This window comes from Oncorhynchus nerka, linkage group LG22, assembly GCF_034236695.1.
Source record: "Oncorhynchus nerka isolate Pitt River linkage group LG22, Oner_Uvic_2.0, whole genome shotgun sequence".
Taxonomy (NCBI): Eukaryota; Metazoa; Chordata; class Actinopteri; order Salmoniformes; family Salmonidae; genus Oncorhynchus; species Oncorhynchus nerka.
This window is the reverse complement of record NC_088417.1, coordinates 42,525,040-42,592,598: the sequence shown is the minus strand read 5'-3', so window position 1 is coordinate 42,592,598 and position 67,559 is coordinate 42,525,040. Positions and strand designations below refer to the sequence as shown.

The window sequence follows — 67,559 nt, the reverse complement described above, 5'->3', positions numbered from 1 at the left end:
TGAGATGTTACCCCACTCTTCCACCAAGGCACCTGCAAGTTCCCGGTGATTTCTGCGGTGAATGGCATTAGCCCTCCTCCCCCTGATTCAACAGGTACCAGTTGTGCCCATGGGATTGAGATCCGGGCTCTTCGCTGAGCATGGCAGAACACTGACATTCCTGTTTTGCAGGAAATCACACACAGAACGAGCAGTATGGCTGGTGGCATTGTCATGCTGGAGAGTAATGTCAGGATGAGCCTGCAGGAAGGGTACCACATGAGGGAGGAGGATGTCTTCCCTGTAACGCCCAGTGTTGAGATTGCCTGCAATGACAAAAAGCTCAGTCCGATGATGCTGTGACACACCGCCCCAGACCATGACGGACCCTCCATGTTAAAATCAATCCCGCTCCAGAGTACAGGCTCATTCCTTCAACGATAAAGACAAAACCGCGACTCGTCAGTGAAGAGCACTTTTTGCCAGTCCTGTCTGGTCCAGCAACGGTGGGTTTGTGCCCATAGGCGACGTTGTTGCCAGTGATGTCTGGTGAGGACCTGCCTTACAACAGGCCTACAAGCCCTCAGTCCAGCCTCTCTCAGACTATTGTGGACAGTCTGAGCACTGATGGAGGGATTGTGCATTCCTGGTGTAACTCGGGCAGTTGTTGTTGCCATCCTGTACCTGTCTCGCAGGTGTGATGTTCGGATGTACCAGTCCTGTGCAGTTGTTGTTACACGTGGTCTGCCACTGCGAGGATGATCAGTTGTCCATCCTGTCTCCCTGAGGCACTGTCTTAGGCGTCTCACAGTACATACATTGTCATTTATTGCCCTGGCCACATCTGCAGTCCTCATGCCTCCTTGCAGCATGCCTAATGCACGTATATATATATACACACACACAGTGGGGAGAACAAGTATTTGATACACTGCCGATTTTGCAGGTGGGATGCACTGTTAAACGCTACATCCCAAGGGGTGCATCCCGTTGTTACAGGTGTCAAGCATGTGGCAGCAGTGTGTAGGAGGGAGGTTCCTAGGTGTGAGAAGTATGCAGAAGGACATGAGACAAAGGAATGTGTAGCATTGGGGAAGGTAGTGGCATGTGTTAATTGTAGGGCTGCCCATAGGGTTGGGATCAGACATTTCCTGTGCGAGAGAGGCAGGTTGATGTTTCCAGGGTTAGAGTAGTGCGGAAGTTGTCATATGCTGAGGAAGTTAAGAAAGTAGAGGAAGATGGGTCAAGGGGGAGGGATCTTAAGAGAAGTGGTGTGAGTATTAGATCTGTACAAGTACAGAGGGTTAAACCAGCAGGTGATATATGTTTCATTAAGATTGATTGGATTTTTTTTTGCATTTATAGCAATGGTTATCAACTGTAGGTAAGGGATGGAATGTAAGTCGCAGACAATTGAGGTTGTGGTGGCAGCTGCAGAGAAGTATTTTGGGTGTGCAAGACTTTACGTCAGAATAGTTACAGGGTGTGTTAAGTGGTGCTGTCCCCTCCTTTCAATCAGTTGGCCTGAGGTATGACTAAATAGATTTAAATAATAGAGAAGGGTGGGTGTTTTGTTATTATTATAAAAATATATGTGTGTGTGTAGTGTTCGATGGTAGGGTATTCGTTTATTCATTTTTTCAAGCAAAGTATGGGGAGTTGTACTCCAGTCTAGTAGGTGGGGTAATGCAACATTTATTGGATGCCAACCACCCTTAAATCTCATCGAAGAAGAAGTAGTATTAGTCGTACTAGTAGCAGCAGCCCTTCAATTTGAAAACTGGAGGGCCCGGTAATCTAACGTTATATTGTTGACGAATTATGTTCGGTGCATATCGGTTATAAAATGTAATTATATAACCAATAAAATTCTAAATATAATATTTGAATTTATATAAATATGTGATAATACGGCTATCCACTAAACTGTCCGTGGATTTTTAAAATAGTTTTGTTTTATTGAATCTGCCGGAGTTGATTTCAACTCCAAGGAGAAAGAAAGCTAGCATAGTTTGATGCGTGCTAGCCACTTCCTTGTTCGTCCAAACTGGATTGTTATGGCAAGCGTAAAGAAATGTCATTACTAAAAAGTTAAATGTTTTTATTTCTTATTTTCAGCACTTTGGGAATATATTTTTAAAGCCGACGTGAGCTGCGATTTTCTACCAAGAAACATTTCCTTTCGAGCAGGAGATATCGGGCCTGCTATACTCAACATGGAATGCAGTTACGAGACACTGCCTAGCTAGCTACAGTTGCTAGCTAGCTCTGGCTAGCTAGATGGCACATCTTTGGAATCTTACAGCCCCGGATTATAATCATTGATTTATTTGTCATATGAAATTAATTTAATCGAGGGAAACAGATTATGGATTTTTTGGGAGATGATGAATGCGATGGATTGTCGTTTGTAATAGCTCACTGCTGGTTACCGTCTGACTAGCTAGTTATATTAACTTGCTAGTTTGCTAGCTAGCCAATTTGTTGCAAATGTTTTGTGTACCAAGGAACATAACACTGAAGACAACCAATGTTACCAAAAGTATATATCACACATTTTTGATAAATGCCTAACTCGGTGGTAATTCGCGAGGGTCGGGGAAGAAGCCCATCCGCACAGAGAAGTGACAGACCGGAGCGACGCAGTAGCGTTAGAACTATAAGCGGTGCTACTCAGCAGCGAGAGAAACACCGGGAGAAGAGGCTGTCGTCTAGTAGAAAGAAACACAGTCACGCTAGGGAGAAAGAACCATGGCATACGCCAGATGAACCAGGCAGTGAGCGGAGAAGCACTCTCGTAAGAGAAGGTGAACCTCGGACTTTGGTGGAATATGACGACGTGAGTTCCCAATCGGAACGCTTTTCTGGGAGCCCTTCACCTAAACCAGAACCGCATGCTCGGGTTTCGGCCGATCGATTTAGCAAAATTGAGTTTACAGACATCAACGGACCGACATCCCGAGAGAGATGGTCTCGAAGAGACCGGGATATAGTGCATCTCAGGAAGGATGAACAAACCAGTGGTTCATCCGAGAGGAATAGACAAGAGAAGGAACCGAAAAGAAAGGAACGCCAGAGCGGTGAGAGGGACTCTTCGAAATCTCGTGGCGGAAGTAGCCTTAGTACCACCAAAAACAACCGAGATAGTGCGAGAAACAGTGACAGCAACGGCAAGAAGACGTCTACAACATTGCCGCCCATGTCTTTGGATAAAAGGGAGTCTAAACGGCACAAAAGTAAGTCACGGTCTGAAAAAGAGGCCCTGACTGCATACAGGGATGCACCACAATCATACCGAGATGACTGTGAAGAACTCGAAGCCTCCAGAAGAAGTCCTGGTTTCAAGGCAGAAAGTCCACATGGGACATCTTATTCCTATGGATACCAGTCTCCCAGTGGTAGTTATAATAAACAGTTTATATGTAGAAGAAGTCCCAGTTATGGGAACAAAAGGCTGTCCCCTAGTTTGACATACTACAGCCGAGATGCTGAGGTCTATGGCGCCTACAACATTTCAAAGTCGCCCAGTTCATACTCAAGCAACAAAAGAAAGCGGTCTCCAATGAGCCCATTCAACAGGCGCAGTTCTCCAAGCTATGGCCGACATAGTCCATTTGAACAGGGAGAACTTGTCTCAAGTCCCTACGGTACCCGTCGGCGATCACGAAGTCCATACCGAAAGTCACTCAGCCCAAGTCCAGTCATAAGGTAAGCAGTCAATCAGATGGTACTGTACCTGTATTAAAGTCAAAGATAACACGCCTGGTATAATTTCAGGTGTCAATCGTCTAACTACCTACCTGACTGTGATTTGGACCAGTGTTTTAGCTTCTCTTGTGTGATCATGTTCAATATTGTGTTTTATGCCCTTGGATTGCTGAGTTAAAAACGTGATGTAAGCTCACTGCACAGCTAGCTTGCAATGTTGCAGATGGAGCCATCCAATCAGTACCCTTTGGGTGGCTCAACCCATTGGAACGTTGTCAAGGAGGCCGGTTACATGTGTTGTGACGCAGAGCATCACTGGTTCGAGTCTAGTATGTACAGTGGAGGAAGCTAAGCTGTTAGCAGCACACTCACCCCCGTTACACATACTTCCTCATTATGTAAATATGATTACACAGAAGGCCTTAGTTTGGAAGAGAGGCCATCTCCTTTTCAAAATGTAAGATGGCATAAGACAACAGAATGCTTTGGCCTACGAAGTGTTGAATTAACTTGGCACATGGAAACGGTGACAGTAATAGCATGCACATTTGGCTTATCAATAGTAAGTAAGCGCTTGACTGGTACTCTCAGTCATGGGGCCGCTAGGTGCTTTAAATGCTGCCTGCCATTGTATCAGTACCCAAATGTACAAGTGCAATGTATCTAGATACGCATTGTAACATGATAAAAAATGTTAGCTAGCTAGTCACTTTGATGTATTCCATACATTCTGACGGATACATTATTTCTGCTGCTTGTCACGTTGTGTGCTGACTTCATCCACAGGAGCCACTGGGAGACACCAGAGTTTCAAAATCTTTTGCTTTGGTTGACTAAAGTTAAGCAACATTGGCTTGAGAGGATTAAATGGGAATGGTTACAAAGTTAATATTTTGAATCATCCATCTTCTTTGTTTTTATTTACTAAAGTTTCAATGTTTGAAATAAGGCTACACAGTGGGACTACACATGCCACCTCAAGGCTCCAGACTGCAAACATTTTAGTCGCACCCTTTGACTTGGCTGTGCGAGTAAAAAATGTCATTGGTTGCATCAGTGAAAGCTGTACATTCTACATGGTCACCTCACTCAAAACTTCCCATTTTTTAGGAGGCTAAAATCCTCATGATTCCAGTAATGAAAGTGTCTGCCTGTCACGGTACCTGTTTCTCTAGGGTCTGCTGCTGTGTCGAGCGAGCCTCTCGCTCCTTTCCCGGGGGGGAAAATGCTCTGATTGTATAATATTTTAAAATCCAATTGCTGGCAGAGCAATGCTTTCCTGTTGACAGCTTTCTGTAGGTATTCTTTTTATTTCTCAGCTCTTAATTTTTAGTTCAGTAGCAGTTATTTACAACTGCAATATTTTATGTTCATGTTTCCATATTAAAGGACCCATAAGCACCAACGTGAAGTAAATAGAAGTATGTCAAATTGGGTGTCAAATGAAAGCTGAGTCTATTTAAAAAAATGTATTAAGGCATATATATACTAGGGGTGTGACAATTTTAAAGTTTGCATTTCCTTCCCATTTAACTTCTGAATATATTGCCATACAGGACTCTGCTGCTGTCGTTTGCATTTCTCTTTCATTTTTCAGGGATTCGATCTTGCAGCCTTTCGTTTACTAGTCCAACGCTCTAACCACAAGGCTACGCTGCCGCCCCGATTGCACGGGCAGGGACGACTCCAACACCATCATTAAGTTTGTCGATGACGCAACAGTGGTACATCACTGGGGCCAAGCTTCCTGCCATCCAGGACCTCTATACCAGGCGGTGTCAGAGGAAGGCCCTAAAAATTGTCAGACTCCAGCCACCCTAGTCATAGACTTCTCTCTGCTACCGCATGGCAAGTGGTACTGGAGTGTCAAGTCTAGGTCCAAGAGGCTTCTACCCCGAAACCATAAGACTCCTGAACATCTAGTCAAATGACTACCCGGGCTATTTGCATTGCCCTTCTCCCCCCTCTCCACACCACTGCTACTCTCTGTTGTCATCTATGCATAGTCACTTTAATCAACTCTACCTACATGTACATACTACCTCAACTAACCGGTGCCCCCCGGACATTGACTCTGTACCGGCACCCCCCTGTATATATATATTTTTTTAACAATTCAACCGCAATAGTACTGTTTGACCATCTTGAGACTCAGGAGCAAGTATACACTTCCCCAAAATAGTCTGAAAATTCTAGAAATCTGGCATTAAATTTGATGTTTTTTTTAAGTGCTTCTTGTTGAATTACAAACACTTTATTAACCCTTAGCCTACAATTTCCACAGTCCCGTGGAAATCGATTTAATAACATCCCCATCAAATCCGTCTGTTTTTAAGATTGGGAGATGTTTTTTGCTTGGGCCACCTCTCAATCCATTGTCTGAAGGTCCCCAGTACAAGCAACAACAACAAAAAATGAATGGAAATATATATATATATATATATATATATGAGATTAATTATGGTTTAATTAGTGAATCTGTTCAATGCGTTTCAATTGGATAATAGCAGTAATGCCAAATTCAGTATTTCATCAAGGGGTGCAGAGTCAATAGCCTTGGTTTCTCAAATGACTGCTTTGCCAGGTTCACCAACTACTTCTGAGTTCAGTGTGTCAAATCGGAGGGCCTGTTGTCCGGACCTCTAGCAGTCTCTATGGGGGTACCACAGGGTTCAATTCTCAGGTCGACTCTCTCTGTATATGTCAATGATGTCTCTCTTGCTGCTGGTGATTCTCTGATCCACCTCTACGCAGACGACACCATTCTGTATACATCTGGCCTTTCCTTGGACACGGTGTTAAACCTCCAAATGAGCATCAATGGTATACAACACTCTGTCCATGGCCTCCAACTACTCTTAAAAGCTTGTAAAACTAAATGCATGCTCTTCAACCGATTGCTGTGCCCGCCCGCCTAGCATCACTACTCTGGACGGTTCTGACTTAGAATATGTGGACAACTACAAATACCTAGGTGTCTGGTTAGACTGTAAACTCCCCTTCCAGAATCACATTAAGCATCTCCAATACAAAATTAAATCTAGAATTGGCTTCCTATTTTGCAACAAAGCCTCCTTCACTCATGCTGCCAAACATACCTTCGTAAAACTGACTATCCTACCGATCCTTGACTTCGGCGATGTCATTTACAAAATAGCTTCCAACACTCTACTCAGAAAATTGAATTTAGTCTATCACAGTGCCATCCGTTTTGTCACCAAAGCCCCATATACTACCATTTACATTTAAGTCATTTAGCAGACGCTCTTATCCAGAGCGACTTACAAATTGGTGCATTCACCTTATGACATCCAGTGGAACAGTAGTGCATCTAAATCTTTTAAGGGGGGGTGAGAGGGATTACTTTATCCTATCCTAGGTATTCCTTAAAGAGGTGGGGTTTCAGGTGTCTCCGGAAGGTGGTGATTGACTCCGCTGTCCTGGCGTCGTGAGGGAGTTTGTTCCACCATTGGGGGGCCAGAGCAGCGAACAGTTTTGACTGGGCTGAGCGGGAACTGTACTTCCTCAGTGGTAGGGAGGCGAGCAGGCCAGAGGTGGATGAACGCAGTGCCCTTGTTTGGGTGTAGGGCCTGATCAGAGCCTACCCACCACTGCGACCTGTATGCTCTTGTTCGCTGGCCCTCACTACATATTAGTTGCCAAACCCACTGGCTCCAGGTCATCTATAAGTCTTTGCTAGGTTAAGCCCCGCCTTATCTCAACTCACTGGTCACCATAGCAGCACCCACCCGTAGCACGCTCTCCAGCAGGTATATTTCACTGGTCATGCCCAAAGCCAACGCCTCCTTTGGCCACCTTTCCTTACAGTTCTCTGCTGCCAATGACTGGAACGAACTGCAAAAACCACTGAAGCTGGAGACCTATATCTCCCTCACTAACGTTAAGCATCAGCTGTCAGAGCAGCTTACCGATCACTGTAAATAACACACCCATCTACCTCATCTCCATATTGTTATTTATTTTTTGCTATTTTGCACCCCAGTATCTCTACTTGCACATCATCATCTGCACATCTGTCACTCTAGTGTTAATACAAAATTGTAATTATTTTGCCACTATTGGCTATTTATTGCCTTACCTCCCTAATCTTACTACATTTGCACACACTGTACATAGACTTCTCTATTGTGTTATTGACTGTACATTTGCTTATCTCATGTGTAACTCTGTGTTGTTTTTGTTGCACTGCTTTGCTTTATCTTGGCCAGGTCACAGTTGTAAATGAGAACTTCTCAACTGGCCTAAATAACTAGTTAAATAAAGGTGAAATAAAATAAAAATGGGTCTTAAAATTCTAAATCAAATAGCTAAATTCTCCTTGGTATGACCATCATTAAACAATTCTATATCTTAGCTTAGAATCTACGTCACCACGCCCAGCATTTTATCCACAACAAGTTAATTTGATGGCAACGCATCTCTTGTGGGGAAAAAGTGCATATTGTTTTCATGCTGATTAAAAAATATATATATATTTGCATAAATCTGTGGCCAATTGGATGGAAACCTGGCTACTCCAAGACATTGGTGTAAATATGAGGTCAAGGGTGGAATCTGGATTGCCTGAGAGAGCTCTGCTTTGTGAAACATATTAGTAGAACTGTTTTACTAGATTGTGATTAAGGTTGTAATGATGCTTTTAATGGCTCTGAATATAAATGTCTATTTCAGTAGTCTGCTAGAATTGCACTAGGTAGAAATTATGCACCTTTTTAATGATAACTTTTCTCCTGTGATAAAGGTTCATCATACAACCTGTGTGTCTCCTTTCTCCAGGCGATCTGGCAAGTCTCGAAGCAGGAGCCCGTATTCCTCCTTGAGGCACTCCCGCTCACGCAGCCGTCACCGCCACTCTTGCTCCCACAGTCGACCTTCCAGCCTCTCCCCCAGCACTCTGACCTTCAAGAGCAGCCTAGCGGCCGAGCTCGGCAAGCAAAAGAAGGCAAAAGCTGCCGAGGCAGCTGCCCGGGCCAAAAGCTCCAGCAACGCCTCCAATTCCACCAAGGGCCCTCTACAGGCTCCCACCAGCCCAGCCCCAAGGCCAACCCCACCATCAAGATGGGCCGGCCCCCTTCCCCGCCACCTCCCGAGAAGGGTCCCAGGACCCCTGTGTTGAGCCAGCCCCAGTCCCCTGCAGACAGGACCTCCAAGAGGAGCACAGAGCCCCATCAGCCCAGCAGGGACAGAGAGCGGCACCCCTCGGAGCAACGGGACAAGAGGAAAGCACCAGCATCTGGACAGGGCAAAGAGAAGGGGCGAGTAGCTGCCCCGACTGCCTCTACACTGACATCTCTACTCCTGCCCCTGCATGTCCTCGAGCACTTAGATGGAGCAGACAGGTAAATGGAACGTAATAGAAATAGCTTTTATTATCGTTTTCATCACTCCACCTCTCTGTGCTGTTCCATAGCCTAACTTCTCATTCTCTTCTTCCCCTGTGCAGCTTGAAGGAGGTCTTACCTTCGATCTCAGGGAAGAAGCCAGCAGAGCATCAGAAGCCCCGCCACCTCCTTGCCGACCTGCCCCTTCCTCCTGAGCTCCCTGGAGGCGGCGCCTCCTCCCCCCACAGCCCATTAAACGAGAAGAAGACCACCACGCTTCACCGCCGGCCCAAGTATGTCTGGGCCCCTTGGCCTTCCGTGTCTGCTCTGTGAAACCATTATACTCACCCTACCTCTTCCATGGCCTATGCTTCTTAATCCTTGAGTTTCTACTGCCTGTTGTTGACCACCACTGCTTGACCTAATCTCTAGTTGGTTTGTTTGTCTCCCAGGATCTGCGGCCCACGTTTTGGGGAGATCAAGGAGACTGAGATAGACTGGGGGAAACGGTGCGTGGACAAGTTTGAGATTATCGGCATCACGGGAGAGGGCACCTACGGCCAGGTGTACAAGGCAAAAGACAAAGACACAGGTGAGGACTACTTAATGCTTTCTTTTGTCAACATTTCATGTAGATCATAGGCTACGCCCTATCTTCCTGGTAGCTCATATTATAATAATTATTTCACTATCAACATTTTAAAGCAAAAACTCGCTCTACTCAAAATTGAAGTCTTTCTATGCCCTGTATATCTATTATGTGTGAACATGTTGTAGCAGGATCAAGGGTGTGGGGTTTCCACATCACCAAGTTCAATAACAAAACAGGCACCACCACTAGCCCAAATGTAATGCAAAGGGGAAGTTTATTAGTGATTTTGGTACACTGGGAAAGAAGGCGGAATTCACCCATCACCTCACAGTACACAAGCCGTTCCGTTTTCCAGGGGTAATCCTCACACTCGGGTTCTCAGCCAATCTGGTCTGGTACATGGAGGGGTAGTCCGACAACCCAGGTCACAATGGGCAATCACACAGATTTTGCTCTCGTTTCTCTCACTCTTCATACCTCTCTTGACTCAGCTCCTCTGCCCCTTTGTGTAGGCTGCTCCCTTCTTAATCCGCAAGCACTCCCTGGCTTAACAATTCAGTCTTGCCTCGTTGGGGCAGGAAGTCCATATAAGGCTTGTGGGTATTTCACTGGCCTGCAAGCTATCGTTCCTCAATTACCACCCCCCTCACCTCTCCCTGCCGTCTGCCACAATGTATTTTATAATATACTCTGCCCTTTATCTCTATCCCCATGGTGTAGCTGAGATGGTGGCCTTGAAGAAGGTGCGTCTGGACAACGAGAAGGAGGGCTTCCCTATCACCGCCATCAGGGAGATCAAGATCCTTCGGCAGCTCAACCACAAGAGCATCATCAACATGAAGGAGATAGTCACCGACAAGGAGGATGCCCTGGACTTCAAGAACGACAAAGGTCCATATGACAAACCCTCTGTATTAGCATGTCCGCACTCCGTTCCCTAAATAGTGCACCACTTTTGACCAGAGCCCTATGGGACCTGGTCAAATGTAGTGCACTATAGGGAAAAGCGTTTGGGACGCAGCCCCATGTGTCTGCATTGTGTTTATCTATGCATCTGTTTCCCTTCTATATGATCCATCCTCCTCCTACAGGTGCATTCTACCTGGTGTTTGAGTATATGGACCATGACCTGATGGGCCTCTTGGAGTCAGGCCTGGTCCACTTCAACGAGAGCCACATCAAGTCCTTCATGAGGCAGCTGCTGGAGGGCCTTGACTACTGCCACAAAAAGAACTTTCTGCACAGGGACATCAAGTGCTCCAACATCCTGCTCAATAACAAGTGAGTGCTCCTCAGGATAGCTAGCCTGCTGATCCCATATCTGTCGGTGCTGTCTTGTCAACTCCTATGGTCATTGTCACGCCAAAGCACAAGCAGATCTGGGACCATGCTAAAGGGTAGCCAACGTCAAAGAACCTGTTTCTATCCACTGCGGTGGCAGTGTCTGACAGAAAGGGTTTGGAGGTCAAGTTAAAGCCGTGTTCTGTTCTCTCCGCCAGGGGTCAAATAAAGCTGGCAGATTTTGGACTGGCTCGACTTTATAACTCTGATGAGAGGTAAGTGTCCCGATATGGCTTACAGTTGATTACTGCCCATAGTTATTGGATTTTCAGATGTATTACTGTATATATGTTTCATCAAACATATAGGTCTCAACTGTGTTTTGTTGTGGATTATATTATTGACACTGATGCATTTGTAATAGCCGCCCGTACACCAACAAGGTGATCACCCTGTGGTACAGACCCCCTGAGCTTTTGCTGGGGGAGGAGAGGTACACGCCTGCCATTGACGTGTGGAGCTGCGGGTAAGAGACATACATTGCGTTGACATTCGGTGTGGTGTTTCACTGGCTTATGAGATTCTTGAACCAAGGACAGATGATTGGTCATGGTTCTATAAAGATGATCATGTATTCATTCTGTTTTTGTCTGAAATCCAGGTGCATTCTGGGGGAGCTGTTCACAAAGAAGCCCATTTTCCAAGCCAACCAGGAGCTTGCCCAGTTAGAGCTGATCAGGTACGTTGTGGTCAGAGGAAACGGGTACTATAAATCTGTCATTGTCTTATTCTCAGTATTCGTTTAAAGATTCACTATTAAGAAATTGCTCTGTTGTCATTTCCTGGTTGCTAAAATTCTAAAAGTTCGCCGAATTTCAGTATGTGACAAAACAAGAAAATAAAGAGTAGAGTAGAGCAGGGCTCTCCAATCGTGTTCCTGGAGAGCAACAGTCCAGTAGGTTTTTTACGCCAACCCTAATCTAGCGCACCTGACTCTAATAACTAGCTGATTGATAAGCTGACTCAGGTTAGTTACAACTGGGGTTGGAGCGAAAACCTATAGGAACAGGGTTGGAGAGCCCTGGTGTAGAGAATCATTCTACCATCTAAACTGCTGTGAAATATATTTTCCATAACCAAAAATATTGTATTTTCAGCTGTTTGAAGCTGGTGTACAAAACTGAAAGTAAAAGACGCAAAAACAAAACTTAAAAACAAGAAGCATAGAAATGGCACACACAGAACAGATCTACCACTTCTTAGATTTGCTTTCAATGATTGACAGATCTATAACTCACATTTCTATGTGAATTTTGTTAGGTCGCCCAAAAATGTACATATTGCAGCTTTAACTGTCTATCTCGTTTGACAGTGTTCCCAAATGGGGCACATTACTGAACTCTAGCCCAAACTGATGGCTTCTCTCCCTTCCAGTCGTATCTGTGGCAGCCCCTGCCCCGCCGTGTGGCCAGACGTCATCAAGCTGCCCTACTTCAACACCATGAAACCAAAGAAACAGTACCGGCGGCGGCTCAGAGAGGAGTATGCTTTGTGAGTCAATCATCTTGTTTGAATTCAGTAAATGGGTTCGTCATTGACGTATGAAAATAATACATAGCATTATTCTTTGGCCGTGTTTGACTAATCACTTGGTCTTTCTCTCTGGTCAGTATTCCACCCTCAGCCCTGGACCTGTTTGACCACATGATGTCGCTGGACCCCAGCAAGCGCTGCGCGGCCGAGGCGGCGCTAAGCAGTGAATTCCTCAAAGATGTGGACCCAACCAAGATGCCCCCACCAGAGTATGTTTGGGAAAAGCCGTTACACCTCAGTGTCTGTGATCCGTCACTGTAGAATTGTACACTACCGTTCAAAAGTTTGGGGGCACTTAGAAATGTTCTTGTTTTTTAAAGAAAAGCACAAAAAAAATCCATTAAAATAACATCAAATTGATCAGAAATCCAGTGTAGACATTGTTAATGTTGTAAATGAATATTGTAGCTGGAAACGGCAGATTTATTTTAATGGAATATCTATATAGGCGTACAGAGGCCCATTTACAGCAACTATCACCCCTATGTTCCAATGGCACGTTGTGTTAGCTAATCCATGTTTATCATTTTAAAAAGCTAATTGATCATTAGAAAACCCTTTTGTAATTGTTAGCACAGCTGAAAACTGTTCTGATTTAAAGAAGCAATAAAACTGGCCTTTAGACTAGTTGAGTATCTGGAGCATCAGCATTTGTGTGTTCAATTACAGGCTCAAAATAGCCAGAAACAAAGCACTTTCTTCTGAAACATTGTCCTTCTGAGAAATGAAGGCTATTCCATGCGAGAAATTGCAAAGAATCTGAAGATCTTGTCCCCATTGCTCCTTTCCAGTCTCCCCCTGTGGCAGGACTGCCATGAGTTGTGGAGTAAGAAGCGGCGGAAACAGAAGCAAATGCCAGAGGAGCTGTCAGCTCCCAAGGCCCCCCGTAAGGAGCTGGGGCTGGGAGATGACAGTCGTAGCAACACCCCCCAGGGCTTCCCTCCACCCGGGGGGCTCAAAGCCCAGACTGTGGCTGCCTCGGCCCTACTGGGTGAGTGACTGTGTCTCTAGTCTAGTACTGCAAAGTCAACCCACCATACTTGCCTCATGCCTTGTCAGTTACACACTAACAACAACTTGGAGTGAATTAATAGTTACTTTTTAGTAAATCATGTTTTCCTTTGTCTCCCGTAGACCCAAAAGGTCCCAACTGCCAGCTGACCCAGGAACAGCTGGCGGTCCTCCTCAAGCTGCTTGGCCAGTCTAAGAGCACTGTCAACGCAGCCCAGATCGCTAAGGTCAATTCTGAGACACTGCAGCAGCTCTCCAAGGTCCTGCCACCGGCGCCCTCTGACTCCAACCAGCCCCCAGAGCCACCCACTCCGCCCAAGCCCCCTCTGCTGGGTGGAGCGCCCCCCATGCCCAAGCTCCCATCACCACCTCCCTCGTCGGTTTCGCAGGGAAAGCCTGAAGGTGAAGCATCGTCAGCCACCCAGACGGCGGTCACCATGCTGCTGGCCCAGCTCCTCCAGGCCCAACAGAGGCAAGAGGCCAGGGACGAGGCAGTCGGCAGAAACCCACTAGCAGGACGGCCTCCGCCACCCCCTGAGCCCAAGCAGCCCCTAGAGCCCATCCCTGTCTCACCAGGTAACTACACTCATATATATATATATATATATATATATATATATGACATTTTGCTAGTTGTGACTGTTGTGACCATCCAGTAGGCTTATCTGGCTCTAATTTCTGTACACAATGAATTTAATGTTGGATAGAACTCCAACTAGAACTATCCCTTTGCATTGAATTAACATCATGTCTTGTGCGTTTCCCCCTTAGTGTCTGAGGGGAGTGGAGTTTCCTCCAGACCCATCCTACCCCCTGACCAGAGACCTCCTGAACCTCCAGAGCCCCCTCCCTGCTGCGAGGACCTGGACTACCGGCAGAAGATGGAGCCCAAGACTGGCCACCTGCCGCCCATGCTGATCTCAGGTGAGGGAGGAAGGTTCCCGAAGCAAGTTTACTCACCACACCCCGGCGCAGAAGGACCGGGCTATGGGGGTGACTACAGCCGCCCACCCCCTCCACCCTTCCCTCCTGCAGGTTTTGGCAACAGCTACATGGGCCACATGCTGGGGGGCGGCCTGCCCCCCCACGCCCTGAGGGAGGTGTTCACCAGCAGCGCTCCAACCCCCGGCTCGTCCTCAGCTGCCGGGTCCCTGGCCCCCTCACTCCAGGAGCCCTACCCTTCAGGCACAGGGGGAGGTAGAGGTGGCAGTAGCATGGTGTTCAGCGGGGACAAAGACCACCGTTTTGAGTACAATCAAAGCCACTCCTTGCTTGTGGAAGGGCAGGTCAACCCCACCAACATCCAGCTCTACAACCATGCCACACCTCCCCCGCCCATCCCACCTCTGGGCCAGTCCTGGGGCTCCCCTTCCCAGGCCGGGGCCCCATCTATGCCCCTTGGCTTCAACACAAATGTGAACTCAACAGCCATCCGAGGGCGAGGCCTCCCCTTCTGATTGGCTGTGGCATAGTGAACGGGGCGGGGTGTGATGATGGAAACACCCCAGACTTGAGGACTCAAAAGAAACTGAGCCCCAAACTCTCAGGCTGACCAGAGGGATCTGGAAATGTGCACCTGATTTGTAATAATTTTTAAAAGAAATCTGTGTCAAGCATTGTAGTCCTAATTTATCTGGAATGTGGGGTATGTTGCAGAAGGAGGGGGCTTTTCCTGCTCGTAACATTTTGTATTTTTTTTGGTAATCTATTCTACTTCTGTCTTTTAAATTAAACACACCTTTTTCAAGTGTACCAGGCTAGGTATGCGTTTTAAATATGTACTTTAGCCGTTCTTTAATTACTCCCGAGCAGACTAATTAATTTTTTTTTGCACTACTGACTAAAGAAGGCGAGAACAATTTAGGTATGAAATGAATGAAGTGCTATATCTGCACAAATATAAAAATACCAGTTATGTAGTTTTTGGGGGTTAAGAATATGTAGCAACCAGGAGGTCTCAGTTGATAAGGCTTCTCTGGGCTTGTTTTTGATGAAAGGTTCAAGTGTTATTGTCACATCCACAAGTACAGTGACTTGCAAGCTCTACCCAACAGTGAAGAGATCATTGGTTCCAGAAAGACTGGTAGCACTTGGGTGAATGCAGTAAAACTGATAGCTACTGAATGACTTGATGGAAGGCTGTGTTCACTTTAAATTACACAAGCCCTCTGCCAATTGCCATTGTAAAATCATATGTAAAACAAAAAGAGATGTAACCCAAGTTAAAAAAGGAGACAAGCAACTGTCCTTTTGTACTAAAATGTGATTTTTTTTTTTTTCCCATTTGGCAAATGTTTATTAAAAAAATGTCAACAATGCTTTCTTTGAGTGTACTTTTTTGATGAACGATAGTCATGAGGTATCATCGGTTTCTCTAAACACAGAGTTGCAACATCGCAGGATTTACGTGAACGCTTGCTAAACAGACCAGGCCGGGGTTTGAGAAGACAGTGGGGAAAGTGAAAAATTCATCCCTTTCTCAGTCTAAAGGCACAACCTAGATTCCAGTCAATGTATTAAGTCATTGAACATGTTATTACTACAACCTTGTGAAAGTGACTATCATTTTCATGAGCTTTTATATCAAACGAGTGTCTATGATTTGAAAGCCTGCACGTGTGCAGTTTGGCGCGAGATGCCCATTAGACCCGATGACGTGTTTCTATGCATGAGCTTAGCTAGCCGACATCGCCTACAAGTGTGATCTGGGATTTCTATTGGAGAAATAGTTTTAGCCTGTCTTCATACTGTACTGTCATTATCATACCTGAACATACTAACCACTGGAGTGCAGTGTAAGTCAAACAACAACTGAGCAAAAAATTTGACAATTGTCTGAGAAACAGACTATTTAAATTCATCGCCTAGAAAAGACAAACTGATGAATGACAGTGATTAGATGCTCTGTTTTTATTTTTCTATACAATACTATTTTGGGTTGGTAGTTTTGCTGCCAAAAGAAGGCATGGATGGATGAAAGAATGAGATGAAGGCAGGAACGACCTGGGATGAAGTCAAGAAAGCCACCCAGGACAGAGTTCACTGGAGATACACCGTTAAGGCCCCTTTGTTCCACTAGGAGCTGAATGGAGTAAGTCAAGATTTTGGTAGAAATGTCGACATCCAAGGCTGATGGCCTGTGTGAGAAGGAAAGACTCATTAAACACAACTGTTGCTTCGGTTGTGTTTAATGACTAAATGCTAGGTGGCAAGGCGGCAAGCGGTACCGGAGTGCCAAGTCTAGGACCAAAAGGCTACTTAACATGCATAGTCACTTTACCCCTGCACATTGACTCGGGACCGGTACCACCTCTATATAGCCTCTTATTTTTCTTTTATTGTTACTTTTGATCATTTTTACATTAGTTTATTTGGTAAATATTTTCTTAACTCTTACTTGAACTGCATTGTTGGTTAAGGGCTTGTAAACACTGAGCGACCCACCCACTAAGGAGAAGTCCTTATCCGTTTTATAGGCCTACTGCAAGTAGCCTACACATCCATGACAGAAAGGTGAACGCAATCAGAGACCCACTGAAGCAGCACCGCCCCCTAATGAATCTGAGCCTTGGTCCAAAAGCTAAAGCACCCGGTTGGGTGACCATAATGTACAAGGATTTTCTCCAAGCTGCTAATGAGAACCTTGACGACCTCATAACTAGCCAATGGAGTACCCCACCCTGGTAGTGACAGTGCTGGTAAAACTGGCTGCAGTAACCCATGGGGAGGGAATCACACTCAAACAATCAGAGAGGGGACATAAGATTGTGGCCCTGCCGGCACAGAATAATCAAACGGTTTGACTGCACCAGAGGTGCTTGGGAAAATGGGTCACAACGGGGGACCAGCTTGTGTGGGTATTAGGGGGAAGGGGGGTATCCAGGCTCCATCAACTTGGACTAGATATTGGTTAATCAAATCTTCCCATTTCTGCTCAATTTGGCAATTTGGCATGCCTTCTTAAACAGCCAAACTATACGCATTCACTCAACAAGTTTTCTCATAAGTCAGGCTCGGGGATGGAAAAACTGTTGAACATTTGTGCTTGTGTGTTGTTGTGTGTGTGTGGGTTGGGGGGGAGGGGTTGTTGGGTGAGTGAATGAGTATGCATCCCACAACCGTTGACAGAAATGTAGAATTCCTACTACCGGCTGTTGTTATGGGTAACAATCCTTCGTAGAAGTGCTTATATTATTACGCATACTATTCGGCAATTGTGGAAATCAATATATCATGTTAATATACAGTACCAGTACCACAATAACATACGCACTATACACACACATAGATTTAGTACTGTAGATATGTGGTAGTGGTGGAGTAGGGGCCTGAGGGAACACAGGCCCCTAAATCTGTGATATGTATTGTAATGTTTTACATTTTTTATAAACTGCTTAAATTTGCCTGGACCCCAGGAAGAGTAGCTGCTGCCTTGGGGTGGGTAGTCTATGTTCTTTTTTCTATGTTGTATTTCTGTGTTTTGCCTGGTATGGTTCTCAATCAGAGGCAGCTGTCGATTGTTGTCTCTGATTGAGAATCATACTTAGGTAGCCTGTTTTCCCCATTTTGGTTGTGGGTGATTGTTTTCTGTGTCTGGGTTTTCATACAGAACTGTTTCGTTTTCATTTTGTGTAGTGTTCAGTATTAATTAAGAATATGACAAACACTTACCACGCTGCGTATTGGTCCGATCCTTCCTACTCCTCCTCAGAAGAGGAGGACGAAAACCATTACAGAATCACCCACCACAACCGGACCAAGCAGCGTGGTAACCAGGAGCAGAGGGTTCTGGACTCCTGGACATGGGAGGAGATTCTGGACGGAAAGGGACCATAGGCACAAGCTGGGGAATATCGCCGCCCCAGGGAAGAGCTAGAGGCAGCCAAAGCAGAGCGGCGGCATTATGAGGAGTTAGCACGGCAGCGCAACAGGGACGAGAGGCAGCCCAAAGATTTCTTGCACACGGGGAGTGTGGCTAAGTCAGTTAGGAGACCTGAGCCAACTCCCCGTGCTTACCATAGCGAGAGGTGGACCGGGCAGGCACCGTGATATGCCGTGAGGCGCACAGTGTCCCTAGTGCCCAGGCATAGCCCGGTGCGCTACATCGCAGCTCCTCGTATCGGCCGGGCTAGAGTGGGCATCGAGCCAGGAGCTATGAAGCCGGCTCGGCGCATCTGGTCTCTAATGCGTCTCCTCGGCCCGGGTTATATGGCACCAGCCCTACGCACGGTGTCCCCGGTTCGCCAGCACAGCCCAGTGCGGTCTGTTCCACCGCACTTGCCGGGCTACGGGGAGTATCCAGCCAGGACAGGTTGTGCAGGCTCGGTCCTCGAGACCTCCAGTGCGCCTCCATGGTCAGGTCCATTCCGGTGCCTCCTCCACGCACCAGGCCTCCGGTGGCAGCCCCACGCACCAGGCTGTCTCTCCGTCTCCTCCCTCCAGGTGCTCCCTCCTGTCCAGCGCTTCCAGGGTCTCCCTCCTATCCAGCGCTTCCAGAGTCTCCCTCCTGTCCAGCGCTTCCAGGGTCTCCCTCCTGTCCAGCGCTTCCAGAGTCTCCCTCCTGTCCAGCGCTTCCAGAGCCTCCCTCCTGTCCGGAGCTAGCAGAGCCTCCCTCCTGTCCGGAGCTGCCTATCGGGACCTGTCAGTCAGAAGCTGCCAAAGCCGCCCGTCAGTCAGGAGCTGCCAGAGCCGCCCGTCAGTCAGGAGCTGCCAGAGCCGCAGGTCAGTCAGGAGCTGCCAGAGCCGCCCGTCAGTCAGGAGCTACCAGAGTCGCCCTTCACTCCGGCGCTGCCAGAGTCGCCCTTCACTCCGACGCTGCCGTAGTCTCCCGTCCATTCGTTTTGTGTAGTGTTCAGTATTAATAAAAAATATGACGAACACTTACCACGCTGCGTATTGGTCCGATCCTTCCTTCTCCTCCTCAGAAGAGGAGTACGAAAACCGTTACAATCTCTACCGCTCCTGCTGTCTCTAGAGAGTTGAAAATGGCAGGTCTGGGACAGGTAGCACGTCCAGTGAACAGGTCAGGGTTCCATAGCCACAGGCAGAACAGTTGAAACTGGAGCAGCAGCATGGCCAGGTGGACTGGGGACAGCAAGGAGTGTAGCCAGGTAGTCCTGAGGCATGGTCCTATGGCTGAGGTCCTCCGAGAGAGAGAAAGAAAGAAAGAGAGAAAGAAAGAGAGAATTAGAGAGAGCATACTTAAATTCACACAGGACACCGGATAACAGACTGACCCTAGCCCTCCAACACGTAAACTACTGCAGCATAAATACTGGAGGCTGAGACAGGAGGAGTGTGCAAAGCTGTTATCAAGGCGAAGGGTGGCTACTACCAATATTTTTGGTTACTACATGATTCCATATGTGTTATGTCATAGTTTTGATGTCTTAATTTTTATTCTACAATGTACAAAATAGTAAAAATAAAGAAAAACCCCTGAATGAGTAGGTGTGTCCGAACTTTTGACTGGTATTGTATATAATAATTTATTGAGCTTAAAGACAATACATGATTACATTATTATGGTGGGAGATTATAATACAGTTTTAAGTAACTCAATGGACTTTAAACGAAATCACACTACAAACTATCACCCTCATGCACTTAAGGAAATTACTAATATTATTGATATATTGGAACTAGTGGACATATAGAGGCTTAAATATCCTGACCAAGTGAGATATACATGGTGGAGGCTCAATCAAGCTTGTCGTCCTGGTTATTTTCTTACGTCCTTTTCGCTGGCACCAAAAGATAAAACAGTGTTGATAAGGGACAGACTGCTGTTGGACCATCAAATAATTGGTATACACATTACTCTTACAGAATTTCGGTGAGGACGAGGATATTGGAAATGTAATCAAAGCCTACTGGATAACAAATAGATTTTAACCAAGGCAGAAGAATTCCTAACTGCCTTTTTCCTACATTAACGTAGGTACAGCAGATCCCGAAGTCATCCATGATTCACCAAACATTATTTTGAAAGAGGAAGCAAAATACTATAAGCCAGTAGCAACCCGTCACCTGTTTAGCAAAAAAAACACATTTTAAATTATGTTGTTGCCTGTATTGCATGTTATTTCGGCATTAATACGTGTCACATATCAGTTTGCAAACAATGTCAAATGAAAATGTTTTTGAGTTAATAAACATGGTCTCTTTTTTGCTTTCCTGCTCCAAAAGCTCCAAAATGCAGGTGTTTCAGCCTAGCTCAGTGCTTTCTGTGGTGGAGGGGCAGCCAGCAGAAACAAAAGAGTGTAGGGGTCGGTAATCTTCTGTAGTTGCACCAGGATTGGCTCAGTGTTCTGTCACTCATGAGGACACAAACTTAACAACAACTCAAATCTACAGGGAGAGCTAAAAAAGTTCAAACCCCCTTGGGTGCTGCCATAGATTTACATTAGAAGAGCCCATCCAAGAAGGCTCAAGGTCATTGGCCACAGATAAAATGATGTCAAATTCCGTTATAAATTCCGTAGCTTTGATTGGACTGATCATGTCAACATCATACTTCATCGCTAGCAAACTACACAAGAAGTCATCATCATAAAGCACATCGATAATCTACTGTCAAATCCTTTTTAATCCTTGTCACGTGAAAATAAATTATAGAAATGAGAGAAATATCAGATGGCGTCGAAGAGGATGGGTGACATTTTACATACTCCTAACCAACTGTGCTATTTTGTTAGATTTATGCGTTGTTTGTAACTTGTTTTTAAATGTATTTTGTACACAATGTTGCTGCCACCGTCTCTCATGACCAAAAATAACTTCTGGACATCAGAAGAGTGATTAATCACCACGAACTGGAAGAAGTGTTTTCCTTTAATGAGTCCGACGAGAAGGATATACTGCTTTCCTGGGAACAGGCCCAAATCCACATAATTTTATCGTGAAGAAAAGATGGAGGAAAAGAGGACGCAGATCGGGCTTCCTTCTGAGTAAACTACTTGCAATCATTGGAAAATAAAATTGATGACTTACGATTACGATTTACCTATCTTATGTTTCATCGAGTCGTGGCTGAACGATGACATGGATAATATAGAGCTAGCGGGATTTTCCATGCACTGGCAACAGAGAAGAAGCTACATCTGGTAAGGCAAGGGGTGGGGTGTGTGTCTTTTTGTCTATAACAGCTGGTGCACGATGTCTAATATTAAAGAAGTCTCGAGGTATTGCTCGCCTGAGGTAGAGTACCTTATGATAAGCTGGAGACCACATTATCTACCAAGAGAGTTCTCATCCATATTATTCGTAGCCGTCTATTTAACACAACAGACCGATGGTGGCACTAAGACCGCTCTCAACCAACTCTATAAGGCCAAAAGCAAACAAGAAAAGGCTCATCAAGAAGTGGCGCTCCTAGTGTCCAGGGACTTTAATGCAGGCAAACTTAAATCAGCTTGACCAAATGTTTACCAGGACACGTGCAACCAGAATTTTTTAAAACAAGACCACCTTTACTCCACACACAGAGATGCATGCAAAACTCTCCCCCGCCTTCCATTTGGCAAATCTGACTATAATTCTATCCTCCTGATTCCTGCTTACAAGCAAAAACTAAAGTAGGAAGTACCAGTGACTCGCTCAATACGGAAGTGGTCAGATCATGCGGATACTACGCTACAGGACTGTTTTGCTAGAACAGACTGAAATATGTTCTGGCATTCATCCAATGGCATCGAGGAGTATACCACCTTAGTCATCGGCTTCATCAATAAGTGCATCAACGATGTCGTCCCCACAGTGACCGTGCGTACATATCCCAACCAGAAGCCACAGATTACAGGCAACTTCTGCATAGAGCTGAAGGAAAGAGCTGCCGCTATTAAGGAGCGGGACACTAATCCGGACGCTTACAAGAAATCCCGCTATGCCCTCAGACGAACCATCAAACAAGCAAAGTGTCAATACAGGATTAAGATAGAGTCCTACTGCACAAACTCTGACGCTCGTCGGATGTGGCAGGGCTTGAAAACTATTATGGACTACAAAGGGAAACCCAGACACGAGCTGCCCAGTGACGCAAGCCTACCAGAAGAGCAAAATGCCTTTTATGCTTGCTTCGAGGCAAGCAATACTGAAGCATGCACGAGAGCACCAGCTGTTCTGGACGACTGTGTGATAATCCTCTCCGAAGCCGATGTGAGCAACACTTTTAAACAGGTCAACTTTCACAAAGTCGCTGGTCCAGACAGATTACCAGGACGTGTACTCAAAGCATGCGCAGACACAACTGGCAATTGTCTTCATTGACATTTTCAACCTCTCCCTGACTGAGTCTGTAATACCTACAGACCACCATAGTCCCTGTGCCCAAGGAAGTGAAGGTGACCTGCCTAAATGATTACCACCCTGTAGCACACACTTTGGTAGCCATGAAGCGCTTTGAAAGGCTGGTCATTGTTCACATCAAGAGCATCCACAGCAGATCCACAGATGACGCAATTTCAATCTCACTCCACACTGCCCTTTCCCACCTGGACAAAAGGAGCACCTATGTGAGAATGTTGTTCATTGACTACAGCTCAGTGCTCAACACCATAGTGCCCAAAATGCTCATCACTAAGCTAAGAACCCTGGGATTAAACACCTCCCTCTGCAACTGGATCCTGAACTTCCTGACGGGCCACCCCCAGCTGGTAACAACACGTCTGCCATGCTGATCCTCAACACTGGGGTGTGTACTTAGTCCCCTCCTGTACTTCCTGTTCACCCACGACTGCGTGGCTAAACACGACTCCAACACCATCATTAAGTTTGTTGACAACAACAGTGGTAGGCCTGATCATGGCAACGATGAGACAGAGAACTGGCAGTGTGGTGCCAGGACAACCTCTCCCTCATTGTGAGCAAGACAAAGGAGCTGATCGTGGACTACAAAAGGCGGGCCGAACAGGCCCCCATTAACATCGACGGGTCTGTATTGGAGCGGGTTGAGAGTTTCAAGTCCTTTGGTGTCCACATCACCAACAAACTATCATGGTCCAAACACACCAAGACAGTCGTGAAGAAGGCTCGACAAACCTTTTCCCCCTCAGGAGACTGAAAAGATTTGGCATGGCTTCCCAGATCCTCAAAAATTTCTACAGCTGCACCATTGAGAGCATCCTGACCGGTTGAATCATCGACTGGTATGGCAACTGCTCGGCATCTGACCATAAGGTGCTACAGAGGGTAGTGCATACGGCCCAGTACATCACTGGGGCCAAGCTTCCTGCCATCCAGGACCAATATAATAGGCGTGTCAGAGGATTGCCCATAAAATTGTCAGAGACTCCAGTCACCCAAGTCATAGACTGTTTTCTCTGCTACCGCACCAAGTCTAGGACTAAAAGGCTCATTAACAGCGTCCACCCCCAAGCCATAAGACTGCTGAACAATTAATCAAATGGCCACTGAACTATTTACATTGACACCCCCCCTCCTCCATTTGTTTTGTACACGGCTGCTTCTCGCTGTTCATTATCTTTGCATAGTCACTTCACCACTACCTACATGTACAAATTACTTCAACTAACCTGTACCCCTGCAGACTGACTCGGTATATAGCCTTGTCATGTTATTGTGTTACTTTGTATAATTTTTTATTTTTTACTTTAGTTTATTTGGTAAATATTTTCTTAACTCTTCTTGAACTGCACTGTTGGTTAAGGGTTTGTAAGTAAGCATTTCACGGTAGGGTCTACACTTGAGATAAAACATACCGATGCAGTTGTCTTGAAAGCACCATAAATCCAGAGAATGACAGACTTTGATGACAAAGTTTCATTATAAAAATGTGCCCAGATGAAGGTCTGCCGCACCACCTTCCTGTTTAAGTGAGCACAGCACAACGGTGAGTCCAAAAATGTATTGTATGCTGCTGCATAAATGATGCCAGGGAGATATGTATGTTTACTTTAGCTAAGAAACTAATACTAAGTGTATGTTGTGTAGTAAGCTGTTACATGCCTATGTGTCTCACCCTAATAATTTGGTATTTTTCCCCCTTATACGGTTACAGAGCCTACGGTTCTGACTTGATGCTACACATGTAGACTATAGCCTTTTAGAGAAATGCCAGCATAGAATATATTGACAGCAAGATCTGTCCTTGTCTGCTTAGATGTCCCCTTTATTTATCCTACAGTTCTGATTTGGTGTACAGGGAGAATACTGCACATTTCAAAAGTGCTGAACATATACTTACAGTTGAAGTCGGAAGTTTACATACACTTAGGTTGGAGTTATTAAAACTTGTTTCAACCACTTCACACATTTCTGGTTATCAAACTATAGTTTTGGCAAGTCGGTTAGGACATCTACTTTGTGCATGACACATGTAATTTTTACAACAATTGTTTACAGACAGATTATTTCACTTATAATTCACTGTATCACAATTCCAGTGGGTCAGACGTTTACATACGTTGACTGAGAAGTTGACTGAGAAGTTGACATACATTGACTGAGAAGTTTACATAAGTTGACTGTGCCTTTAAACAGCTTGGAACATGATGTCATGGCTTTAGAAGCTTCTGATAGGCTAATTGACATCATTTGAATCAATTGGAGGTGTACCTGTGGATGTATTTCAAGACCTACCTTCAAACTCAGTGACTCTTTGCTTGACATCATGGGAAAATCAAAAGAAATCAGCCAAGACCTCAGAAAAAATTGCAGACCTCCACAAGTCCGGTTCATCCTTGGGAGCAATTTCCAATCGGCTGAAGGTACCACGTTCATCTGGACAGACAACAGTACGCAAACATAAACACCATGAACGTGGTACCACGCAGCCATCCTACCACTCAGGAAGGAGACGCGTTCTGTCTCCTAGAGATGAACGTATTTTGGTGAAAAAAGTGCAAATCAATCCCAGAACAACAGATACTGGAGGAAACATGTACAAAAGTATCTATATCCACAGTAAAACGAGTCCAATATCGACACAACACAGAAGCCACTGCTCCTAATCTGCCATTAAAAAAGCCAGACGACGCTTTGCAACTGCACATGGGGACAAAGATCGTACTTTTTGGAGAAATGTCCTCTGGTCTGATGAAACAAAAATACAACTGTTTGGCCATAATGACCATAGTTTGGAGGAACAAGGGGGAGACTTGCAAGCTGACGAACACCGTCCCAACCGTGAAGCACGGGGGTGGCAGTATCATGTTGTGGGGGTGCTTTGCTGCAGGAGGGACTGGTGCACTTCACAAAATAGATGGCATCATGAGGTAGGAAAATTATGTGGATATATTGAAGCAACATCTCAATACATCAGTTAAAGCTTGGTCGCAAAAAGGGTCTTCCAAATGGACAATGACCCCAAGCATACATCCAAAGTTGTAGCAAAATGGCCTAAGGACAACAAAGTCAAGGTATTGGAGTGGCCATCACAAAGCACTGACCTCAATCCTATAGAAAGTTTGTGGGCAGAACTAAAAAAGCGTGCACGAGCAAGGAGGCCTACAAAACTGACTTTACACCAGCTCTGTCAGGAGGAATGGGCCAAAATTCACCCAATTTATTGTGGGAAGCTTGTGGAAGGCTGCCCGAAACGTTAGACCCAAGTTAAACAATTTTAAGGCAATGCTACCAAATACTAATTGAGTGTATGTAAACTTCTGACCCACTGGGAATGTGATTAAATAAATAAAAGCTTAAATAAACCATTCTCTCTACTATTTTTCTGACATTTCACATTCTTAAAATAAATTGGTGATCCTAACTGACCTAAGACAGGGAATTTTTACTGGAATTAAATGTCAGGAATTGGGAAAACTGAGTTTAAATGTATTTGGCTAAGGTGTATGTAAACTTCCGACTTCATCTCTACCTAGGGATAACGTGTCCCTTTTTTCAGTTGGACCTCTGCCTATTTAGACACATTGAATGCACTCCATTTATTTACACTACATGGTGGTCAAATCTCTAAGTGAGAATGTCCCAAAAATCATTTGATAAAGCAAAAGAAGCTTGGGATGGCAGGACAGGAGGGGGTTAGTAGAGACAGGCACTGATTTAATGAAATTGTGGAGGGAGGGCCCCTCAAATGCCATGGGAGGTGCTCTCAATGAGCAGCATTTGAATGTTCGAAAAGGGTAAGAGAATCATGGGAATGTTTGGGTCTCATGTAGCCCAAGCTGGGATGAATACTCTGGTTGTTTCTCAAAATGTATACTACCTTGCTCCGAGCATGCAAATTGGAGAACTGGAAAGTCATGAGTATGAGTCCAAATCAAAGTATGCGAAACGGAGCATGGAGGACACTTCTCGAATGCGTACTCCGTTTGTACATATTAAGAAGCATGCTTTGGATAACATTGGTTTTAGGTCATTGTTTCCTGTTAAATCATCTGATTAGCTACATTATTATTATTCAGATATACAGTATCTAGCTGATAATTATGAAGTAAAATGGTTACTTTGTGTATATCTTGTTTCGTCTCTATTGTTGCCTTTGTCCTGGCTGGAAGAAGGTTCGGTGAATGGGGAGATGCAGCGTGAGGTAATACAGTAGGGGGAGTGCGAGCGCTTCTCAAATTAAATGTTTTAGTGTTCTCCACACTCTCTTCCTCACAACAACGTACTCAAGAGAACGTCCTCTAAGAATGCACTTGGAGCATGAGCGTGTGGAACACAGTAGTATGCATATTGAGAAACATCCCGTGTCTCCGTCTCCTCTGCCCTGCAAGCATCACCCCAATCCATAGTTCAACTGGACACCATGTATTGTTGAGGATAGATTAAAGTCTAAATGAATTGTAGCAGCAGTGGGGGCTTTTATTGGGTTTTTCAATAATGGATATGGAAAGTAAGCATTCAAACCCCATTTGTTCATGGCCATTCAATATTATCTTGGGACTTTTTGGGGAACAGCTCTGAGATATTTCTCTTATGGTTAAGAACTGACCGAGCTTATTTCAAGATTGTATTCTTTTCACTTCCAGTTTTTAGGAAAAGGGAACAAAAATTATTTAGTAGTATAGTGCCCTAATGTACTCACACTTCCACTATGGTATAAGGTTTGTTTCATTTTCTAGACAGCTTTTTTTAGATTAGATTATAGGTCTATTTTAGGTATTGCCAGTTGGCCTATAATCAATCAATCAAATGTATTTTATGAAGCCCTTTTTACATCAGCAGTTGTCACAAAGTGCTATACAAATACACAAGGCCACAGGGCCAGTACGATTACCAGGACGTGTACTCTGAGAATAAGCTGACCAACTGGCAACTGTCTTCACTGGCATTTTCAACCTGTCCCTGACTGAGTCTGTAATACCAACATGTTTCAAGCAGGCAACCATAGACCTTGTGCACAAGAACACTAAGGTAACCTGCCTAAATAACTACAGACTGTTGCCATGAACTGCTTTGAAAGGCTAGTTATGGCTCACGTCAACACCATTATCCCAGAAACCCTAGACCCACTCCAATTTGCATACTGCCCCAACAATTCCACAGATGATGCAATCTATATTGCACTTCACACTGCCCTTTCTCACTTGGATAAAAGGAACACCTATGTGAGAATGCTATTCATTGACTACAGCTCAGCGTTCAACACCATAGTGCCCTCAAAGCTCATCACTAAGCTAAGGACCCTGGGACTAAACATCTCCCTCTGCAACTGGATCCTGGCCACCCCAGGTGGTAAGGGTAGGTAACAACACATCCACCACGCTGATCCTCAACATGGGGCCCCTCAGGGGTGTATGCTCAGTCCCCTCCTGTACTCCCTGTTCACTCACAACTGCATGTCCAGGCACGACTCCAACACCATCATTAAGTTTGCCGATGACACAACAGTGGTAGGCCTGAACACTGACAATAATGAGACTAGTGGTGCCAGGACAACCACCTCTCCCTCAACGTGATCAAGACAAAGGAGATGATTGTGGACTACAGGAAATGCACCCATTCTCATTGACGGGGCTGTAGTGGAGCAGATTGAGAGCTGCAAGTTCCTTGGTGTCCACATCAACAACAAACTATCATGGTCCAAACACACCAAGACAGTCGTGAAGAGGGCGCGACAAAGTCTATTCCCCCTCACGAGACTGAAAATATTTGGCATGGGTCCTCAGATCCTCAAAAAGTTATCCAGCTGTACCATCGAGAGCATGACTGGTTGCATCACTGCCTGGTATGGCAACTGCTCGGCCTCCGACCGCAAGGCACCACAGAGGGTAGTGCACATGTCCCAGTACATCACCGAGGCTAAGCTTCCTGCCATCCAGGACCTCTATACCAGGCGGTGTAGAAGACGGCCCTAAAAATTTTCAAAGACTCCAGCCACCCTAGTCATATTGTAACGCTTGTCGTCTGGGGAAGGAGAGGAGGACCCAGGTGCAGCGTGGAAAGTGTTCATATTATTTAATGAAATATGCGACACTAGACAAAACAACACACACGTCAAACAAACAGTCCTGAAAGGTGAAACAAAAACACTAAACAGGAAACAACCACCCACAAAACACAATGGAAAACAGGCTACCTAAATATGGTTCTCAATCAGGCACAGCGATTGACAGCTGCCTCTGATTGAGAACCATACCAGGCCAAACACAGAAATAGAAAATCATAGACAAACTAACATAGACAACCCACGTAACTCACGCCCTGACCATACTAAAACAAAAGACAAAACAAAGGAACTAAGGGCAGAACGTGACAGTACCCCCAAAGGTGCGGACTCCGGCCGCAAAACCTGAACCTATAGGGGAGGGTCTGGGTAGGTGTCTGTCCGCGGTGGCGGCTCTGGCGCGGGACGTGGACCCCACTCCACCATAGTCTTTCTCCGCCTCCTTAACTGCCTCCGTGGCCTCTTAAGAGCGGTGACCCTCGCCGCCGACCTTGGACTGGGGACCTTAGCCACGGGTCCCGAATGGATGGGAGATTCCGGCAGCGCCGGAGTGAAGAACGACTCCGGCAGCGCCGGACAGGCAGGAGACTCCGGCAGCGCCGGACAGGCAGGAGACTCCGGCAGCGCCGGACAGGCGGGTGACTCCGGCAGCGCCGGACAGACAGGAGCCTCTAGCCTGTTTTCCATTGTGTTTTGTGGGTGGTTGTTTCCTGTTTAGTGTTTTTGTTTCACCTTTCAGGACTGTTTGTTTGACGTGTGTGATTCCAACATCACCGGCGTGACAGGCAGCTCTGGGAGCTCTGGCAGCTCCTGGCTGACTGACGGCTCTGGCAGCTCCTGGCTGACTGACGGCTCAGGACAGACTGGCGGCTCTGGCAGCTCAGGACAGACTGGCGGCTCTGGCAGCTCAGGACAGACTGGCGGCTCTGGCAGCTCAGGACAGACTGGCGGCTCTGGCAGCTCAGGACAGATGGGAGGCTCTGGCAGCTCAGGACAGATGGGAGACTCTGGCAGCGCTGGGCAGGAGGAGCACCTGTAGGGAGAAGACGGAGAGACAGCCTGGTGCGGGGGGGATGCCACCGGAGGGCTGGTGCGTGGAGGTGGCACCGGATAGACCGGACCGTGAAGGCGCACTGGAGCTCTTGAGCACCGAGCCTGCCCAACCTTACCTGGTTGAATGCTCCCCGTAGCCAGGCCAGTGCGGCGAGGTGGAATAGCCTGCACTGGGCTGTACTGGCGTACTGGGGACACCATGCGTAAGGCTGGTGCCATGTACACCGGCCCGAGGAGACGCACTGGAGACCAGATGCGCTGAGCCGGCTTCATGGCACCTGGCTCGATGCCCACTCTAGCCTGACCGATATGAGGCGCTGCAAAGTACCCCACCGGCGGGGATACCGTGCGCCTCATGGCATAACACGGTGCCTGCCCGGTCCCTCTCGCTCTCCGGTAAGCATGAGGAGTTGGCTCAGGTCTCCTACCTGACTTAGCCACACTCCCCGTGTGCCGCCCCCCAAGAAATGTTTGGGGCTGCCTCTCAGGCTTCCAACCTCTCCGCCGTGCTGCCTCCTCATACCACCGCCTCTCAGCTTTCGCTGCCTCCAGCTCAGCCTTGGGGCGGTGATATTCTCCAGCCTGTGCCCATGGTCCCTTGCCGTCCAGAATCTCCTCCCATGTCCAGGAGTCTTGCGATTCCGGCCGCTGCTGCTGCTGCCCGTTACCACGCTGGTTCTGTAACGCTTGTCGTCTGGGGAAGGAGAGGAGGACCAACGTGTTAAGTGTTCATATTATTTAATGAAATATGCAACACTAGACAAAACAACAAACACGACAAACAAACAGTCCTGAAAGGTGAAACAAAAACACTAAACAGGAAACAACCACCCACAAAACACAATGGAAAACAGGCTACCTAAATATGGTTCTCAATCAGGGACAACGATTGACAGCTGCCTCTGATTGAGAACCATACCAGGCCAAACACAGAAATAGAAAATCATAGACAAACTAACATAGACAACCTACCCAACTCACGCCCTGACCATACTAAAACAAAAGACAAAACAAAGGAACTAAGGTCAGAACTTGACACATATACTGTTTTCTCTGCTACCGAACAGCAAGCGTACCGGAGCGCCAAGTCTATGTCCAAAAGACTTCTCAACAGCTTCTACCCCCAAGCCATAAGACTCCTGAACAGCTCATCAAATGGCTACCCAGACTATTTGCATATTGCCCCCCTTTACGCTTCTGCTACTCTCTGTTTATTGTCTATGCACAGTCACTTTAATAACTCTGCCTACATGTACTTATTACCTCAATTACCTCAACTAACCGGTGCCCCCCCACATTGACTCTGTACCAGTACCCCTGTATATAGCCTCGCTATTGTTATTTTACTGCTGCTCTTTAATTATTTGTTACTTTTATTTATTTTTTCTTAATTTTTTCTTAACACTGCATTGTTGGGCTTGTAAGTAAGCATTTCACTGTAAGGTCTACACCTGTTGTATTCGGCGCATGTGACAAATACAATTTTATATGATTTGAAATACCCAGCCTAAAATCCAGAAGAGCAACCAATGCAGATGTAGAAGCAAAGTGGCTAGGAAAAACTCCCTAGAACAGCAGGAACCTAGATTTAAAAAAACTTAAACCTACAGATGTAGGATTTTAATTTGATCACCCTGTTGCACCCTGTTGCAGGGGAACTTTCTTGCAATGCAGGAAATTTAAAGTGGCACTCCAGTCTTTCCTCTTTTGTTCTCTATTGCTCCACTATTGTTCTTCAAGCAAAGGGGAGGCTGATGACATCACTTTCTTTTACATTTACGCTTTCCTATCTGACCAACTCATTGAATGCCCTACTCCTTGAAGTTTGCAGTTGTCTAAAAAACAATATTTTGCTCAAAACATATACATTTTTGACCCTTTAGTGTGTGTCCTTTACTGTATTTATACTTGGGATATTGCTTTTCAACAGTAAAAGTTCAAAAATAGCTGGAGGACTTCTTTAAAACTGGTAGTGTATTTGAGGTTAAAGGCTTCGGCCATTTGTAATTTCCACTTTATTTGAGACTTGATTTTTCCTTATGAAACATGTATCTACCCCTACAAAAATGCCCATTAACTATAATCCACATAATAATTTACATTTAGTGTTGCTGCAGGATTATTTACCTGTTGTAACAAACTGGCTAAAATTAAGATCATATATATGTAACCTCAAACTTAGACTGTAACTGTCCTGTGAACGGTGCTTAACTTGGGCAGGAGCTCACCGGAACTGAGTACAGACACCTTACTACTTTAGTTCCTGCACCTCTTACATACTATTAACTAAATATTAACCTATTAGCTAAATATAAACCTATTAGCTAAAAATAACAACCTTACAGGGTTTAACTCTGAGTACCGCCACCTATTTTAGTCCAAGTCAAGCACTAACTGTGAAGTGGTACATAAATGCTTGATTATGATCACCTTGCTCTGCTCTTTGACCTCTCAGATGGTAGCAGTCAGATGTAATAACATTGTGTCAATTGTGTTGGGCTGATATTATTAGATCAGAGATGGATTGTGAGTGACAAATCCCAGTGGTGGGAACACCTGAGAAATTACCCTGGTCCTAGGTTTCTGCTTTTAAACTATGAAAAACTATACAAAAATCTCTGAAACTGGAAACATTTATCTCCCTCACTAGCTGTAAGCACCAGCTGTCAGAGCAGCTCACAGATTACTGCACCTGTACATAGCCCACCTATAATTTAGCCCAAACAACTACCCCTTTCCCTACTGTATTTATTTTATTTTATTTTATTTTATTTATTTATTTTGCTCATTTGCACCCCATTATTTTTATTTCTACTTTGCACATTCTTCCACTGCAAATCTACCATCCCAGTGTTTTACTTGCTATATTGTATTTACTTTGCCACCATGGCCTTTTTTTTGTTGCCTTTACCTCCCTTATCTCACCTCATTTGCTCACATCGTATATAGACTTGTTTCTACTGCATTATTGACTGTATGTTTGTTTCACTCCATGTGTAACTCTGTGTCGTTGTATGTGTTGAAATGCTTTGCTTTATCTTGGCCAGGTCGCAATTGTAAATGAGAACTTGTTCTCAACTTGCCTACTTGGTTAAATAAAGGTGAAATAAAATTTTAAAAATAGACCAACACTTGGGTAAAGTCAAAGGCTAAGACTAGTAGAGAATGTACCTCCTTCTCCTTGTCACTGTCAGCATACTCTGAGACATCACTGTCCCCTGGTGAACAGAAATAGAACGTTTGCATTTTCAGTCAACACAGTACGCCGCCGGTGCTGTAGAGGGCAGATGTACAATTTATTGCAGTTGTGTGTACAGTGTACAATACTTTGAAGGAAGGACCCCCGCCTTCCCCGGCTGAGGAAAATGGCCGACGTAGAGCTGGAAATCGAGTCTACAAGAATGAATAATAATGGGAACGAACACGTGTAAGACATTTTAGAAGATTACACAGTCATGCAATTTATTTGTTGTACGTTTATTCGGCTCAGTGATTTTGGCAAGTCAACGTCGTGGTCGTTGTATCTGTTTTCTTCAGCTTTAAAACAGTACTAGGCTAGCTAGCTTGCTAACTATATAGAGCTAGCCTGCCATCTCGACTTAGCTAGCACCGACTGGTCGAACGTGTTTGCTGACATGTTTACATGTTTTCTATACATAAACCACAGATAAACTATACCATAAACCATTCAAACCCTAGTGCCATAACATGTGACTTTATATTCTAGCTATTTTTCTCGCTAGCTATCTAGCTAACAATTGCATCAGTAAGAAGTTAAGGTAGCAAGCTAGCCAGTGTTTGCGAGCAAGCTAACACGTTAGCTGGGTAATTCTCACAAAACTTGACATTTGACCAAACAATTAAAAACATTTCACGAAATGTTATATTGGATCACTGAGATTAGGATATGTAGTTATCTATTTCATGATTATTCTTATGTTTTTTTGTTTTGTTTTTACAGTTATGCATTTTACCTAAATTTCCACAACTACCAATACAAAAATGCTCCATACTGTAACGTTACACTAACAGTTTTCATTCCAAAAAAGTTTAACAAATCCATATTTTATATATTTTTTTTACGTTAATATTTTTATTTTCCCGTAATGAAAAGGCCTGAGTTAAACATAGCACTGAAAATAAAAAATAAAATTATTTTTATGTATTTTGTAATTTCTCATTACCATAACATAGCGGTTTTAATATTTTGTCATCACTTGTGTATACATGTTTATTTTTATGTACACATATTTGGATAAAGAACAAAAGTAAAACTATTAGATTAAGCCAAAGTTTTATTTTTCCTAATATTTCAAAAACAAATGGTGCATTATGGTAATGATGAGCAGGTTTTGGAGACTGCATGTTTCGGTAATGAGTGTAGTTTGCCATTGAAAAACTCTACTGATCTCTCTGAGATTTAGTAATTTGTTCATCCCAAATGATTTGCATAATACTAAAATCACTAATGCAATTTACTAAAATACCCCTTAATTACAGTACAAGTACTGTAATCACATGCATATATTTTCAAAAGTAAGTTTTATTTTTAAGGTCTTTACAGGTAGTATTGCTGTATTTGGACATTTGTGGTTGTAAGGCATTTTAGATGTATTTCTGGATTGAATGGGATGCTAGGGGCAAACGGCATAACACAATATGCCTATAAAGTATCTAAATACATGAGATATGGACCAAAAACTGTCTTGGGGATATTAAAGGTAGACTCAGCGATATGACGTAGCTGCAGAAAGTAAACAGCATTAGGGGGTCAATTTCCGCCACAACTAAGAGCGTTGAATCACAAACCCCAACTTCTCCTCTGTTCTGGTGCCCTGACTACCATGCTGTGAACAGCGTGAAGCGAACCCATGCACAGATACTGTGTATCACTGTTTTAGAGCTAAGTCTTGCGTCTCGCTCATCTCAATATCTGCGGTGCTGCTCGTGGCAATGTCATTTTGCTGAGTCTACCTTTAAACAACAGTATACAGTGGCAAGAAAAAGTATGTGAACCTAGACTTCTGCATAAATTGGTCATAAAATTGGATCTGGTCTTCATTAAGTCACGACAATAGACAAACACAGTCTGCTTAAACTACACACAAACAATTATACGTTCTCATGTCTTTATTGAACAAACCATGTTAACATTCACAGTGCAGGGTGGGAAAAGTATGTGAACCCTTGGTTTTTATAACTGGTTGACCCTACTTGGCAGTAATAACCTCAACCAAACATTTTCTGTAGTTGCGGATCAGACCTGCACAATGGTCAGGAGGAATTTTGGACCATTCCTCTTTACAAAACTGTTTCAGTTCAGCAATGTTCTTGGGATGTCTGGTGTGAACCGCTCTCTTGAGGTCATGCCACAGCATCTGTCAGGACTCTGACTGGGCCACTCCAGAAGGTGTATTTTCTTCTTCCTGTTGCATCACCAAACTTCTTTTGAGCTTCAGTTGGCAGACAGCCTTACATTCTCCTGCAAATTGTCTTGATAAACTTGGGAATTCATTTTTGTGTTGATGATAGCATGCTGTCCAGGCCCTGAGGCAGCAAAGCAGCTCCAAACCATGATGCTCCCTTCACCATACTTTACAGTTGGGATGAGGTTTTGATGTTGGTGTGCTGTGCCTTTTTTTCTCCACACATAGTGTTGTGTGTTCTTTCCAAACAACTCAACTGTAGTTTAATCTGTCCACAGAATATTTTCCCAGTAGCGCTGTGGAACATCCAGATGCTCTTTTGCAAACTTCAGACGTGCAGCAATGTTTTTTTGGGACAGCAGTGACTTCTTCTGTGCTATCCTCCCATGAACACCATTCTTGTTTAGTGTTTTACGTATCGTAGACTCGTCAACAGAGATGTTAGCATGTTCCAGAAATGCCATGGGGCGGCAGGGTAGCCTAGTGGTTAGAGCGTTGGACTAGTAACCGAAAGGTTGCAAGTTCATATCCCGAGCTGACAAGGTACAAATGTGTCGTTCTGCCTCTGAAAAGGCAGTTAACTCATTGAAAATAAGAATTTGTTCTTAACTGACTTGCCTAGTTAAATAAAGGTAAAATAAAAAGTTATTTAAGTCTTTAGCTGACACTCTTAAGATTCTTCTTAACCCCATTAATGAAGAATGAAGAATGAAGCCTAGTGGTTAGAGCGTTGGACAGAGTAGCAACAGTGCTGAACTTTCTCTATTTGTATTACCGTGGACTGACTCAAGGCATTTAGAGATACTTTTGTAACCCTTTCCAGCTTTATGCAAGTCAACAATTCTTAATCTTGGGTCTTCTGAGAACTCTTTTGGTCGAGGTATGGTTCACATCAGGCAGTGCTTCTTGTGAAAAGCAAACTCAAATTGTGAGTGTTTTTTATAGGGCAGGTCAGTTCTAACCAACATCTCCAATCTCGTCTCAATGATTGTACTCCAGGTTAGCTGACTCCTGACTCCAATTTGCTTTTGGAGAAGTCATTAGCCTAGGGGTTCACATACGTTTTCCAACCTACACTGTAAATGTTTAAATTATGTATTCAATATAGACAAGAAAAATACAATAATTTGTGTTATTAGTTTAAGCAGACTGTGTTTGTCTGTTGTTGTGACTTAGATGATCAGATCAAATTTTAAGACCAATTTATGCAGAATTCCAGATAATTCCAGAGTTCACATACTTTTTCTTGCCACTATAGGCGAGTGTGAAAACAAGTACAGATGTGAAAATGGTGGATATCCTACTTTAAGTGTTTGGGTTGCTCTTTGCTCATGGCTAACTACCAGGAAGTTTGAAAAGACAGACTGAGAGGGCGGGGAGCTTATATTAATGGCATGTCTCTTGTGATGCGGTTCACAGCAGCACTGACAGATGTGTTGACATGACAACTGTCAGAGTTTTGAACTACCCGTCACCCCCTTTTTATTCCATGCTGGCTGAAGACCTAGCTAGCCAGTAACTGTCTAACACCAGACACAGATGAAAGGGGAGACATATAACACAGGAGGTTGGTGGCACCTTAGATTTGTCATATTCATTATTCATTCATGATTCATTATATTTGCTGACACCCTACAGTCAAATGTTGGCACCAGTAGAGTAGCTACAGTATCTAGCTATATAAACCACGCCCCTCCGCAAACACGCCTTCTCCGATGTTGGTTACAAGGCTGTACTTATTTAAATTCGGTAAGAGAATATCATGTTACCATTGATGTATTAAAATGAGAGTTGGGGTGATGTCACCCTATCCCCTTAATAATCCTGCCTCCTGAATCCAAGTGTTTGACATGGGGAAGAGGACCAGTAACTTTATGATCAAACTTCATCAATGTAGAAGCAACAGTGATTTTTCATACTTTGGTAATTATACTTGTTTAAAAAAAAAAATCCTTTATTTAACTAGGCAGGTCAGTTAAGAACAAATTCTTATTTTCAATGATGGCCTACCCCGACCAAACCCTCCCCTAACCCGGACGACGCTGGACCAATTGTGCGCCGCCCTATTGCACTTTATTTTGGTTTCATCCAAATATCATCCAATTTCATGAAAAACGTGATTTTTACTGTTCATGACCTTGAACAAAATTTCAACTTACTCCTGAAAGTTGTAATGTGCAAGTTTTAAATTGGGTAGTGCATCATCAGTTTTCCTCTTGTCATGTCAGTCATTACAGACCTATTTATAACATTTCATAAATGTACAGATCAACTAGCCCATTTTGTTGTAATTGAGTTACTCAAATATCACATGAACACACAAGACATGTAGAATTGTAGGAAATTGCCTTTAAAACAGACAAAAAAAATCTGCACCCCATGACAAAATGTGTAGAATTGCAGGAGATAAGCTTTAACCTGCTACAAAAATTATCCACCAACAAGAGGGGTGCGGTAATGAGACATGTCCACAGTCAGTGTTTTTACGTAATAAATATTATAGTTTAATGTAAACTTCAAAGAGTATACCATTTTTATGATTTATGGACAAAATTCGGCAACATATTTAGTGTTTTATTCAAGTGAGTTAGGTTTTTCGAAAGTAACATTTTATAAAAATGTTCTGTGAATTTAATCCGAAAGCATTTCAGTAATGAGAATTTTGGGTTAAAAATGTGCATATTAATTTATTTAAAATAAGACACTTTGGCAAAAAAGTTGACATCTTAGTCTTCAGAATGATAGTGGATTTTTGCATATGCATCATAGTTTTGTAACTAAATTTTCTACAGATATGTTTAAAACTGGTTTCATGAGAATCACCCAGCTAGCAGTAGGCTAAGTAACGTTAGTTATGGCGGTAAAGTCAGGAAGCAGGATAGTAATGTTTTGGTCGATGAATGTTGTCGCTAACCATGTTACAAAAAAGTTATTGGTTTAAATTATATATTTGAACAATCTCTTTTTATCTCCACAGGAAAGAAGATTTGGAGAGCAATGAGAAGAGTGGGAGCGAGGAGGAGAGTGTTGAAAATTCTGAAGATGAAGAGGACGATAAAGAGGTTGGAGAGGGGGCAGCTGAAATGAATGGAGAAAAGACAGCAGAGAGGTCCAAACATTACAGCAGTGGCAGCAAACACAAGAAAAAGAAGCACAAACACCGCAGCAAGCACAAAAAACACAAACACGCCTCCGAAGAGGACAAGGACCGCAAGCGCAAACATCGACACAAACACAAGAAACACAAACGTAAAGATGGCTCCTCTCCATCCGCCCCTGGCATCAACAGCTCCTCCAGCCACAGAAAAACGGACATATCCCCTGTATCTGATGACAAGGCTTTATTGGAGGAGTTGGAGAAACAGAGGGCCATGATCAAAGCAGAGCTAGACAGCCAGATGATGGAGGGAGGCAAGGTGCAGTCAGGCATGGGCCTCATCCTACAGGGTTATAACTCTGGCTCCGAGGAGGGAGATGGAGATGGGGGGGTCCGGAATGGGGAGCAGCACCAGAGGGGCAGCATGGCAAAGCCCCCCTCCCCCAGGGGTAGGAGTGGTAAATCCAGACGGGACACCACAGAAGCAGGCAAGTCCAGCTCCAAGCGCCACAGTCGGAGCAAGTCTAGGGACAAGACTGGCAAGGAGTCCAAGTCAGACAAAACGACCAAAGGCACCAAAAACACTGCCGCCAAAGACCGTGGCCGCAGCAAATCAAAAGAGAGGAAACGCTCCCGGAGCAGGTCCAAAGAGAGAAGCAAGAAGTCTCCTTCCCCCTCTAGCAGGAGATCAGAGCAGAGGGGCGGCCGCTTGGATAAACGCTCTTCGCCCCAGAACGATGACAGACCAAACGCGGTGCACGGCAGCCGTAAGTCCAGATCACGGGAGCGTCCAGGACGATCGGATGCGGAGAAAGAGCCGGACAAGAGGCCGACCAAGTCCCCGTTTAAGGACACCTCGTCAGGGAAAGAGAATCGCTCTCCCCAAAGGCGAGGAGGAAGGGAGCTCAGCAGCCCCCAGAGGAGACGCAGCACCTCCCCACGCTCCACCAGAGACTCCCAACGGGCATCAGCTTCAGCCTCTACGTCCAAACAGGGCTCTCCTTCCAGAGCAGCCAGGTCCCCAGCCAGGAGAGGCAGCAGTCGCTCCATAGACGCCAGGAGGAGGGATGCTGACAGACAGGGCTCCTCACCACTAAGGTCCGTTACTATGGAATAACCTGCAGTCCACCCCCTATTTCTCCAACTTTGAGTCCCAATGTTTTTATTTTTTTTAATGAGCCATCATTTATTTAAGCCTATATTATTATGAAATGTTTATGCAGTGCCTGTTTCTTGTCCCGTACTGAACAGCAGTAGAGGTCTGTACATGGCAAGGGCAACTATTACTTTTGTGTTTTAGGATTGGGCATTAAGAATGTGCTACTATCCACCACTGATCTTTTAAGCTTTCTCTCTCCTACAGGAAGCGAATACGGCCAGAAGCTGGACCAGGGGGTAGAGCGAGGTCACGGGAGACCAGCCCCAGAGGTGCTCCCCAAGGTCGCAGGATGAGCCGCTCTCCCTTCAGAAGAAGGTCTCCCTCGCCCTTCCGGAGACGGAGTAGATCTCCACTGAGACGCAGGTTAGACGAGACAAGCTGAAACTTTGTGTGTGTGGATGAGCTGGGCAAAATGGAATCTGCAAGAGTTCTTCCTCAATCCTTCAGAAATGTATTGAGATGATGCCTGTAAATAATTATAGTAATAATACTGCATTATTATTGAAGATACTAGATTCGTATAGCTAGTTCCTTTCCGACTGATTCCCTTTCAGATTCTGTCTGGCTCTATTGATGAAGCTTTAGTGATGTCAGAGTAGGAGGCTCGTAAGCCAAGGTTGTCTAAGGGTTTGTTAAGTGTTTAACAAACCATTCAGAACAACACAAAGCGTTTCCTTTGCTGTGCGCTGCAGGTCACCAGAGAGGGACAGGTACGGCCGTCTCAGACAGTACGGCAGGCGCTCCAACTCCCGGGACCGGGACAGGAGGAGGAGACATGGCCGGGACGAGGACAAATTCAAGGGCAGCCTCTCTGAGGGCATGAAGGCCGACAAGGAGTCCTCCGAAGAGGAAGTGTGAGTAGAGGGAGAACACACACACACAAATGCTATACTCTGCAATATGGTAATTCTCTGGGTGATTGTGTGTTCTTGTAAGTGGGTTTATTTTGTGCTCAGGTTCGAGGATTTTGACGGTGAGGAGGTGGATGAAGAGGCCCTCATAGAACAGCGCCGCCAGCAGCGTCTAGCTATCGTCCAGGTCAGTTCCTCTCTCACTCTGCTGTTGGACTGTCCATAGCTGTTTCAGGGATCCCCAAGTCCAGTGTTTCGTTTGTTTACAGACACATCCTCTATTTTTTTCTACTCAGATATGGGAATTTTCACGATTAGATTTTTCATGATACACCGCTGAAATGGTCCCACATCCGGAAAAATAAGATATTGGTTTGGATCTCCATTGTTGTGACCTCTCTATGCCTGACACCTTTCTCCCTGCGCAGAAATACCGTGGCGGCAACGAGGACAGCATGACGTCTATGGCGTCGGATCCCAGTAGCCCCCAGAGCAGCACGCGGAGCCGCTCGCCCTCACCAGACGACATCCTGGAGCGCGTGGCGGCCGATGTGAAGGAGTACGAGCTGGAGAACCTGGACACGTTTGAGGAGAACATCAAGGCCAAGCAAGGCCTCATCACACAGGAGAAGGATGGTAAGTAAAGGGTCAGGCAAGGTGAAAATATATGCGCCCTATTTCCTACAGTATATGGTTGATACAACCATCCCAGCTCTGCAGATTTTGCTGTGAAGAGACAGAATCATTATATGATATGTTTTGGTACTCTCCATATGTTGCTTGTTTTTGGTTGCATGTCCAGGGATGGCTGTACAATTGCAACATTTACTTGGAGCTAACTCTGCAGAAAACGCTACTGGGTGAACTGAAAAGTCATAGTCAATCGATCAATATTAATACTTTTAGCAAACATTTTTATCTTTAATTTACAATCTGTAGAAACTATGACAATAGAAAGGATCAGAACTTTTGTGAAACATCACAGAACAGTTGAAAAATATATGGCAAATAGAAATCCAATATGGATGGTGTTAAGAGACAGATGGAAGGGGTTGACTGGAGCTGAAGGGTGGGACTAATAACAAGGTAACTAATGTAAAATATACTGTGTCCATAAAATGCATATACAGTTGAAGTCGGAAGTTTACTTACACCGTAGCCAAATACATTTAAACTCAGTTTTCACAATTTCTTACATTTAATCCTAGTAAAAATTCCCTATCTGAGGTCAGTTAGGATCACCACTTAATTTTTAGAATGTGAAATGTCAGAATAATAGTAGAGAGAATGATTTATTTCAGCTTTTATTTCTTTCATCACATTCCCAGTGGGTCAGAATTGTAGTATTTGGTAGCATTGCCTTTAAATTGTTTAACTTGGGTCTAACGTTTCGGGTAGCCTTCCACAAGCCTCCCACAATAAGTTGGGTGAATTTTGGCCCATTACTCCTGACAGAGCTGGTGTAACTGTGTCAAGTTTGTAGGCCTCCTTGCTCACACACGCTTTTCCAGTTCTGCCTACAAATTCTCTATAGGATTGAGGTCAGGGATTTGTGATGGCCACTGTGATGGCCAATACCTTGACTTTGTTGTCCTTAAGCCATTTTGACACAACTTTGGAAGTATGCTTGGGGTCATTGTCCATTTGGAAGACCCATTTGCGACCAAGCGTTAACTTCCTGACTGATGTCTTGAGATGTTGCGTCAATATATCCACATCTTTTTCCTGCCTCATGATGTCATCTATTTTATGGAGTGAACCAGTCCCTCTTGCAGCAAAGCACCCCCCTCGACATGATGCTGCCACCCCCGTACTTCACGGTTGGGATGGTGTTCTTCAGCTTGCAAGCCTCCCCCTTTCCTCCAAACATAATGATGGTCATTATGGCCAAACAGTTCTATTTTTGTTTCATCAGACCAGAGGACATTTCTCCAAAAAGTATGACCTTTGTGTGCATGCAGTTGCAAACCGTAGTCTGGCTTTTTTATGGCAGTTTTGGAGCAGTGGCTTCTTTCTTGCTGAGCGGCCTTTCAGGTTATGTCGATATTGGACTTGTTTTACTGTGGATATAGATACTTTAGTACCTGTTTCCTGCAGCATCTTCACAAGGTCCTTTGCTGCTTTTCTGAGATTGATTTGTACTTTTCACACCAAAGTACGCTCATCTCTAGGAGACAGAACGCTTCCTAAGTGGTATGACAGCTGCGTGGTCCCAGTGTGTTTATACTTGCATACTATTATTTGTACAGATGAACATCGTACCTTCAGGTGTTTGGAAATTGCTCCCAAGGATGAACCAGACTTGTGGAGGTCTACAATTGTTTTTCTGAGGTCTTGGCAGATTTCTTTTGATTTTCCCATGATGTCATGCAAAGAGGCACTGAGTTTGAAGGTAGGCCTTGAAATACATCCACAGGTACACCTCCAATTGACTCAAATTATGTCAATTAGCCTATCAGAAGCTTCTGAAGCCATGACATTATTTTCTGGAACTTTCCAAGCTGTTTAAAGGCACAGTCAACTTAGTGTATGTAAACCTCTGACCCACTGGAATTGTGATACAGTGAATTATAAGTGAAATAATCAGTCTGTAAACAATTGTTGGAATGCACTATATAGATGTCCTAACCGACTTGCCAAAACTATAGTTTGTGGAGTGGTTGAAAAACGAGTTTTAATGACTCCAATATGTAAACTTCCGACTCAACTGTATTTTATATATTTTTTGTGTGTATATAATATATGGCAAATAGAAACTGGATGGTCTTCAGAGATAGATGGGAGGGGTTGAGGGTAGCGGAAGGATAGGTGTAAAAACAAACAACGTATAACTATTGTATAATAGCTTGTGTCCGTAAAATGTATATAGTATGTATGAACTGGAAGTAGAAGCCTAAGTGTTGTTCATTAGTTTAGTCCAATTAGGGAAGGGGTCATCGAGTTAGTGGAAAATGAAGGAAAATATAAGAAAAATACAACAAATAAAAAAGAACTGTTCCCAACCGCTGTCGCGCAATGTTATTTTAGGGCTTATGTGACACAGCTCACTTGCCAGCAATTTTCCGTCCAATGGGCAATATCAAATGTGCAAAAATACCTTAAGAAATAGGTTGAGATTCTCACGTGGCCCATTATATTAGGCTTTCTGCATTACTGGGGTATAACAGTCATATGATAGATGTAGTTTGAAGGGAGCAGACTTAGTTTCTTTCAAGCTATTTTTATAGCCAAACTTTTAGGAGTGGGATGTTTTCAGACTGAGAAATATGATGATCAATATTTATTTCCAGGCAATGTAGTGAACTATAGCCAAATCATATTTAGGAAGTACATGTCCCTGGAAAGATAACTGACCTGTGTTTCTATGACCATGCATAGGCTATAGCCTACTATACTTAATTGAGACCACACACACGCACCTGGTCTCGCAGGTATGGCTACTGAACTGGAAGCAGCAGGAATGATGACAGCCACACTTGCTATGTTTTGCATATAGGATATAGCCTACGTTTTAGGAGGACGATTTGCAGGCAGAGACAAAATAAATGGGTAGTCAATACTTATTGAAAATGAAAAGGCGCAACACTCACTCACCATAGTAGCCTAACCTATGTGTGCGTTGTGCCTTTGCCTTTTCAATGATGATTTAAAAAATGTATTGCACGTCGACTCATGTTGGTTGAGCGCCCTCCACTTTCCATTATCAGTATTTATTTGCGGACACCAGTAAACTACATTGTAATCATATTTAAGTTAACAGCCACGTGATTCTCCGCTCGTATAAACAGCCTACTCTATTTCCCTGAGACCACACATACTAGGCGCGTTACTAGGGAGTTAGGCTACTGAAATTGAATAATGCGGAAAAATATGTGCTTTTAATACAATTCCGTAGGATAACGCATACAAATCAGATAGACGACCGTTTACAAATAATCTGGCGGACAACAAAAGTATTTGCCCGCTCCCGCCCGCAGCATGAAAATTGCTGACAGTGCCGTAATGATTCTATTGTGTAGTTTCTGTGTTTTCATGTACCGTCTTTTTAAGCACATGACCAAATGAATTTCCCCCTAGTGGGATAATAAAGTTGATCTGAAATTGAATCTGTCTGCTTGGGAGAAAGCTGACAATGCAGTAGTGACTTAACACATACGACTAACATTGACCAATGCAGGGGTTGTAAATTAGTCTTCGGTCCCCTATAGTCATTCAGTTGCATTCCTTCAGGTCATATTTTTAGGCCAAAACATGTGCCAGTCGGAGCATGTTTCTACTAACAACTCACAAATGTAACATTTTAAAACAAAATCTTGTTTCCTCCTCCCTCTTTCCGTTAGGACTCAAAAAGCCCTCAGCCCCTGATATGTTTACAGAATCGGACGACATGTTTGAAGCAGCCATTGATGTAAGTCTTACAATAGCCTCATTCCCCTCCATGTTTGTATCTCTGATCTTTAGAGTGCAACTCTGGACTAGACACGCAAGCCCGTCCTTATCTTCTGAATGATCTGTCTGTTGCAGTAGATCATTATGTGAGTGTGGTTGAATGTTTGGTCATGTTGTGGCTGAACCATTGGTCGTATATATCTCTGTACAGAGTGCCAGGATGAGAGCAGCAGGTGTGGGGGGGAAGGACTTCAAAGAGAACCCCAACCTCCGGGACAACTGGACTGACGCAGAGGGTTACTACCGTAAGTGCCCTTGACTGTACACTGTACAAATGTTACTGTCATTCACTAATTCATCAATTAAAGGCTGCTGAGCTTCCTTTTCTCTATAAATCAGCCCTGTTTGGAAACAGTCCATGTAGTCTTACAGTATTCAGTGTGGTCCTTTGATTTCACGATCATTCAATATAGTGTTATTTTAGGCCTGGAAACTGGATATATCATTGAAAAATGTCCAACACTTTATAAACATGCCCCTCATCTCTTCCCTCTGTGTGCCACCTGTATGTTAGGTGTGAACATCGGGGAGACGCTGGACAAGCGCTACGACGTGTATGGCTACACAGGCCAGGGAATGTTTAGCAATGTGATCAGGGGCAGGGACACGGCCCGCGCCGGACAGGATGTGGCTGTCAAGATCATCCGCAACAACGAGCTCATGTAGGTCCTCACGCAGGCAAGCCTCAGGACTCAAATGGCACCCCATTCCCTATATAGTCTACTACTTTTGACCAGCACTCTTGACCAGGGCCCATACCTCTCTATTCAAAAGTAGTGCACTATAATGGCAATAGGGTGCCATTTGGGTTTGTCTGGTCTCTATTTCATTTATTGTTATGGGAGCATATTGCCTTTACCACCCATACATTTGAATGTGCACTCTCATTATAAGTATTCCATCTATATCTACGTTCCTTGAACGAGGTGAATTTATCTGATTTATTTATACAAATAAATAAAAAACAATCAATGCTTATCTTGCTGATTTTGTTTTGGGTCTCCAGGCAGAAGACTGGCCTGAAGGAGCTGGAGTTCCTCAAGAGGCTCAACGACGCCGACCCAGATGACAAGTTCCACTGCCTGCGCCTCTTCAGACACTTCTACCACAAGCAGCACCTGTGTCTGGTGTTTGAGCCCCTCAGGTACTGGCTGGGAGACTACCACTACTGCACTGTCACCACACTATGGCTATGTATTAAATGGTGACCTATTATAGGGCACTTCTGGTCAAAATTAATGCAATTTAAAGGGACTAGGGTGCATTTTCAGACACACCGTATGTCCTTAGTGGCTTTAATGGCACGCTGCAACGTGTTTGTCATCTAGCACATGGCTTCACTGGCTGTAACTCATGTCTTTCTCTTCCCAGTATGAACTTGCGCGAGGTGTTGAAGAAGTATGGTAAGGATGTGGGCCTCCACATCAAGGCAGTCCGCTCCTACACCCAGCAGCTCTTCCTGGCCCTCAAGCTCCTCAAACGGTGCAACATCCTCCACGCTGACATCAAGCCCGACAACATCTTGGTACGAGGCCCATACTATCATTATATTAGGAATGTGACATATGGAACATTTTGCTTAACTTTTTTTAAACGGTTTTCAGTAAATAAAAAATAAAAAACAATCATAAAATTCCACATTAATTCACAATGCAGAATAATGGTCCTATTACGCATGTATGACCGCTAGGTACCGGGCAATAAAGTAATATCTTCCGCTGTCAGATATACCAATGAAAGCGCCTTGGTTACAGTATGTTTGTTTGTCTGTAAGGGTATACTACGGCTTTTTAAATGCCAACGCGAAACCTTCTCTGGAGATAGTTTTGAAACGCCACTGAACGGGCATTTTACTTATCTGAAAAAGGAATGCTGCTTCTGAAGCGGGACTAATGTCCATCAATAGGCGACCAAAAGTTACAAGACCCAGCTCACAGATTACTGCACCTGTACATAGCCCATCCAACTGCCTCATCCCCATACTGTATTTATTTATTTATCCTGCTCATTTGCACCCCAGTATCTCTACTTGCACATTCATCTTCTGCATATCTACCATTCCAGTGTTTAATTGCTATATTATAATTACCTCGCCACCATGGCCTATTTATTGCCTTTACCTCCCTTATCCTACCTCATTTGCACACACTGTATATAGACTTTTTTTCTACTGTTTTATTGACTGTATGTTTATTTTATTCCATGTGTAACCCTGTGTTGTTATATGTGTCGAACTGCTTTGCTTTATCTTGGCCAGGTCGCAGTTGTAAATGAGAACTTGTTCTCAACTGGCCTACCTGGTTAAATAAAGGTGAAATAAAAAAATTACAAATAATCTTGACCTGTCTGCACGCAGACCACTCTCTCCTAAAAATGTACTTCAAAGTTGGTTAAATACCGTAACTTAACAAGACATTTAGTCTAAAAAAATGCATCTTCTGCAAGGAACCGACTCCTAAGATTCAGTCATTTTGAAACGGAGGAGCCTTATTAATTGCTGTACTTCCAAGAACACAAACAATCGCATGTTTTCATAGCGAGGAACGAAGAGAGAGGGGAGCTTCACAGTATAGGCAGGTCGGCCACCAGGCAGACATAGTCAGAACCGTGCACTAGGCCTATCTATCGACAATCAAATGCTGTATCTCACAATGGAATGCTGTTTTTTGCAATTTCTTGGCATGCAATGTCTCGCAAATTCAGTAAAGCAGGGCCTGTCATCAAAGAATAGGTTAGGATATTCTACACACAACAGACTCGCATCATTAGCGAAGAGAAAGAGCCGTTAGGGATTCCGTTACGGATCCCAATTTTGCTTATAAACGTTCACACCCCTACATTTATATATATCATTTATATATATCATCTGTTAACCACTGCACTGAGACTGGGTCGTGTTCATAAGGCACCAAATGGAAGAAAGCGGACTGAAACAGGGAGGGACTGCCTGGATTCGTCCTATAAAAATCACTATTTTTTTCCGTTTTCTGTAGTTTTTTTTTTTTTATGTATTTTTATTTAAGCGTTTTGCTACACTTCCCTAATGAATAAGATCCTGGTTTGATAGTGTCTGTTTCTCTGTCTCTCCCCACAAGGTGAATGAGTCGAAGACCATCCTGAAACTCTGCGATTTTGGCTCGGCATCCCACGTGGCGGACAACGACATCACGCCGTACCTCGTCAGCAGATTCTACAGAGCTCCCGAAATCAGTAAGTTGTGTTTGACTATGAAGATTTTTCTGTAATAATCAGGGATGTAAAACTCTTCACTTTAAACCTGCTTTGATCTCAAAATATATATTTTTTTATTTAACCTTTATTTAACTAATGGAGACATAGGTAAATGCCAACAAAATAACATTTTTGTTAGTGTGGTGTGTGTGTAACCATTATTTAACTAGGCAAGTCAGTTAACTTCTTGCGTCGAGCCAACCCGGATCCGGTATCATGACTACAGCCTCAAGCCTATTACCATAACGCAACGTTAACTATTCATGAAAATCGCAAATGAATTGAAATCAATATGCTAGCTCTCATGCTTAGCCTTTTGTTAACAACACTGTCATCTCAGATAGATAGCAAATGTTCAGTTTTTCCTGAAAGATGAAAGATTTTTTGTGCAGGAGAAATCGGTCCGTTTGGTGCGTCACGTTTGGCTACCAAAAAACCCCCGAAAATTCAGTTATCCAAACGCCGAACTTTTTTCCAACTTAACTCCATAATATCGATTGAAACATGGCAAACGTTGTTTAGAACCAATCCTCAAGGTGTTTTTCACATTTCTCTTCAATGATGTATCGTTCCTGGAAGTATGCGTCTCCTTCTGTATCGCATGGTAAAATGATTGCCACTGGGAATTACGCACCAATTTAGACAAAGGACACTGGACGGCCCCCTGGCAAATGTAGTCTCTTATGGCCAATCTTCCAATGATATGCCTACAAATACGTCACAATGCTGCAGACATCTTGGACGAACGGCAGAGCGCATAAGCTCGTTCACAGCATATTCACAGCCATATAAGGAGACAACGTTTTTTTATCCAATAATGACATAGCGCCCCCATAGGTTGAAGAGGTTAAGAACAAATTCTTATTTATAATGACGGCCTACCAGAAGGCAAAAGGCCTGCTGGGACGGGGGCTGGGATAAACATATATATGACAAAACACACATCACGACAAGAGACACCACAACACTACATGGTAGCAGCACAAAACATATTACAAACATTATTGGGCAGAGACAACAGCACAAAGGACAAGAGAGTAGAGACAACAATATATCACGCGAAGCAGCCACAACTGTCCCATCAAATTTTATTGGTCACATACACATGATTAGCAGATGTTATTGCGAGTGCAGCGAAATGCTTCTAGTTCCGACAGTGCAGCAATATCTAACATGTCATCTAACAATTCCACAACTACCTAATACACACAAATCTAAGTAATGTAAAGGAATGGAATAAGAATATATACATATAAATACTGTCAGTAAGTGTCCATGATTGAGTTTTTGAATGAAGAGATGAGATAAATCATCCACGTGAATTGTGTTGATCTGTCTGACAAAAGGTTTTTCACCCATTGAGCTATAAAATAGGCGTGAGCAGATCTTCTTGACTTCTTCTCCCTGTGCAGGGCCCGTTCCAGTCATAAGCGGCCGCTTAGTGCCCCAGCCCAACACATGATGGGGGGGCAACCAAATCTTGCTATAACCAGCCATGACCCTGTGTGATCACTAAATAATGTATGTTTCTCATATCAAAATTCATTACTGAGAATAGAATGCATCCCTATACGTCAACTACAAATTCGAAAAATAATATACAGTATGTCCTATCGGAATGTGTGTGTGTGTGTGTGTGTGTGTGTGTGTGTGTGTGTAAAGTTGGTTTCAAATAGGCCTAGTGTGTTTCTTCCTTAATGCCACAATGAAAATTAAGATCATTATGCATTTATACTCCTTTCTACATTCCTTACTGAGCAAATCAGCCATTTTCTGCAGTAGCCGATTTCTATTATACACTAAAAAGTGTGAAGTTAAATTAAATTTGTTGTATTGGTGTGAATATCAGGGACAGGTTTGTGTGCAGAACATATAGAACACGGGAACAGGGTGGCAGGGAAAACCCTGTGGTATCACAATACTAGTTAGTAGTGATGCACCAATATGACATTTTTAGCAGATACCGATAATTTCCTCGCCAAAAGAAACGCTACCATAACCGATATTTCAAATTTTAGCGGCCTTTTAGGCAATCTAGTACAGTTAAATAGTTAACACACACACATGGACGCAGCGGTCTAAGGCACTGCATCTCAGTGCAAGAGGCGTCACTACAGTCCCTGGTTCGAATACAGGCTGTATCACATCCGGCCATGACTGGGAGTCCCATATGGCAGCGCCCAATTGGCCCAGCGTCGTTCGGGACGTAATTGTAAATACGAATTTGTTCTTAACTGACTTGCCTAGTTAAATAATGGTTACACACACACCACACTAACAAAAACATTATTTTGTTGGCATTTACATATGTCCCCATTACCAGTAAAACATCATCAAAACCTATTTCTTTCATTTACTTGCTGTGCTATTTCATTGTTCATTTTTGTCGTTTGATTCTCAACCAGGATTTCTATGGAATACCTTTTGAGTCTTTGCGTGTCAAAAAAGATACGTGTCAAATAACACGACATAATCTGTTTCAGTAGCTATAGTTAGCTGCCTAACTATACAGCTAGGTGTCATCATCTAAAATAACCCTAATTTAAAAGACAGTTCTTATTTGATTAATGGTGGTCGGACCCATCTATGTGAAGCTAGCCACAATAGTGGACTTTGCAGTTAGCCATCAAAATATTTGTATTCATTTGCATCACTGTCAATTATATACTTTTATTTTGAAGGCAAACTGCAAATTCCACTATTGAACCTAATTCTTATTGTGGCTAGCTTTACAGCACAGTCCTGTCAAACCTCACTAGCCAGGTGAAGCTAGCTGGCTGCTTATAAAGTTAGCTTTGGGCAACAGGGTTAAGTAGCTGGCTAGCTATTTATTTTCATGAACTGAAGTTCAATTTCAAAGGGGAACAAGTGGCATCCCAGCTAATACTTGCTCACAAGGATTCCTGAATCATTGCTAAGAATAATGAAAAAATGTTTACAGTTTACATTTACATTTAAGTCATTTAGCAGACGCTCTTATCCAGAGCGACTTACAAATTGGTGCGTTCACCTTAAGACATCCAGTGGAACAGCCACTTTACAATAGTGCATCTAAATCTTTTAAGGGGGGGGTGAGAAGGATTACTTTATCCTATCCTAGGTATTCCTGAAAGAGGTGGGGTTTCAGGTGTCTCCGGAAGGTGGTGATTGACTCCGCTGTCCTGGCGTCGTGAGGGAGTTTGTTCCACCATTGGGGGGCCAGAGCAGCGAACAGTTTTGACTGGGCTGCGCGGGAACTGTACTTCCTCAGTGGTAGGGAGGCGAGCAGGCCAGAGGTGGATGAACGCAGTGCCCTTGTTTGGGTGTAGGGCCTGATCAGAGCCTGGAGGTACTGAGGTGCCGTTCCCCTCACAGCTCAGTAGGCAAGCACCATGGTCTTGTAGCGGATGCGAGCTTCAACTGGAAGCCAGTGGAGAGAGCGGAGGAGCGGGGTGACGTGAGAGAACTTGGGAAGGTTGAACACCAGACGGGCTGCGGCGTTCTGGATGAGTTGTAGGGGTTTAATGGCACAGGCAGGGAGCCCAGCCAACAGCGAGTTGCAGTAATCCAGACGGGAGATGACAAGTGCCTGGATTAGGACCTGCGCTGCTTCCTGTGTGAGGCAGGGTCGTACTCTGCGGATGTTGTAGAGCATGAACCTACAAGAACGGGCCACCGCCATGATGTTAGTTGAGAACGACAGGGTGTTGTCCAGGATCACGCCAAGGTTCTTAGCGCTCTGGGAGGAGGACACAATGGAGTTGTCAACCGTGATGGCGAGATCATGGAACGGGCAGTCCTTCCCCGGGAGGAAGAGCAGCTCCGTCTTGCCGAGGTTCAGCTTGAGGTGGTGATCCGTCATCCACACTGATATGTCTGCCAGACATGCAGAGATGCGATTCGCCACCTGGTCATCAGAAGGGGGAAAGGAGAAGATTAATTGTGTGTCGTCTGCATAGCAATGATAGGAGAGACCATGTGAGGTTATGACAGAGCCAAGTGACTTGGTGTATAGCGAGAATAGGAGAGGGCCTAGAACAGAGCCCTGGGGGACGCCAGTGGTGAGAGCGCGTGGTGAGGAGACCACGCCACCTGGTAGGAGCGACCTGTCAGGTAGGACGCAATCCAAGCGTGGGCCGCGCCGGAGATGCCCAACTCGGAGAGGGTGGAGAGGAGGATCTGATGGTTCACAGTATCGAAGGCAGCCGATAGGTCTAGAAGGATGAGAACAGAGGAGAGAGAGTTAGCTTTAGCAGTGCGGAGGGCCTCCGTGATACAGAGAAGAGCAGTCTCAGTTGAATGATTAGTCTTGAAACCAGACTGATTTGGATCAAGAAGGTCATTCTGAGAGAGATAGCGTTTCTAGACAGTTTCTACTGGTCATTGTTTTCAGGCTGGTTGTATTGGTGCTATCTAGGTACCAAGCTAAAGCTAGCTACCCCAGAAGTTGCGGTCGAACAAATGCTGCTTTATTACCAACACGGTATTGTAAACACATCAATTGTGGCCGGTGTTTGTTTGTTTGCAGACTTTTTTATACAGCTTTGACAGTGCTACTGAATCTTTTTTTGACACGCAAAGACCCAAACGGCGTTCCATAGTATGTATGTCGTGAAGCTAATAGCAGTGACGCTATTACTGTGTAACTCCAGTAGGGCAACATCTGAAAATAGCGCACTTGGTAACGTTAGTGTGTACCGGTGCTCGGCCAGTCTGCGAAAGCCAACATCACCCACGAGAGAGAACGGTTGATTGTCAAGTGCAATGAATTCCATTATTTTGGCTTTAATGGCTTTCACCTTTTGAGTTGTATCGCTGAAAATGTCTTACACTTTCAAATGGCTGCTCGATTTGTTGACTGCTCGATCCACACAACAGACATTGTGGGCTAGGTTAGAAATGCTGTGTTGCACGTGTAGCGCAACATTTTACGTGTCGTCATTACGTCACGTACCTACGTTATATAGGTTTGCACGGTAGCTTTGACATTGGTTTTTAACATCGGCGTTAATCGGGCCGATACCGAAGTTGCCGTTTTTAGCTAATATCGTCCGATTCCGATATGTTCACCGATATATAGTGCATCCCTTCCACTTAGTATCGTCATACTTAACCTAGTATCACATCGTTAGTGAAATGTTGGTATTGTGATTAACCCCACTCTGAAAATTGCAGTTTACACAGATTTCTTTTGAGTGTTTCCTTGCAGATTTTTTTTCTCACCTTTTTGGGCCCTCACCAGTTTTCATCGCTGAATGATGGTCTCACATACTTGGATCACATTCATTATGATGTCTCTCTCTATCACAGTCATTGGGAAGCCGTACGACTACAGCATAGACATGTGGTCGGTGGGCTGCACCCTATACGAACTCTACACAGGCAAGATCCTGTTCCCCGGCTCCTCCAACAACCACATGATCAAACTTGCCATGGACCTCAAGGGCAAGATGCCCAACAAGGTAAACTGTCCACATTACTGGACCTGGCTGGTTTCCTAGCCTCAACATTTTTCTCAAATTTAGATTTTGAGAGGAAGTCATAACCTGGGGCATTGTACACTGTGTTGTAAGGTACAGATGATGTAATGTTTCTTCCTTTCTTCTCAGATGATCCGGAAAGGCCTGTTCAAAGACCAGCACTTTGATCAGAACCTCAACTTCCTCTACATTGAAGTAGATAAAGTGACTGAAAGGGTTTGTATATGTTTTACTTTTCACCTGCTACGTTTTCAGGAAACAATCTAAGAAAGAGGGCAAATCGGTTCCCTGATTCTATCGATCTTCAATCTGTGGCTCAAGCATAAATAACTTGCTCGGTTTGCCAGGGCTAATCATGAAGGCTCATTCAGATGCTTAATGGTTTTTGAATGGTTTCACTATCTTACAAAACAAATCTCACTTCTGCTTCCACCCCCTCCACCTACCTCCATTCCACCCCTCCACCTCCCTCCATCCACCCCGTCCCGTCCACAGGAGAAGGTGACAGTGATGAGCACCATCAACCCCACCAAGGACCTGTTGTGTGACATGGTAGGGGGCCAGCGGCTGCCCGAGGAGCAGAGGAAGAAGGTCCTGATCCTCAAAGACCTGATCGACGGCACTCTGATGCTGGACCCGGCCAAACGCATCAGTATCAACCAGGCCCTGCAGCACCCCTTCATCCAGGAGAAAATCTGACCTCAGACCAGCTCACACTACACCACTAGCCTGGTTCCAGATCCATTTGTGCTGTCTCGCCAACTATGGTCATTCTGATGTCAATTGCATGACAACAACAACCGTTGGCAAAACAGATCTGGGACCAGGCTACTATACCACCACCACCCAGAGCAGCGATGTCAGGTCAAATACTGCAGTATGGCAGCCAAAAAGACAAGACCAGACTCCTCATTAAGAATGTTATGGATGTATATTTTTCCCTCCCCTTATTTTGATTGATAGGTACTATAACCTGGTATCTAGTTTTATTGTAAATAGGTCATTGAAAATTGACATTAAAAAAATGTTTTAACTGGCAATGAAATGACAGACATTGACAGAATATAATTACTGTAAATATGTCTATTGCGTTGTTGGAAGAATCAGTGTTCATCAGTCTAGAAATTTGGGTCGTGTACTAGTCGCATCAAGAAGATGATACATAATGGCACATCTTCTGCAGTTTCTTTTTTATGATTACTAACATTGCTCATTCTGCTACGATGCATGCTTTTGAATGTGCATTCTTTCATTGTGCCCTAGATGTGTGTAGCGCAGGCCTGTGTAATGTAAATGCTCTGTGTGCGTAGCAGCAATTATGTCCCATATGTAATGGCAGCACAAGCCCAATTTCACAGGTCCCAGGCCTGTGCTTAAGGAATGGACTCTCCTCAGAAAAATAGGAATGTTCCATTTCAAGCACAGTCATTGTGTTATTTTACAGAACAGCCTCGATTGACTCCAATGATTTCACAACTTTTCTTTATTTCTCACTTTTTCTCTCTCTGACATGGTCCTGCCTATAGGCTTTCAGTCTCGTGCATGAGCCTTGTGTGTAAAACACATAAAAATGCCAGCTTGTGGAAGCCACCACTCTCCCTCATTGCTCTCCTATGTTGTGTTCACACAGTTTATTAGGTACACGCATGTAGTACCGGATCGGATCCCCCTTTGCCTCCAGAACAGCCTGGATTATTTGGGGCGTGGAATCTACAAGTCTGAAACGTTCCACAGGGATGTTGGTCCTTGCTAACGCAATGGCATCACACCACCGCCACCAGCCTGTACCGTTGACACCAGGCAGGATGGGTCCTGCTGCGTATGCCAAGTCCTGACTCTGCCATCAGCATGACGCTTCATGATTCGACAGACCAGGCAATTTTTTTCCACCTCTTTTTATTTATTTTTTAACCCCTTTTTCGCCCTAATTTCATGGTATTCAATTGGTAGTTAGTCTTGTCTCATCGCTAACCCGGACCACGCTGGGCCAATTGTGCACCGCCCCATGGGTCTCCTGGTTGCGGCCAGCTGTGACAGAACCTGGACTCGAACCCATAATCTCTAGTGGCATAGCTAACACTACGATGCAGTACCTTAGACCACTGTCCCACTTGGGAGGCCCTATTTTTCCACTTCTCAATTGTCCAGTGTTGGTGATCGCGTGCCCACTGGAGCCTCTTCTTCTTTTTAGCTGATAGGAGTGGAACCCGGTGTGCTCGTCTGCCGCAATAGCCCAACCGTGACAGGAATCGACGAGATCTGCGCTCCGAGATGCCCTTCTGCACACCACACTGCCATTATTTGTCTGCTTGTGGCCAGCCTGTTAGCTTGCACGATTATTGCCATTCTCCTTCGGCCCCTCACCAGTGAGCTGTTTTCGCACCATTCTCGGGACACCCTACACACTGTTGTGTGTGAAAAGCCCAGGAGGCAGCTGTTTCTGAGATACTGGATCCGGCGTTCCTGGCACCGACGATCATATGACATACGCTTAGTCTTTTTGCCCATTCTAAAGCTTAGTCTTTTTGCCCATTCTAACGTTCAACCGAACAGTAACTGAATGCCTCGGTGCCTGTCTGCCTGCTTTATATACAGTCGTGGCCCAAAATATTGAGAATGACACAACAATGAATTTCCACAAAGTTTGCTGCTTCAGTGTCTTTAGATATTTTTGTCAGATGTTACTATGGATACTGAAGTATAATTACAAGCATTTCATAAGTGTCAAAGGCTTGTATTGACAATTACATGAAGTTGACGCAAAGAGTCATTTGCGGTGTTGACCCTTCTTTTTCAAGACCTCTGCAATCTACCCCCGCATGCTGTCAATTAACTTCTGAGACTGATGGCAGCCCATTCTTGCATAATCAATGCTTGGAGTTTGTCAGAATTTATGGATTTTTGTTTGTCCACCCACCTCTTGAGGATTGACCACAAGTTCTCACTGGGATTAAGGTCTGGGGAGTTTCCTGGCCATGGACCCAAAATTTAAATGTTTTGTTCCCCGAGCCACTTAGTTATCACTTTTGCCTTATGGCCAGGTTGTCCATCATGCTGGAAAAGGCATTGTTCGTCACCAAACTGTTCCTGGATGGTTGGGAGAAGTTGCTCTCGGAGGATGTGTTGGTAACATTCTTTATTCATGGCTGTGTTCTTTGGCAAAATTGTGAGTGAGCCCACTCCCTTGGCTGAGAAGCAACCCCAATGGTCTTAGGATGCTTTACTCTTGGCATGACACAGGACTGGTGGTAAGCGCTCACCTTGTCTTCTCCGTACAAGCTTTTTTCCGGATGCCCCAAACAATTGGAAAGGGGATTCATCAGAGAGTCCTCAGCAGTCCAATCCCTGTACCTTTTGCAGAATATCAGTCTATATCAGAGAAGTGACTTGTTTGCTACCCTTCTTGACACCAGGCCATCCTCCAAAAGTCTTTGCCTCACTGTGCGTGCAGATGCACTCACACCTGCCTGCTGCCATTCCTGAGCAAGCTCTGTACTGGTTGTGCCTCAATCCCACAGCTGAATCAACTTTAGGAGACGGTCCTGGCACTTGCTGGACTTTCTTGGGCGCCCTGAAGCCTTCTTCACAACAATTGAACCGCTCTCCTTGAAGTTCTTGATGATCCGATAAATGGTTGATTTAGGTGAAATCTTACTGGCAGCAATATCCTTGAAGCCATTTTTGTGCAAAGCAATGATGACGACACGTGTTTCCTTGCAGGTAACCATTGTTGACAGAGGAAGAACAATGATTCGCTGCAAAGCATTTTTCAGGTCTCTCCCGAGATGTTCGATCGGGTTCAAGTCTAGGCTCTGGCTGGGCCACTCAAGGACTTGTCCCGAAGCCACTCCTGCTTTGTCTTGGCTGTGTGCTTAGGGTCGTTGTCCTGTCGGAAGGTGAACCTTCGCCCCAGTCTGAGAACCTGCTCCAGAGCAGGACTTCATCAAGGATCTCTCTGTACTTTACTCCGTTCATCTTTCCCTCGATTCTGACTAGTCTACCAGTCCTTGCCTCTGAAAAACATGCCCACAGCATGATGCTGCAACAACCATGTTTCCTCCAGAAATGACGCTTGGCATTCAGGCCAAAGAGTTCAATCTTGGTTTCTTTAGACCAGAGAATCTTGTTTTTCATGGTCTGCGAGTCCTTTAGGTGCCTTTTGGCAAACTCCAAGCGGGCTGTCATACTGAGGAGTGGCTTCTGTCTGGCCACTCGACCATAAAGGCCTGATTGGTGGAGTGCTGCAGAGATGGTTGTCCTTCTGGAAGGTTCTCCCATCTCCACAGAGGAATTCTGGAGCTCTGTCAGAGTGACCATCGGGTTTGGTCACCTACCTGACCAAAACCCTTCTCCCCCGATTGTGCAGTTTGGCCTAGTGGACAGCTCTAGGAAGAGTCTTGGTGGTTCCTCTATGTTCTTGGGGACCTTCAATGCTCCAGAAATTTTTGGGTACCTTTCCCCAGATCTGTGCCTCAATCAATTTAATTTACACCAATTAAGTTGTAGAAACATCTGAAAGATAATCAATGGAAACAGGATGCACCTGAGCTCAATTTCAAGTCTCACAGCAAAGGGTCTGAATACTTATGTAAATAAGGTGTTTTTATTTTTAATACATTTGCAAAAAAAATCTAAACCTGTTTTCGCTTTGTCATTATGGGGTATAGTGTGAGGAACATTTTTTATTTAATCCGTTTTACAATAAGGCTGTAACATAACAAAATGTGGAAAAGGGGAAGAGGTCTGAATACTTTCCGAATGCACTGTATCAAGCCACTGCCACATGACTCACTGTCTATAGGCGCGATCCATTTTGGGAATGGGATGGTGTACCTAATAAACTGAGTATATATTCCATTGTTATCATCGTCTTCATTTTAAAGATTTTCATGTTTGTTTTTTCACGGAGGAATAAAATTGTGATTTATGTAAAGAATTGAGTTTCAGCTGATGTAAATAGAGCACCTTCAGTGAACCAAAACTTTTAGAAATAAAATATTTCGTAATCAATATTGTTTTGGCGCTCCTCTTTTCTCAAGTACAATACAAATGTACAGCACAGTGTATTTTCTCCAATATCTATTTCCTGTATTGAGCATTGCGTTCTAATTATTGATTTTTGTGGTACTGTGGCTAAGGAAAATCGATAACTGGATAGGGGGCTTCATTGTATTTTCTATGCAAGACTAGTTGAGTTTCTCTTAAGGTTTGGATGCTGACTGAGGAAGAGGAGACCTGTGAAAATATGAATTCAGATTGACAGGTATCCCCATTTCTCTCCATTTAGCATTGAAGTTCTTGCCCTGTGAGAGCACCAACCAGGGCCCTGACAGGCTGGCCCCTGACACCCCTACCATTTCAGACAGACTGAGGAAAACTAGAGCTAGAGACGGAGTCAAAAGGGGATAGAAATGACTCTGAAGGGAACTGTTCTTGTCTGAAAAATGTGCAGCCTTGGAGCTTCAAAGTCAAAGTGCCCATCTCACGTGTCCAGTCTTCTGATGCTACCCTTTTGAGAGTCTTCCATTTCATCTCTGTGATTGCCGTGTTCAGTCACTGTGGCTTCTTAAAGGCAGAGAGCATTTAGGAAGTCTTACAAAGTCCAGGGGAAAGGTAAAATAAAATGAAGCCTACGCTCTACTTATGTCAAGGGCACCGAAAGGACTTGAAATGGGTGCTAATGGGTTGAGTTGCCACGTTAAAGGATTGGTAAATTATGGGCATTGTGAAATGGCGAGGAGGTCAATCCGAGAGTCTCTCACAAGGGGACAAGATGATCCATTGCCTGTGATCTCTGGAGCCACAGAGAATCTTCAGAGGGAAAACCTTTGGTCAAAATACAAGAATTTCAGTGTATTAGAGAAGATTAGGGATTTTCTACCAAAACTATTCCATATCACAGAATGGCTTAGAAATCCTTCTTTAACCTGTCCCCTCCCCTTCATCTACACAGATTTGAAGTGGATTTAACAAGTGACACCAATAAGGGACCATACTGTAGCTTTCACCTGGTCAGTCTATGTCATGGAAAGAGCAGGTGTTTCGAATTGTGCACTCAGTATAGGTCAACCTCACTGACTGGGGTCTACCATATGGGGGACTGGGGTCTACCATATGGGGGTCATCCCAGATTATAAATAAAAAAATCTAATGTGTGTGTTACCCATTATGACAACCTGAATCTCCTTGCCATCCAAGTGAGAGGATAAACCCACAAGTACACCATGGCATATCTGCATAAATAAAATTAGATTACTAGATGTTACACTTCATTTAATGTAGCTAAATATTGTGTATCTTGAGCAGTACTTACTTGTAATTAATGTGTACTTATTAGTGGAGGCTCCTCGGAGGAGGAAGGAGAGGACCATCCTCAGTGAATATCATAAAATGTTTAACTATAAAACATAAAAAAATGTATCTATTTTAGATAAAACTACACAAAATATAAGCATGTCACCAAATAACTGATTAAAACACTATTTCGCAAAGGTCTACAGTAGCCTCAACAGCACTCTGTACGGTAGCACCATGGTGTAGCTGGAGGACAGCTAGCTTCCGTCCTCCTCTGGGTACGTTGACTTAAAGACAAACCCTAGGAGGCACATGGTTCTCACCCCCTTCCATAGACTTACATAATAATTATGACATCTTCCCGGAGGACATCCTCCAGTCTATCAGAGCTCTTGCAGCATGAACTGACATGTTGTCCACCCAATCAAAGGATCAAAAATAATTATTCTAGTACTGAAAGCATAAGATACAGCTAGCTAGCACTGCAGTGTATAAAATGTGGTGGGTAGTTGACTCAAAGAGAAAGGCAATAGTTTAACAGTTTGGAACAAATTAATTTCTTCCAAAATGAAGGAGAAGCATTTTTTTTCATTTTCAGTTTCACTTACTTAGGTAGCAAATGCAGCTAGCTAGTTTAGCCTACTGGAGCATCCTGCTCAAACATTGGGTTGCTGTGTTAGCTAGGTGGCTATGACTTTCCAACACAACACTGGAACTCTTCCAAGTCAAGGTAAGCTTTTGGTATTACTAATTTATTGCCACCGGGGCCCACCGGTATAACTGCTTACTTGACTGTACACTGTAACGTTACTGCATGATTGTAGCGGGTTTACTAACTTATTAGTTCCAGTAGCTACGTATGCTGACTATGACGTTACCTTAGCTAATATGGTGACAATGATGTAGGCTCTGTGTAGCGGTTTGGCTTGGAAATGTTTTTTTTCGGCTGGTCACATACAGCTGATGTGTTGTGCATTGAAGTCCACAAGCGAAGGGAACAGGTGAGAAGGAGAGCGCATGGATGCAAAAAGGAATACAACGGAGCCCCTAGTTCCACTCTTCATACCCCTGATACCTCCTTTGTCCCACCTCCCACACATGCGGTGACCTCACCCATTTACAACCAGCATCTCCAGAGATACAACCTCTCTTATCATCACCCAGTGCCTGGGCTTACCTCCGCTGTACCCGCACCCCACCATACCCATGTCTGCGCATTATGCCCTGAATATATTCTACCATGCCCAGAAATCTGCTCCTTTTATTCTTTGTCCCCAACGCTCTAGGCGACCAGTTTTGATAGCCTTTAGCCGCACCCTCATACTACTCCTCCTCTGTTCCGCAGGTGATGTGGAGGTAAAGCCAGGCCCTGCATGTCCCCAGGCACCCTCATTTGTTGACTTCTGTGATCGAAAAAGCCTTGGTTTCATGCATGTCAACATCAGAAGCCTCCTCCCTAAGTTTGTTTTACTCACTGCTTTAGCACACTCTGCTAACCCTGATGTCCTTGCCGTGTCTGAATCCTGGCTCAGGAAGGCCACCAAAAATTCTGAGATTTCCAAACCCAACTATAATATTTTCCGTCAAGATAGAACTTCCAAAGGGGGAGGAGTTGCAGTCTACTGCAGAGATAGCCTGCAAAGTAATGTCATACTCAAACAGTTCGAACTACTAATTAAAAAAATTACTCTCTCCAGAAATAAGTCTCTCACTGTTGCCGCCTGCTTTACCGACCCCCCTCAGCTCCCAGCTGTGCCCTGGACACCATTTGTGAATTGATCGCCCCCATCTAGCTTCAGAGTTTGTTCTGTTAGGTGACCTAAACTGGGATATGCTTAACACCCCGGCAGTCCTACAATCTAAGCTAGATGCCCTCAATCTCACACAAATCATCAAGGAACCCACCAGGTACAACCCTAAATCTGTAAACAAGGGCACCCTCATAGACGTCATCCTGACCAACTGGCCCTCCAAATACACCTCCGCTGTCTTCAACCAGGATCTCAGCGATCACTGCCTCATTGCCTGTATCCGCTACGGATCCGCAGTCAAACGACCACCCCTCATCACTGTCAAACGCTCCCTAAAACACTTCTGTGAGCAGGCCTTTCTAATCAACCTGGCCCGGGTATCCTGGAAGGATATTGACCTCATCCCGTCAGTTGAGGATGCCTGGTCATTCTTTAAAAGTAACTTCCTCACCATTTTAGATAAGCATGCTCCGTTCAAAAAATGCAGAACTAAGAACAGATATAGCCCTTGGTTCACTCCAGACCTGACTGCCCTCGACCAGCACAAAAACATCCTGTGGCGGACTGCAATAGCATCGAATAGTCACCGCGATATGCAACTGTTCAGGGAAGTCAGGAACCAATACACGCAGTCAGTCAGGAAAGCAAAGGCCAGCTTCTTCAGGCAGAAATTTGCATCCTGTAGCTCTAACTCCAAAAAGTTCTGGGACACTGTGAAGTCCATGGAGAATAAGAGCACCTCCTCCCAGCTGCCCACTGCACTGAGGCTAGGTAACACGGTCACCACCGATAAATCCATGATTATCGAAAACTTCAACAAGCATTTCTCAACGGCTGGCCATGCCTTCCTCCTGGCTAATCCAGCCTCGGCCAACAGCTCCGCCCCCCCCGCAGCTACTCGCCCAAGCCTCGCCCAAGCCTCTCCAGGTTCTCCTCCAAATCCAGATAGCAGATGTTCTGAAAGAGCTGCAAAACCTGGACCCGTACAAATCAGCTGGGCTTGACAATCTGGACCCTCTATTTCTGAAACTATCCGCCGCCATTGTCGCAATTCCTATTACCAGCCTGTTCAACCTCTCTTTCATATCGTCTGAAATCCCCAAGGATTGGAAAGCTGCCGCAGTCATCCCCTCTTCAAAGGGGGAGACACCCTGGACCCAAACTGTTACAGACCTATATCCATCCTGCCTTTCCTATCTAAGGTCTTCGTAAGCCAAGTCAACAAACAGGTCACTGACCATCACGAATCCCACCGTACCTTCTCCGCTGTGCAATCTGGTTTCTGAGCCGGTCACGGGTGCACCTCAGCCACGCTCAAGGTACTAAACGATATCATAACCGCCATCGATAAAAGACAGTACTGTGCAGCCGTCTTCATCGACCTTGCTAAGGCTTTCGACTCACCATATTCTTATCGGCAGACTCAGTAGCCTCGGTTTTTCTGATGACAGCCTTGCCTGGTTCACCAACTACTTTGCAGACAGGGTTCAGTGTGTCAAATCGGAGGGCATGCTGTCCGGTCCTCTGGCAGTCTCTATGGAGGTGCCACAGGGTTAAATTCTCGGGCCAACTCTTTTCTCTCTATATAGCAATGATGTTGCTCTTGCTGCGGGCGAATCCCTGATCCACTTCTACGCAGACACCATTCTGTATACTTCCGGCCCGTCCTTGGACACTGTGCTATCTAACCTCCAAACGAGCTTCAATGCCATACAACACTCCTTCCGTGGCCTCCAACTGCTCTTAAACGCTAGTAAAACCAAATGCATGCTTTTCAACCGTTCGCTGCCTGCACCCGCACGCCCGACTAGCATCACCACCCTGGATGGTTCCGACCTAGAATACAGTGCCTTGCGAAAGTATTTGGCCCCCTTGAACTTTGCGACCTTTTGCCAAATTTCAGGCTTCAAACATAAAGATATAAAACTGTATTTTTTTGTGAAGAATCAACAACAAGTGGGACACAATCATGAAGTGGAACGACATTTATTGGATATTTCAAACTTTTTTAACAAATCAAAAACTGAAAAATTGGGCGTGCAAAATTATTCAGCCCCTTTACTTTCAGTGCAGCAAACTCTCTCCAGAAGTTCAGTGAGGATCTCTGAATGATCCAATGTTGACCTAAATGACTAATGATGATAAATACAATCCACCTGTGTGTAATCAAGTCTCCGTATAAATGCACCTGCACTGTGATAGTCTCAGAGGTCCGTTAAAAGCGCAGAGAGCATCATGAAGAACAAGGAACACACCAGGCAGGTCCGAGATACTGTTGTGAAGAAGTTTAAAGCCGGATTTGGATACAAAAAGATTTCCCAAGCTTTAAACATCCCAAGGAGCACTGTGCAAGCGATAATATTGAAATGGAAGGAGTATCAGACCACTGCAAATCTACCAAGACCTGGCCGTCCCTCTAAACTTTCAGCTCATACAAGGAGAAGACTGATCAGAGATGCAGCCAAGAGGCCCATGATCACTCTGGATGAACTGCAGAGATCTACAGCTGAGGTGGGAGACTCTGTCCATAGGACAACAATTATATATATTATTATGTATATTGCACAAATCTGGCCTTTATGGAAGAGTGGCAAGAAGAAAGCCATTTCTTAAAGATATCCATAAAAAGTGTCGTTTAAAGTTTGCCACAAGCCACCTGGGAGACACACCAAACATGTGGAAGAAGGTGCTCTGGTCAGATGAAACCAAAATTGAACTTTTTGGCAACAATGCAAAACGTTATGTTTGTCAAACATGGTGGTGGCAGCATCATGGTTTGGGCCTGCTTTTCTTCAGCAGGGACAGGGAGGATGGTTAAAATTGATGGGAAGATGGATGGAGCCAAATACATGACCATTCTGGAAGAAAACCTGATGGAGTCTGCAAAAGACCTGAGACTGGGACAGAGATTTGTCTTCCAACAAGACAATGATCCAAAACATAAAGCAAAATCTACAATGGAATGGTTCAAAAATAAACATATCCAGGTGTTAGAATGGCCAAGTCAAAGTCCAGACCTGAATCCAATCGAGAATCTGTGGAAAGAACTGAAAACTGCTGTTCACAAATGCTCTCCATCCAACCTCACTGAGCTCGAGCTGTTTTGCAAGGAGGAATGGGAAAATATTTCAGTCTCTCGATGTGCAAAACTGATAGAGGCATACCCCAAGCGACTTACAGCTGTAATCGCAGCAAAAGGTGGCGCTACAAAGTATTAACTTAAGGGGGCTGAATAATTTTGCACGCCCAATTTTTCAGTTTTTGATTTGTTAAAAAAGTTTTAAATATCCAATAAATGTCGTTCCACTTCATGATTGTGTCCCACTTGTTGTTGATTCTTCACAAAAAAATACAGTTTTATATCTTTATGTTTGAAGCCTGAAAGGTCGCAATGTTCAAGGGGGCCGAATACTTTCGCAAGGCACTGTATGTGGACATCTATAAAGTACCTAGGTGTCTGGCTAGACTGTAAACTCTCCTTCCAGACTCATATCAAACATCTCCAATCTAAAATAAAATCTAGAGTCGGCTTTCCATTCCGCAACAAAGCCTCCTTCACTCACGCAGCCAAACTTACCCTAGTAAAACTGACTATCCTACCGATCCTCGACTTCGGCGATGTCATCTACAAAATAGCTTCCAACACTCTACTCAGCAAACTGGATGCAGTTTATCACAGTGCCATCCATTTTGTTACTAAAGCACCTTATACCACCCACCACTGCGACCTGTATGCTCTAGTCGGCTGGCCCTCGCTACATATTCGTCGCCAGACCCACTGGCTCCAGGTCATCTACAAGTCCATGCTAGGTAAAGCTCCGCCTTATCTCAGTTCACTGGTCACGATGGCAACACCCACCCGTAGCACGCGCTCCAGCAGGTGTATCTCACTGATCATCCCTAAAGCCAACACCTCATTTGGCCGCCTTTCGTTCTAGTTCTCTGCTGCCTGTGACTGGAACGAATTGCAAAAATCGCTGAAGTTGGAGACTTTTATCTCCCTCACCAATTTCAAACATCTGCTATCTGAGCAGCTGTACATAGTCTATCGGTAAATAGCCCACCCAATTTTACCTACCTCATCCCCATACTGTTTTTATTTATTTACTTTTCTGCTCTTTTGCACACCAATATCTCTACCTGTACATGACCATCTGATCATTTATCACTCCAGTGTTAATCTGCAAAATTGTAATTATTCGCCTACCTCCTCATGCCTTTTGCACACAATGTATATACACTCTCTTTATTTCTACTGTGTTATTGACTTGTTAATTGTTTATACTCCATGTGTAACTCTGTGTTGTCTGTTCACACTGCTATGCTTTATCTTGGCCAGGTCGCAGTTGCAAATGAGAACTTGTTCTCAACTAGCCTACCTGGTTAAATAAAGGTTCAATAAAAAAATTTAAAAAAATAAAAACGTGGCTGCCATGAAAGTGAACTGTGTTTACGCATGATTAGGGGTGTATTAATTTAGCAGATTCTGTTGAAAACGTTTCTTAATACGGAAGCAAACCCCTACATTTGTCCAATAGAAACTCTAATTTGCAACTGTTGGACTTATGATTACACCCTTATATCAGATAGATAATGGCAAAGAGTGTGCAAGGCGGTATTGAATGTCACTGTCTGTCACCTCAAATTTGTCGCTCGACCTGTGCGCACCTATGTTGTAAACTTTAATTCATAGGATAGATTTTAGCAACCTCATGATGGGTATAGGGAAAATTTGAGTATCATCTAATAGCCTAAACCTATTGCTGTTACATTGAACTGAGTGAATGGAGTATGAATGAGAGTCATCTGATATGCTGTAAAAGAAATAAGGCCATGCTCATGAAAAACAAAATTGTCCTCCCTCATCTTAAACTGCACTGACTGCCACTGGTACTTATATACTTCAGTACATTACCCATCCTTTAACCTGGTGATTATGTTAAAGCTTCCGGAAAGCGGCATCCAAGTGTGAGGATTAACAAACTAGTACCCCACAGAGTACATGTAATATCTGTACAATGTAATTACTAGGTGTTATAAAGGATTTCGCTAGTTAAAAGGAAATGTATCTTGAGGTGTACCTACTTGAAATGATTGTGTACCTACAAAGTACATTACCCATTCTGACAATCTAACGTCAGCTTCTGAAAGCGCCATCCAAGTGAGAAAGTGAACACACCATATAGTACATATCTGTAATATCATAAGTACAAGGTTGCCGCTAGTTACACAGGATTTAGTCTTTACAGTGTTGTTTTATAGTTAACTATGAGCAATTTCTATATTATTACTTATTACTCATTATAAACTGGGTGGTTCGAGCCCTGTATGCTGATTGGCTGACAGCCGTGGTACGACAAAACATGTATTTTTACTGCACTAGTTACGTTGGTAACTAGTTTATAATAGCAATAAGGCACCTCAGGGGTTTGTGGTATTTTGGGCATATACCACACCTCAGGCCTTATTGCTTAATAACCAAGTGAAAATACCTACAAACAAAAGATGAGCTTCTACCTTAGTCAACTTTATTGCAAAATGTACATTTCTTAGATTAAACAAAGATATAGGCCTACTAAATACCATAAAAATAACTATTCTAGCGGTGACTCAAATATGTAGCCTAAACAGTATGGTGAATAGCCTAGAGCAGTGGTTCTCCATCCTGGTCCTGGGGAACCAAAGGGGTGTACATGTTTGTTTTTGCCTTAGTGCTACACACCTGATTCAAATCATCAACTCATCAGGCTTTGATTATTTGAATCCGGTGTGTAGTGCTAGGGCAAAAACTAAAATGTACACCCCTTTGGTTCCCTAGGACCAGGATTAAGAACCACTGGCATAGCTAGCTAATCTTGAAAGATTGGATTGTCTTTTTTCTCCCTTTTTAACAATACAAGTACCAATGGAAATCGA

General features: G+C 44.3%; 2 protein-coding genes across 2 annotated transcripts; both read left to right on the top strand.

The window, feature by feature from the left end:
- Positions 1 to 1,785: 1,785 nt before the first annotated feature.
- Positions 1,786 to 15,824, top strand: LOC115105203 (cyclin-dependent kinase 13-like). Its single transcript, XM_029626935.2, is given in 15 exon segments — positions 1,786 to 3,687; positions 8,485 to 8,714; positions 8,717 to 9,047; positions 9,152 to 9,322; positions 9,482 to 9,621; positions 10,342 to 10,512; positions 10,713 to 10,902; positions 11,121 to 11,177; positions 11,327 to 11,428; positions 11,564 to 11,641; positions 12,337 to 12,453; positions 12,573 to 12,704; positions 13,287 to 13,486; positions 13,630 to 14,082; positions 14,278 to 15,824. Coding segments are annotated over 15 exon segments (4,200 nt in total). The 5' UTR covers positions 1,786 to 2,545; the 3' UTR covers positions 14,964 to 15,824.
- A 17,442-nt stretch (positions 15,825 to 33,266) lies between these two features.
- Positions 33,267 to 58,453, top strand: LOC115105202 (serine/threonine-protein kinase PRP4 homolog). The gene is made up of 15 exons (XM_029626934.2): positions 33,267 to 33,353; positions 38,330 to 39,547; positions 39,813 to 39,971; positions 40,301 to 40,462; positions 40,565 to 40,646; positions 40,888 to 41,095; positions 44,800 to 44,867; positions 45,060 to 45,153; positions 45,423 to 45,570; positions 45,915 to 46,052; positions 46,280 to 46,433; positions 48,004 to 48,118; positions 53,429 to 53,580; positions 53,728 to 53,814; positions 54,094 to 58,453. Exons 1-15 carry the CDS (start codon positions 33,292 to 33,294, stop codon positions 54,295 to 54,297), a joined length of 3,051 nt encoding a protein of 1,016 aa, XP_029482794.1. The 5' UTR covers positions 33,267 to 33,291; the 3' UTR covers positions 54,298 to 58,453.
- Positions 58,454 to 67,559: the final 9,106 nt, after the last annotated feature.

Coding starts and splice junctions, on each gene's coding strand:
- LOC115105202 (XM_029626934.2), top strand. CDS start 33,292: ATGGCCGACGTAGAGCTGGAAATCGAGTCTACAAGAATGAATAATAAT. Junction 53,581..53,727: donor AGGGCAAGATGCCCAACAAG/GTAAACTGTCCA, acceptor CTTTCTTCTCAG/ATGATCCGGAAAGGCCTGTT. Junction 53,815..54,093: donor TAGATAAAGTGACTGAAAGG/GTTTGTATATGT, acceptor TCCCGTCCACAG/GAGAAGGTGACAGTGATGAG.